This window comes from Acomys russatus, chromosome 2 (assembly GCF_903995435.1).
Source record: "Acomys russatus chromosome 2, mAcoRus1.1, whole genome shotgun sequence".
NCBI lineage: Eukaryota > Metazoa > Chordata > Mammalia > Rodentia > Muridae > Acomys > Acomys russatus.
In genome coordinates, this window is record NC_067138.1 from 105,054,123 (window position 1) to 105,115,070 (window position 60,948).

General features: G+C 41.2%; 2 protein-coding genes across 3 annotated transcripts; one reads left to right on the top strand and one right to left on the bottom strand.

The window, feature by feature from the left end:
- Positions 1 to 10,672: 10,672 nt before the first annotated feature.
- Alg6 (ALG6 alpha-1,3-glucosyltransferase) lies at positions 10,673 to 41,882 on the top strand. The gene is made up of 14 exons (XM_051164678.1): positions 10,673 to 10,819; positions 20,329 to 20,413; positions 20,503 to 20,592; positions 21,591 to 21,679; positions 23,392 to 23,474; positions 24,233 to 24,297; positions 27,367 to 27,552; positions 28,061 to 28,196; positions 30,042 to 30,127; positions 31,323 to 31,407; positions 33,187 to 33,257; positions 35,631 to 35,699; positions 35,814 to 36,012; positions 41,507 to 41,882. Exons 1-14 carry the CDS (start codon positions 10,738 to 10,740, stop codon positions 41,702 to 41,704), a joined length of 1,524 nt encoding a protein of 507 aa, XP_051020635.1. The 5' UTR covers positions 10,673 to 10,737; the 3' UTR covers positions 41,705 to 41,882.
- On the bottom strand, positions 38,522 to 60,406 carry Itgb3bp (integrin subunit beta 3 binding protein). 2 transcript variants are annotated; one of them, XM_051164676.1, is made up of 5 exons: positions 60,274 to 60,378; positions 59,915 to 60,008; positions 58,537 to 58,596; positions 48,732 to 48,779; positions 46,627 to 46,688 (listed from the first exon to the last, which is right to left on the bottom strand). In XM_051164676.1, the coding sequence occupies exons 1-4, from the start codon at positions 60,370 to 60,372 to the stop codon at positions 48,733 to 48,735; spliced, it is 300 nt and encodes a 99-aa protein (XP_051020633.1). In that variant the 5' UTR covers positions 60,373 to 60,378; the 3' UTR covers positions 46,627 to 46,688; position 48,732. The 2 variants fall into 2 exon arrangements, with proteins under 2 accessions (XP_051020632.1, XP_051020633.1); XM_051164675.1 differs by lacking the exons at positions 46,627 to 46,688; positions 48,732 to 48,779 and adding an exon at positions 38,522 to 38,771 and having other exon boundaries at positions 60,274 to 60,406.
- Positions 60,407 to 60,948: the final 542 nt, after the last annotated feature.

Consider the following 60,948-nt stretch of genomic DNA (forward strand, 5'->3'; position numbering starts at 1 on the left):
AGCATCACCTTTGCAGTTTATCATCCTGTCCTGCTGCTGAACTCAAGGATATGGATACAACCATCGTTCCAACAAGGCCACCATCTTCTACTTTCCTCTTGTTCCAAATGACAGCTACATTTTCTTCTCTATCATTCCTCTGGGTTTGGAGAACCTACCACCCCATGATCATATTGCCTCTACCATGTGAGGTAGATTTTGGGGCCAACTGAAACTTGCAGTCACACTTTTCATACCAGTCCATCCTTCAGCTCTCATCTGCGGTCTTTAATAAACAGCCTAATGATAGCTCTTTGTGAGGGACTCAGCAGCTTCAGCAGCTGGCTGGTGGCATAACCAGCCTCCCAGCGGCAGCACAAGGCAATCAGGACATACAGGCATGAAGTCACCCTGCTTTGCCTTTGGCACACTTGTCACCACCCAGCCAGCATCTGGGGAAAGCCCAGGTGTTTTGCACATTGCTACAGTCACAGCTTCTCACATTAGGATTGCTGCTAGAATGTCTGGCTCTGGCCATGTACCTCATCACTTTTCCTGCTCCACTCCAAGCACACTGGTGTCTATGAGATCCACAGCTCCATCCAACAGAGGGGACTGGGCTTGGCATACCCACTCAAAGCCTCAAGTTGAGAGCTTACAATTTCACAGACAGACTAAAGGGGATGGCCGGTGCCACTGCTGTTGCCCCTGTTGTTCTAAAACTTTGCTGTTTAAACACAGCAAGGGTGCTGTACAAGGGGTGAGGACAGTAGATCACCTGCCCTGCTCCAGATTGGCTGCTCAGCAGGCTGACTAGCTCTGGGTCAGTGTTCCTTATCACTGGCAGGCTACTCCTGAGCTAGGTAGACACTCCCCCCACCCACCCTCACTATTGCCTCAACACTCCCCTCTCAAACAGGTATGTACATAAAAACCTGGTTATTTTTTTAAATCTGTCTTAGTTTATGTTTCTTCTTCACTCCTCCTGCTCAATCATGTAAGCAGTAATAGTATCTTGACGGCTATCTGCTAAGCCAGATGTGCGTCTGACTCAGAGAAGATAGAGAATGTTTTAGTAGACACTATGCTGGTCTAGACAATTTAGGATCACAGTTCCTGGGCCTGAATTTTTCAATGGTTGCATTAAAATATAATTGACATGCAGTGAACTGCATAATACTTCAAACATACAATCTGATAAAAAATTTCTGGGAGCAGATTGCTAACACCCTCTTATCAGAAAGTGTACACATGGGCCACTCACAACTGTTTGCTTGGGCTCACTAACTTGGTCTCTTTTTGCCCTTCCCATGGCCTCTCCACAGCCCACGGAAGCACTGATCTTGCCACTAAAGTGTGGTGTCACTTCTAGAAATGTAAATGAATTTCTACAATACTTTTTTTTGTGTGTGTGGATTTTTTTTTTCACCAGAAATTATCATTGTGACCGTAACCTGGTTTGTGTGTTACTAGTTTATTTTGCTAAGTAGGACTCTGAGTACAACCTAATTTATTCACTCACATGTTGATCTTTTTTTTTTTATTGTTTCCAGTTATTAAAAGTGAAACTTGTTTAAAAAAATAATAGGAAGAATATAGTAACAAGGAAAACATACAAACACAGGAGCAAAAAAGACAAACAAAATCCAGCAAACCAACTAACTAACCAGTAACAATCACTAAGCAATGTATTAGAGCAACTTCGTTCTCCCTCTGGCCTCTGAAGGGCACACACACACACACACACACACACACACACAGCTCCCACACTCCACACATACACACACTCACCCCCATACTCATACCCCACACATATACACACATTCACACACTCCCACTCACTCCATTTACACACTCCCCACTCATACACACATACTTCACACATACATATACACAGTCAAGTACACCCTACACATACGCACATGCTCACACCCATACTCCACACATATATTAACACTCACTCCACTCACCCCTTCCCATGTACACACACACATCACCCGCCCACTCACCCCCGACATTCACACATACTCACACATATCCCATTAAGTGTGTGATAAGACAGTTGAATAGTGAAAGGAAATATAAAGTCAACTGAGCAATAATCAGAAAGCAGCACAGAGCTGCGCTTGCAGCTGAGGCAAGGAAGTAGAAACCTCATCCCAAAGGTAAACCAGATGGCCCTGGTGAGAGTCTGGCAGTCCTATCCACAGGTCAAGTCCATAGTTCTTGCAAGTGTCAAATGCCTTTGTGGTTCTTGGGACATGGCGACTCTTTTGTCAGCTGTCAGTAGAGGAGGTCTATTCAGTCACTTCTGACTTCGAGGCCTGTGCATGGGAACCAATTTGAGAGGGAACCTATTGATTAAGACTGAGATATCCCAAGGGCCTGATAACAAGGAACAAACAAGATAGGGAGCCTGTAGTCAACTTCTACATCCACAGAGTGGAGAGATGGTGGCTGCAAGAAGTAGGCATGGCTTGAGGGAGAGCTGGACATGCTGACATCTGAGAGTGCAGGAAGCATGTGACTTAGGAGGGAAAGGGGAGGGTGGTCCCATCTTTTTTGTCAAGGGGCAGATAATGAGACAGTCAGCCTTGATCTAGGCCTTGAGTGTCCTCCTCTGTTCCTTCCATCTTACTCCCATGAGGCAAGCTCTCTCACTGAATCTCGGACTGTATTTTGGCTAGGCTGAGGGCCATGCTAGGAAGTCCCAAGAATCCCCTGGCTCCATATCGCCCCCTCCCAAGCTGTAGGGCCACCCCTGGCTTCTTATGTGAGTATGGAGGAGCTGAAACCATGTCTTCATGTTTGTGTTCTAAGCCACCATGTGGGTGCTAGGAACTGAACCCAGGTCCTCTGCAGGAACATGTGCTCTTCTTAACTACTGAGCCATCTGTCCAGCCCCTAGATAATAGTTCCTAACTACTGTCTTATGTTGCTGTTAATTTAAAAGTATGGCCTAATAAATGTTTATTATTAGGCTTATAATTATTACAGTGTTATTAATTAACCTGCTTTCATAGTCAATAAGGACACAGGCACCTAATATATTTTAGAATAGCCTATCATCTGGGACATGACAGATATTGACTCCTAAGATACCTTCCATCATATCCCAGCCTCCATCCCAAGCCATTTTCTTCTAATAATTTCTATTTGGACTACCTCCCATCCACAATCTCAAAATACTTGCTAAGTTGTTCATCCAGGCCATTTCTTTCCATGTGGAACTTCAGAGTTTCTCCTCTGGGCCCATGTGGCTCTTTCTTATCCCCTGGTGATCCTCCTCCTCTGTTTTCCTCCTCTGGTAGCTGTCTGCTTTTCCTTCCCAAGATCTTTCTCTCTCAAAGCCCAAAAACTTTGGCCACACCCACCCCATTCTGCCCTGCTGAGGTTTAGGCCTTTTAATCAGCCAATCAGGAATCATTTCTTAGGCAAGGTTACAAGATTTACATGTCTATAAACTGGATTTGCTCAACGAGTTTGCTATATCTTATCTTTTTTTTTTTGCTGATGGTAAAGTTATCATTCAAAATAGATTTATTTGGTCTCTGTTATTTATAGGCATGGAACGTTCAGAGTGGAACCTACTCGATAAGAGCGGAAGCAAGAATGTAGGTGGCAGTGGTGGGGCAATGCAGCTACAAATTAAAGGATTTGACATTCCTTACACTATTACTTCAATAAACAGTTTACCAACGTTATGTTAAATACTGAGTTAGAAACTATTTGGCTTGAGAGTTAGTAAGAGGGCATTAATAACTTTTTATCACTTTGAAATCATACATTTCATATTCATGTTTCTGAATTATATATTTTATAATCATTACTTGTTTAAATGGCAGCTTGCTTTCTTCTTCTGGTGCTTCATTTTTCATTTGGAAGAAGCTTAAACTCAGCAAAACATGACTTTTGGTGCATCATGCATGGGTCTTATTCCCAAGATGTTTCATATGATCCTGCAATGTGCTGGACTTCGTACAATACGTGTAAGCATGCTACAGACTTCCTTAGCTCATCTTTCTCCTTGTGGATTAAACACGTATTCACTCAACTTCAGCTTTCTATTTTCCTTCTCCATTAGCTCTCTCATTCTTCAGCAAATACAGACATTTCACCTATCTTTAGCTGCAGCATCTTCCTAGGTTCTGATGGACAAGTGGCACTCAAGTATTACTATTCCATTGTATTGATGTCACACCATTCACAACAGTGTAGCAACATCTTTCAAGTCAACTCCAAGCTTCCCAACTCAAAACCTTGGGAACCATTGCATGACTTTTTTTTCCCTTTTCGCTTCACTTTTCTTGCAAACTTATGTTACAAAAACCTGTACACATCCCCTCTCCCATTGGCCTTTCCTAGTTCTCACTGCTGTCTAACCATGTATCTCAACCCTTCCCTGTGACTCATGTAGCCCTTTGTCACCAGTGTAAGTTTTCTGTAGCCCAGCCCTTTATTCACTTGACTCCCTGCTATATGTCACTTAGTGAGCCCTCACTGATCACAGAATGACTCTAACACCACAGCCTGGAGCTCAGAGTCCCTCACAATGCTACCTTTCCTCTTTCATTAGCCATCATGTAAGCTGTGAGAACTGTTCTGCACTTTTTCAGCTGCCACAGTTTCCATGTCAACCATTTCTATTGTCTAGATTCAGACCCCCATGCGCTTGGCTTTATCTACCTGTGTCTAATTTTCCTTTCAAAGCTAAGGTGGCTCATCCAGGAAGAAGCATTTCCTGGTAGTTGATAGTTTACATGGGGCCCAAGTCTTGTCCTAACTCTGGTGGGCAGTAGTGTGTACGCTACTGTGTGTATTCAATTCCTTTTACTCCTTTCTATTTTGTATTTTTCATGAGAAATGCTCTTTCAAGAGAGTTAAATTTTGTGAGAGCAGAGACTAGGTTATAGCTTGCCATATTTCCATGGTCATTTGTTGTTGTTGTTGTTGTTTTTCCGAGACATGGTTTCTCTGTGTAGCCTTGACTGTCCTAGACTTGCTTTGTAGATCAGGTTGGCCTTGAACTCACAGTGATCCACCTGCCCCTGCTTCCCAAGTGCTGGGAATAAAGACGTGCCCCACCATGCCCGGCTTTCCATGGTCATTTTTAAAAAAGGCTTATTAATGTATGTATATGAGCACTGTATTTGCATTTAGGCCCAAATGACAGAAAAGGCCATCAGATCCCATTCTAGATGGTCATGAACCATCATGTGGTTGCTGGGAATTGAACTAAGGACCTCTGCAAGAACAACCAGTGCTCTTAACCACTGAGCCTTCTCTCCAGCCCTCCGGGGACTTTTCCCCCTTTGAGATAGGATCTTATGTAAGCAAGTCAACTTATGTTGCTAAGACAGCTAGACATACTGGGAGTTCACTGGCAGACAGTGTAGTCAAACAAGTGAGCTCCAGGTTGTGTGAGAGACTTTGTCTCAAAAAATAAAGTGGGGATGGATAGAGAGGAAGACACTAGCATTAGCCTTTGGCCTCTTCAAGTACACCCAGGTAACATAGGTAATAATTGCACACACACACAAAGCAGTCCTAACAATAGTCAAATATTTGTCTTGTCTTACATCGGCGTTGGTGTCTACAGAATGACACACTTCAGAAGAAGGGTGTGCGGGAAGGAGAGGAATATTATTTTTGGCAAACATGGGGACAGGAGATTCAAGTTGCCTGATGGGGCATGCAGTGCCTATTCTGGGACAGAGCTGTTTTTTGGCGGGTGAGGGACAGGGTCTTGCTATGTAGCTCAGACTGACCTCTAACTCCCCATCCCCTTGCCTCAGCTTCCCTCTGTAGGGCTGAGAGAGTCATCACTTGAGGCGTTGGCTCAACCCTGAGGCTCTAGAAATGTTTTCTCAATAAAAGCGACTTCCCAGCTTTACTTTGCTTAGCTCCAAAAAAACTTGGCGGGCTTGGTGGCTTGCTGAAGGGCACTGGCCCAGGGGAAGACCTGCTGCCCCGGGGTGCGGACTAGCTAAGGGCTCGCCACTGCGAAGCGGGGAGGAACCGCCCCTCACAGGAATCCGTGAGCTAAGCAGCCGCTCGGGCCTTGGCCACGATCCCGGGAAAGAGGAGCAAGGGGCTTTCCACCTGCCCCTGACCTAACCCCGGCCAGGCTTCTCGGGTTCCAGGGCTTGCTCCCCGCCTCCCTGTAGGCGGCAGCCCCGCCTTCCACGCCCCGCCCTCCATATGACCCCGCCCACTACCCCGCCCCTTCGCCTTACGGGCTCGCTCCCGTGAGAGACGCGGGAGGCACGCGTGCTCTGCGGGCGGTGTGTGTGCGCGGGCGCCGATTCCCGAGTCCCGCGGCTGGTAAGAGCTTGGGGTTGCTGAGGTCTGGACCGGCAGGCTTGGGGAGGTCCCGGCAGCCGGCGCGAGCAGGCGACGTGGGGACAGGCGGCGAGGCCTCGCCCAGCCCCGGGACCCTCTACGTGCGGCCGTCTGCAGTGGTGACGCGGCCTGGCGGGAGCGGTCCGGTAGACCCTGTCCTCACCGCCCTCGGGTCTGTCCATCCAGGAGGCGAGAATCTCTCGGGTCCTTGGGCAGGGAAAAGGTAGCAGCCTGGGACTCGTCGGGTTGTGCCTGCTACCTGCGCGTGGCCTCCTGAGAAAGTTGCTGAGCTGCACTTGCAGGTGGCACAGCAGTCACAATTAAAGAGGTAAATAGCCTGGTGTCGTGGCACTGGGCAGCAGACCAGGCGGATCTCTGGGTGTTCCAGACCAGCCTGGTCTATAGAAGCGAGCTCTAGGCTAGTTAGAGCAAAGTAAGACCTTGTGTTTCAGTGGATAACCACATAGGACTCAGGAAAGTTACTCTCCCTCTCTCTAGCCTCCCTTTTCCTACCCCCCCACCCTCCATCCTCGCTCTTCCAGGTGGGGTGGGTTCCTGCTTTTCTGCCAACCCAGGTCTAAGTGTGGCAGGACATTGAAATGACTGGGGATAATCTTTGCTTGCATGGCATGTTTGCTGGCAGTGACAAGTGAATGTCACTTTCTCCTAAGCTATTTTGTTGGAGTAACTTGCTTGCAGAGCCATAGTGTACATAACTGTACTGGAAACTGTTGCTTGCCAGTTTGTCACCTAGTGAACACATCTTTTTAGCGTTATTCAGTTCAAATAACAACAACATTCATAGCATCTTACAAGACCTCTCCAGAGAACACCCCTCCTCATCAGCCCTTCCCTGAATCCCCATAATAATTTTTTTTCTTCATTTGTAATACCATACAGGTGTGTGGGCCAGTTTATTGTCTACGCGACAAAATCTACTCACTTGGGAAGAGGTAGTTTCAGTTAAGAAAATGCCCTTTCCAGACTGGCTTGTGAGCAAGCCTGTGGCACATTTTCTTTCTTTCTTTCTCTTAAAACAAAACAACTTTTTTTTTTTTTTTTTTTTTTTTTTAAGATAGGATTTCTCTGTGTAGCCCTGGCTGTCTTGGAGCTTGCTCTGTAGACCAGGCTGGCTTAGAATTCAGAGATTCGCCTGCCTCTGCCTCTAATGTGCTGGAATCAAAGGCTTGCGCCACTGTACTTGGCTGCATTTTTTGATTGATGAAAGAGGGCCTACGTTACTGTGGGCAGTGCCACCCCTGGGCAAGTAGTCCTTACTAGTGTAAGAAAGCAGGCTGAGCAAGCCATGAGGAGCAAGCCAGTAAGTAGCAACTCCTTCATGGCCTCCACTCCAGTTCCTGCCTCCAGCTTCCTGCTTTGTTGGAGTTCCTGCCTACCTTCCCTTCATGTTGGACTGAACCTGGAAATGGGAATGAAAGGAGCCCTTTCCTCACGTGGTCATGGTGTTTATCACAGTGTAGAAACCCTAGAACCCCATATTCTTTAACTCAAAAGTATGTGTGAGAATGTTCTATGTTGTGAAAATACAGTTCTGATGGCAAAAGAAACTAGGAAGAAAATGAGAGACGGAGATGGTGCAAACTTGGAGGGAATTTTAGTTTGGGAGGGGTGGTCTTTCCGAGGAATGGCTTCATGGCGGAAGGTTAGCGAGGAACTGAGTTTGAAGGAGTGAAAAGAAACTGAGCCTGAATGAACTTCACAGGTTAACCCAGAAGAAAGACCGTATGGCAGAAGGAGTGGCAGGAGGTGCAGCCAGCGGTTTGATCATAAAAGGCCTACGGCTAGGGTGTGTGGATTTTAAGTGTGTAGATGTAAGAAAGATGATTTTGATTTTTTTTTTTTTTAACATGTTTATGGTCTGAAGGCCCATCCATTTCATTTATCAGAGAGGCTCTGCAAAAGTGCCAATACGTCTTAGTGCCTGGGAGACCCTGAGTAAGATTTGGAAGACACTATAGAAACTAGTCATTTATTCTAACTCTTAAAAGTATCTGTGGGGCTGGGGAGATGGCTCAACCGTTGAGTGCTTACTTCTGTTGTAGAGGACCTGAGTTTGATCTCCAGCACCAGTGTCAGGCTGCTCACAACTGCCTGTAGTTCTAGCTCCAGAGGATCCAGCACCTTTGGCCTCTGAGTGCACCTGTACTCTTGTGGACATATGCATACACAACACAACACACACACACACACACACACACACACACACACACACACACACACAAAATGTATTTAAGCTACCCAGGAATTAGCATTTGAATTAGAAGGGTTTTTTCCTTTTTAAATTGGTTTTTCTTTTTCTTTTTCTTTTTTTTACACCTGCAATTCTATTTCTCATTTATTTGGAGTAAAATTTATAACAAACAATGAATTTTAAGCACAATAAAGAAAGCAACACAGGAATTATGAAACATTGTAATTTAAATTGGTTTTTTGAGACAGGGTTTCTCTGTGTAGCCCTGGTTGTCCTGGACTCACTTTGTAGACCAGGCTGTCCTCCAACTCACAGAGATCCACCCGTCTCTGCCTCCTGAGTGCTGGCATTAAAGGCATGCACTCCCATGCTTGGCTGAATTGTAAATTTAAATGTCCTAGTAGAAATAGATTATAACATTGCAAGTCTGACTATAATGCAGCATGCTGATAGAAGAGACTTTAGTATAGACTAAAAAAGTATCTGAGTGGTTTATAGTGGTCTCTAACTTGTGCCACATGCAAAGTCAGCATTGGAAAGTGATTTAACTTTAATTTTCTCTTTATCTTGCCTCTGAGATGGCAGGTTGAGGAGCAGTCAAAGGACCAGAGGAGCAATGCAGCTAGGCACGTCTTTAATCCCAGCATTTAGGACACAGAGGCAGGTGGATCTCTTGTTAGTTCAAGGTCAGACGGGTCTACAAAGTGAGTCCAGAACAGCCAAGGCTATATAGAGAAACTGTGTCTCGAAAAACCAGAGAGAGAGAAAGAGAGGGTGACGGGGAGAGGTGGGGGGAAGAGACAGAGGGAGAGATTATGTCATTCAAGCCATAAGGGTGAAGTTCTGTAGCCCCACTCAGTGCTTTAAATCATTCTACCTGGGCTCCATTAGTTCTGGCATTGCTTTTGATATTTAAAAAAAAAAAATCATTGAAATGTTTTCCAATACAGATTTTAATATTTTCATTTTATTTATATGTGCGTATCTGTGGCTGTGCAAGTGTATGCCAAGTAGGCCAGTGCATACAGAAGCCAGAAGAGGGTGTCAGATCCCCCAGAGCTGGAGTTCTAGTGCTGGTGCTGCCTGCTGTGGGTGCTGGGAATGAACTGTGCCCCTCTCCAGGAGCATCCCACACACCGAACTGCAGAGAGAGTAACTTAAGCCTAAGAGACAGATTGGCCCAATCTTCTTCAGAAGCTCTCAGCTGACTTATTTATATTTATTCTGAATGCTGATTTTTTTTCTGAAAATGGTCCATAGTTTTCCAGAGGAAAGTGCTCATTTTTGTCTTTTTTTTTTTTTTGGTTTCCAGTCTGGCTTGGGATATGGCTCTGTGAGCACCCACCTCTTCTACTGTCTGAGAGACTCTGGGGTTCTGTCCCTAGGACACAGAGACAATAAAATACAACACACTATTCAACCTGAAGAAAAAATAGAAAGAATGAAGAAAGAACTTTCTAGGTGGTAAATATTTATTATCATTTATCATCATTATTATGATGATGATGATGATGATGATGTTTCTTTTCTAAGATTTGGGTTGTTCTTATTAATTAATTTACCTTTAAAAGTTTGTTTCCCTCCCATAAAGAGTTGCCGTGTATGGTTAGTACACAGATGGCTTGAGAGAAGGAAGTAAAAATAAAACTAAATGCAAAGACAGAATTTCTTTTTTTCTTTTTACCAGAGATAATTTACCCCTTTCCCCTGCTTTGTGGTCGCTTTGCTCTTGAGGCACAGTCTCAGTATGCTATCCAGGCTAGCCTTGAACTCATGTCTTAGCCTCCCAAGTCCTGGAGTTGAATTGCAGGTGCGTGCCTGTAGGTGGACATGCTGACGATGGGGCGTGCTATCTGCGTTGTTCGGACAGGCTTTAGACTATCCTATCTTTAGACACATTGCATCTCGTTTCACAGAGAACCGCCTTTTGCAGTTTATTTTCAATCCTGCGGGTAAGGAGCCCTCTGTAGCTCTCCTAGTCCCCCACCCCCCAAACTGCCCACTTTTCTGAGTGGCTTCATGAGTTCATTGCTCCAGTGCTGTGTTAAGTGTTGGTTCTCTTTTCTTCTTACTCTCCACAGACACAATCAGTTTTCCACCCAGAGATGGTGACGTTGCTTTGAAGGAGGAGACAAGTGACTGACTTCAGAGGAGGGAGCATTCAGGCCCTGGCCTTTGTCCTCAGCCCCCAAATTAGAAGAACTATGGAGAGCTGGTCCTGGATGACAGTTGTGGTCCTCCTAGGACTCACAGTGCGGTGGACGATTTCTCTTCATCCGTACTCAGGTCGTGCACTTCTCCTGTGTGAAGATTGGTGAATGTTCCTCTGAGCGGTTTGCTTTTGCTTGTTTTGATGACGGTTCATAGTTTTGACTGCAGTAGAAGAATTTGAGTCTTTATTGTTATGATTAAGAAAATACATGTAGCCAGGCGAGGTGGTGCACACCTGTAATCCCATCACTTTGAGATGCAGAGGCAGGTGGATCTCTGTGAATGTGAGACCATCCTGGTCTACAAAGTGAGTCCAGGACAGCCAAGGCTACACAGAGAAACCCTGTCTCAAAAAAACCAAAACCAAACCAAAACAAATAAACAAACAAAAAAACTCCAAAAAAACAAAAACCAAAAACCCAAAAGAAAAGAAAAAAGAAAAACACCCATCAAGAAAATACATGTATCTAATTATAATAAAAAGTGTAAGAAGTAAACATACTTTGTAGGACTAGAGAGATGGCTCAGAGGTTAAGAGCATTGTTAGTTTCCCCAAAGATCCTGAGTTCTGTTCCCAGCAACCACATGGTAGCTCACAATCCTCTATAATGAGAACTGGTGCCCTCTTTTGGCCTGCAGGCACACATACAGGCAGAATAAATAAGTCTTTAAAAAGTATATATACTTTGGGATATGATAAAACAAAAAATGTACTTTAATTTGGATGTGATTATGTCTTGAGCTAGTCCTTGCAGATGACCTTGGAGCCAGAGGTTTTCGATTGTTGATGTTTATGGTAGAGAGGGACAGTACTAGATCAAGAGAGAAAAGAGCGGTGGAGAAGACTAAGGCCAAACCAAGCAATGGGATCAGATTTAACTCTGCAGGCGTGTGTTCAGTGCGTTGTTGCAGCTATCACACAGGCTAGGAGCTAGAAGAAAGAAGTGAGTATTGATGTCACAGCACAGTTTCAGATAGACAAGCAGCCTTTGTAAGGTCTCACAATTAAGATTTACTTATGTTTGAGGTGCAGGGGTAACTGAAGTGACTGATGAAAGCGCACCAGCGCGGACTTCAGGTAGGGTGTCTGATTTAAGGGTTTGAGGGATCAACCAGAATTTGCTAGGCAAATGGAACAGGTACAGTGTTCTAGAGAGTGCAGGCATGCACAGAAACATAAGAAAATACAGTCATCAGTATGTAGTGCTAACAGTGACCTAAAAAAACTAAAAAATAATTATGATTAAAAATGGCATCAAAAGGAATAAAATTGGGAGGGGAAAAATAACCAATGAAAATTGATTGTGTCTGTGGAGAAATAGCTTAGGGAGAGGAAAAAAAAAACAAGATGTAGCTCAACATAGCCATTTTTTGGAAATGACTTAAGTTTTGGTTATACATTTATCTAGGCAAATTGGGTTACATAAGACTTACCTGGTAATAAAAAAGACTGTAGGAAACAAATCGGCGGTAAAGAGACAGAATAGCCCTACTAGCAATGAGAGTGTATTCCAAGTGTTTACTGATGCTTGGTGCTGCTTTCTTTAGTGTTTATAGTAACCACTGAAGATAGGGTACTGTCTCTGCAAACTCAGAAGGAGACAGTCCTGGTTTGATACTGGACCATTTCTTCTTAGCCTAGAATTATCATTTGTCTGTCCTACTAAATCTAAACATCATTTGGAATAAGAAACAAAGTAGGCTGGTGAGGTGGCTCAAGCAGTCTGGGTTTAGCTCCTGGCAGCCACTTGGTGCCAGGCTGGCGCTCCATTTCCAAAGGGTCTAGTGTCCTTTCCTGGTTTCCATGGTCACCATGTACATGTGGTAAACAGATACACACAAGCAGGCAAAGCACACATACATATAACGAGAACTAGCAAATGAGGGCCGGGTTCATGTGTGCTGTCTTGACTCCAGTCAGTGCTTTTGTGGCTGTTCTGAGGCTTCTGAGAAAGAAGAGGACCTGACCAAAACAGCTAACAGGTGGATTTGTATTATGATGGTACAACTAATGAGCCATTGTCATGGTTCCATACATGCACAACTTTTCTTCTGCCACTGTCCCTCAGATGAGTTTGTACTGGTGGGGAAGTTAAAAATCACTTGACTGTCCTGCAGTAAAACGTGGGCTCAAATCTTAGGTATTTTATTTATTAGTTGCCTGATCTTGGGGAAGTTATTTCCCTGAGCTTTTATATAAGGTAGGAATGCCAATACATGTGTCAGCAGATTGCTTAAGGGGTTGTTAGTTCAAATAATACATATGGTCTGTGCTTTTTTAATGTAGGAATAGAACCGGCACATTAGATTATTTAGCTCCTGTCCCAGCACTCAGGAGGTAAAAGCAGGAGGGTCAGGAATTCAGGTTTATATGAGAGCTTGTCTAAAACAAAACAAACAAAACAAATAGCAACAACAACAACAAAAATTAAACCCTCCAAAATGTTGTTGTTTGCTGTGTAGCCAAAGTGATGTCTTGGTAAAATTTTTATTGTTGTCTGATTTGGTTTTATTCTTTTGAGACAGGATTTCTCTGTGTAGCCGTGGCTGTCCTGGAACTCACTCTGTAGACCAGGCTGGTTTTGAACTCACAGAGATTTGCCTGCCTCCCGAGTTCTGGGATTAAAGTTGTGCCCCCTCCCCCCAGCCTTGGTAATTATTAAGGCTTTAATAATAATAAAGAATGATAAATGCTATCTTCCCTAGAGAAAATAACAGCTTGATGGGCAGGGTAGGTATACAAATATATATCATATTTAAATTAAAATAAAATGACTAGATTTGGAACACTTCATATTTTCTAATTCATATGAGAAAAATCTTGGTGTGTAATATTTAAGTATATTCTAAAAGATCTTACTAGGCAAAGAATGGTTGAGAAGAACATTCTGGTACAAGAAAACATGACGCAAAGCTGAGGCTTTTTTTGAGGGGTGGAAGACTACAGAGCATGTGCATAGACAAATGATTCAGGCTGACAGTTAGCTAGCCTAAGATCATACTTGGTTTTAAGAGCTGGTTCTAGAAGCATCCTGGAATTTGGGATAGGGTGAGGAGGGGCAAGTGGGACTGTGTATGTGCGGTGGCTGCTGCGCGCTTACCAAGTTTATATTGTTTCATGCAGCTGGTTATGTGGTTCAGGTCAACCACCAGGCAAGCAGACAGAACGAAGGAGGCCTGCATAGGAGCCACGTAAGACTCCTAGGTGCCCATTCATAGCAACAGAACTTAGCAGCTTCTGTAAGTTAGTGAATGGAAGGCTTGTGCTAGCTGCTGTGCTTTCTGCATGCGCACTGGGGATCCGAACTCAGGTCCTCTTGCTTGTACAGTAAGCACTTGGCCAACCAAGCCTCTCCCCAGCCCAGAACCTTTTTTTTTTTTTTTTTTTTTTTTTTAAATGCTGGAGATGGACCCCAGGGTCTCACACATGCTAGACCTGTACAGTGTCACCATCCATCTCCAGGCCCGCATTGAAGAGCTGTGACAGGAAGGAAGCTAAGAGAATTAGCCCATGGGGATGTCTCAGCAATCAGGAGCACTGGCTGTTCTTGCAGAGAACTTGGGCTTAGTTTCCAGCTCCCATTTTGGGCAGCTCACAACTGCCTGTGAGTCCAATTCCAGGAGATCTCATGCCCCTCTTCTGGCCTCCAAAGGCACCTACATGCACATGGCACACACACACATTCCTACACACACACACACACACACACACACACACACTCAAGGTGTGCACACACACACAGAATAATAAATTAATCTTTAAAACAGTTTTTGTTGCTGGGCATGGTGGTGGCGGTGCAGGCCTTTAATCCCAGCAGAAGACAGAGGCAGGCTATTTGCTGTGAGTTAGAGGCCAGCCTAGTCTACAAAGTGAGTCTAGGACAGCCAGGGCTCTGTTACACAAAGAAACCCTGTCTTGAAAAAAACCAATTAAAAAAAATGGTTTTAAAATTTTAAATAGATGTATTTTAGTTTCCTTTTAGTTTATTTTCTTTTAAGAGTGTAATTGGGAAGGATCTGTTGGAGAGGTAAAATAAGTTTTCCTTCAACCCTTCTATGCTTCCTGTTAGAGCACCCGTAACAAAAGACAAGTTAACAGATTTGTTTGGTATAAGCATTCTGTGAAATGGGAGCCTTCATAAGGAAGTGCAAAATCAATCAAAGAAACAGGTAAACCTGACAGCTTTGCTCTGGGTCTGATAGAACTGGGCAGGTTCAATCCCTGGTGCCACCTAACCTAGGTGTGTTGATACATAACGATTGTCTCCGCTCTGGGGAGGAAGCAGGGACATCGGGAGTTCAAGGTCATCCTTGGTTACACAGAGAGTTTAAAACATGAAGTACCCAAGATGCTGTTTCAACCTCACTACCACCACACGCAAAGTCAGAAGGGAGGTTCTTCGGGCCTGGCCTTCGAGTTTGGGTAAGGATACTCCAGAGCACCTCTGCTTTATTTTTTTTTTCCTTTTTGGTTTTTCGAGACAGGGTTTCTCTGTGTAGCCTTGGCTGTCCTGGACTCGCTTTGTAGACCAGCCTAGCCTTGAACTCACAGCAATCTGCCTCTTTACCTCCCGAGTGCTGGGATTAAAGGCGTGTGCCATCACCGCCTGGCTTCCAGAGCACTTCTTGCTTGATGGTCTTGTGACCTGCTTCAGGGAGAGGTCAGAGAGCCATGTCTGAGCCTGCCATTTCTCAGATTCCATCAGCTTCACCTCTGCATTGTGTCACGGGGCTGAACTTTGGGTAGCATGTTCATATTCCTGTCACACTGATGTACAGGAATTCAGGTTAGCTTGCTTTAGTTTTATTGAGTTATTCTTCCTTTGAAATGTGTATACCAGTTAGGCCTTAAATACTTAAGTATTTACATACATTATTATATTTTAATTTACTTAAATACATTATTATAATTTTATTTTGTTCTGAAATGTATTCCCATTGTGTTTTTAGTGTTGCTTTTTCACAGAACTAAGATACTGTTGCATTGAACAATCTATGCGGAATAGGCAGGTTCTTATTTAGTGCAAGTTTGTCATTTCTTACAAAGATTTACAAAGAAAGTATTAGAAGAACCCTGGAATTGAGGAAGGCTATTTTGTATTTGTCATCTCCTTCACCTCAAGTCATTTAAAAGATCAGCTTTTGCAAAATACTGATTAGGAAGCATGACAACATGAGATTTAATTGGTTGGTTTTATTTGGCTTAACCATTACTATTCATCAGAAATAAGAGGAGAAACGGGGAAAAAAAAAAAAAAAAAAAAAAAAAAGGTCAGCTCTTCTCTTAGGATGTTTAAGGCCTGACTGTAAAGTTGCCTTGTCGACAGACTGCTTATTCTTTCCATTTAAACACCATGTTGAACAATTTAGCAGTTAGTGAACATTTTTAGTGCTACGCAATCCCATTTTCCTGGTAATGTGACACAACCGAGGCTCTGTAAATGTACGCTGGTGTGTTTTCTTTGCATAGTTCTGAATCTCCTGTGGGTAAGTTTGCAGAATTACTCACTGTGGAAGGTATCCTTTTGCCCTTGTGAGTGAAGCTCCCACAGGCACAGTTGGGCTGTCCTTCTGGGTTGCTTTGAGGGCACTTTAGCAGTTTTAAAAACTTAAGTACTAATTTCATAGCCAGTGTCAGCTGGATTTATTGAAGCAGGCAGACGCTGGGTAAGAACTTGTTTCCCATCCCTGAAGAGAGTCGTTACCCATTCTTCTGTTTGTTAGAGAGCGGCATAAATCCCTCTGTGTCCACCACACGGCTTCTGGGGCAGTTTCAGGAAATCTAGATAGTTTGCTCATTTCTTTTTTTTTTTTTAGGTATAGGATATTTCCTGAAATCCTGTCTGACTTTATTATCCTAATGGTACTGAAAAAAGAAAAAAAAAATTAACTCCTTTTGTCTTTCCAAAGAACCCATATATTCAGTGCTTGTATTCATTGAACTAGATTCATACATGTAGAAATGTAAATAACACATTGAAGAATTCTTTTCCTTTAAGAAATTATTAGAAGAAACTATTTCTCTCCTCCTGTTGAATTTGATTGAGTACATTTTAAAATGACTACATGCCTAACATGATGCTTACTTTATGGAAAACAATTTTTTTTCTGTTTCTATTAGCTGAAATTCTTATTTGGTTATCAATTAGGAAGTAGTATTGCCATATGACAAACATGGTAGTAAAAGTGTACATGTATGAGAAGTCAGTAATTAACCATTTATATTTTAGTTGGTAAGGAGAGGCTCATGGGAGATTTGGGATTTGAAATGATTTTGTTTGCACTTTTAAGGCAAGGTTTGTGTAGTCTGGGCTGCCAAGAATGGCTTTGAATTTGTGATCCTCCTGCCTCTTTCTCTACTCCTGAGTGCTGGGATTGCAGGCATGCACCACTGTGCCTAATTTGTTTTGTGACAGAGTCTCTCTATGTAGCCCTGCCTGGTCTGAAGTAGACCAGGCTGGCTTTGAACTCACAGAAATGTGCCTCCCAAGTGTGCTACCATTCCTAACCTTTGAAGTGGGTCTTATACTACACCCAACTCAACATTTTGTTTCTTTGTTTTGGTATTAGTCTTGCACATGCTAGGCACATTCTGTCACTAAGATATATGTAACTCTGAGGTGATTAATTTTTTTTTTTTTTTTTTTAGTATGTGTAAGTGGAGGTATGAGGACCACTTCCAAGAGTGTGCTCTCTCTTACAGCCTTTTTGAGGGAGAGTTGCTCTTATTGTTTCAGGATAGCTGGCCCACAAGCTTCTGGATGATTCTGTGTCTGCCTCCTCTCTTGCTTTAGAGACCCTGGGATTACAGATGTGTGTGTGCTACCACAGCTTTTCATATGGGTTCTAGGGGTCGAATTTGGACCAGCGTGATTTAGTGGCAAGCACTTTACCTGCAGAGTCCTCTCTGGTCTCCTGAGGTGATTCTTAAAGACAGCATATATGAATTGGCATAAGATCTGTATAGAATAGTCAGTAAACAGAAAAAACAGAAGTTTGAAGTGCCATATACAGTAAAGATGTTTGGGGGGCGGACAAGAAGCAGAAGCAGTATTCAGACAGCCTTGGCCTAATTAGCCCATCATTGCAAATGCATGGTGAGCATGCATTACGTTGGAAACGAAGGATGCACATTCTTTGCATTAAAAGCCTTGTGGTGTCACGTTAGGTACCTCAGCGTCTTTGCTGTATCAGCAGTCACTGGGACTCTGTCAGCTGCTGTTGGGAGGCACTAGGTGAACACATCCCGAGGAGAGAAAGATGAGTCAGCATGGCTCATTCTGAGAGGCAAGGGAGTTGCACATGTGCAAGTGTGTTTGTACTGTGGGTCATGTCTTGTGCCCGTTACTCAGTGTACATGTATATACAGTGTATAGAGCTGTATGTATATATATTTCTTGTTATTACAGATTGTCTCCTTCGAAATTCTAGCATTCAAAGAACACTAGTAGAACAGAGCTAACAGATGAAAACAGCTTTCCTAAATCTGGAGAAAATCTGGGTTAGATTTCAGTGAGCAGAGTCTGCAGTGTGGTGCACCTTTTGACTAGGTTAGAAGTCTGTATGGCTATTTAGATTTCTACCTTATTTGTTGACTTGAAACCCTGTGACTATTGTACTTTGCTGGGCTTTCTCACAGTCCAGTAGACAACTGCTTGTTAAATAGGTGCTTACTATTTGATAGATGGAGATTTGTCATCTATGTCGGCATGACAGGGAAGGAGTTAAGAATGGGTTTTAGAGACTGGAAAGATGGCTCAGTGGTTAAGAACACTGGCTTGCTCTTCCAGAGGACCCAGGTTCAATTCCCAGGACCCACATGGCAGCTCACAACTGCCCATGAGTCTACTTCCAGGCGATCCAACACCCTTACACAGACATACATTCAGGCAGAGCACCAGTGTACATAAAATAAAAATAAACCATTAAGAAAAACTTACTCTTTAAAAAAAAGATTAAAAAAAAAAAAAAAAAAAAGGTCTAGAGCCAACTTGCTGGGTTTAGATCTAGAGTCTGCTCTTACTTCTTGAGTGATCATTTCCTCTTTTCCCAGCCTTAAAGTAGGGAAATAATAAGACTTTGTTCATAGGATTATTTTATGTAGCACTAGACATACAGTAGGCATACATCCTCTAATAATATTTAGTTATTAAAGGTTTAGTACCCCTTAATTATAGCCTTGAAGAAAAGTTACAAGTTTTTTTAAAATAAACATCCATTTACTTCTTTATCGTGTGTGCATTACTTGGCGTGTGATGTCAGGACGGCTTAGTAATTGGTTCTCACTTCCACCATGTGGGTTCTAGGGGTTGACCTCACGTGTGGCGGCAAATTCATTTAGCTGCTGAGACATCTCACTGGGCTTTGAGGTTTTATATAAATCATTTAATAGTAGCCTGACTGACCCTTATCAGTACATAGCCTTTGTTTAATTCTGTGTTCAGCCTCAAGTTTTTTATTTTCAGTTTATACATGCAGGTGCTGGTAGTTAATTTATGGTACTTTTGCCAAGTATTTGCATTGTTACTGTTCTTATTGCTGGGACCAAATACCTGACAAGAAACCACACAGAGAGTTTATCTGCCCCCAAGTTTGAGGGCCTGGCCAGTCGCTGTGGGGAAGGCACAGTGTCAAGGAGTGGGTAAAGGCTGCTCATGCCGAATCTCAGTGGCGAGAGGAGAGGACTGGAGAGGGCTCTGGATAGCAAGTCAGGGCCCTGCCCCACTGCTTCAAGGCTCCACCTCTGAAAGCTCCCACAGCCTTGCAGAACAGCTCCTCCAGCTGTGGACCAGATGCTCAACCATGAGCCTATAGGGGACATCTCATATTCAGACCAAAGTGTTGGGGACAGCTTTTTTCATCAAGTAAAAGTAAACATGGTGACTGGCAAGACAACTCGAGTTTCGTCTCTGGATCCCGCAAGGTGGCAGGAGAGACTGCCCCCTTGAGAGTTCTTCTCTGATTTCTACATGTTTCTCTCTCTCTTTTTCTCTCTCTCTCTCTCTCTCTCTCTCTCTCTCTCTCTCTCTCTCCAAATGTTGATGGTTTTTGGTTGTGTGTATTTATTTGTTTACTTGAAACAGTCTCACTATGTATTCTTGGCTGTCCTGGAACTCGCTCTGTAGACCTGGATGGCCATGAATTCAAAGAGATCATCTTGCCTCTTCCTCCCCAGTGCTGGGATTAAAGGAGTGCGCAACCACAGCTAGCAAATGAAAATTGAAAAAACAAAACAAAGCATCAGTCATACATGCCTTGTACTAACAACAAACCAAGTGGCGCTACAGTGGCCCTGCTTACTGAGCATCTGCTGTATTGAGTGTATACACCTATCTGATATTTGCTGTAGCAGGTCTCTGAGTAGACTGTGGCTCCTGAGCTTAGGGAGGGTAAGGAACTTGTCCATCACATGGTCACATGGTGACTCGCAGTAGGGGCTTAGACCTCATCTCTGGTTTTAGTAACTCCTGCATTCTTTCCCTAGCTTGCATTGCCCATGTAATATAGGGCATTTTTATAGGGGGAGAAATCCATACTAGTATGCCAAAAGTTCATTATTAACTTCTTTTTGTTTTTCATTCTAGGTGCTGGAAAACCGCCTATGTTTGGTGATTATGAAGCTCAGAGACACTGGCAAGAAATTACCCTTAATTTACCAGTCAAACAATGGTACAGATAATTTTGGCTTGGTTTTATTGTTTATCATAGCTAATATAGATTGTATGATGGTAATAGAATCGTGCTTTTCATTTTTCCAGGTATTTTAACAGTAGTGATAACAATTTACAGTACTGGGGATTGGATTACCCACCGCTTACGGCCTATCACAGTCTCCTATGTGCATATGTGTGAGTTCTTTGCTTAATATAACTTAATACTTATACCCTAAGACACAGCATGATCTGATTTATTTAAGAGTGATTGCTTGTAGCTTCAATCTTATTACAAGTTTAAGAACCACTATCAGGATTTGAACATCTCTGTACTGCTTGTGGTGGACAGGCTAGAAAGAATGCAAGACAGATTTGCTGTGGAGTAGAGAAGTTAGCAGTGGCTGCACATGGACTACTGGGCAGGGTTTATACAAGATAGCTTTCCTTTCCCTGGAGTAGCCGAGTGAGTGAGAACTAGTTCCAAATGGCTTCTTAACTGGCCTGCTGAGGTAGGACTTGTGATTTACTGATTGAGAATTGGTGCTGCTCCTTTTTAAAATTAAATTTTAAAAAAATTAATGACGTAGTTTACAGGTGAGGAGTTCTGTTTTGGTGGGGACCCCGTTTACCTCTGTAGCACAATTTCTCTTAGACTTGAAGTGTGTCAGCAAAAATTTGGGGAACTTCTTCACTTTGTCATGATTTATTATTTCATATTTTAACTGTTTCATGTTTTATAAAGTGACTTTTCATGGGTTGAAAGTAAGCACCTAAACATCACGATGGCAAGATAATCTAAGGGTATTATATGATTGACATCTTCATTTATCACTAATAATGGTTTAATTTTATGTAAAATTTATGATTAATATGTTTATTAAAGCCATTATAGTAACTCAAGAGTTTGTAAACAAAGTATGTTTTGGAAATGTGACATTAGATTCTCTTTTACACTAGGATGGTGAGGGTCAGACATCTGCATATTACATGGTTTTATTGGAAGATGAGCAAGGCAGATGAGATGCTGTCTCATATCCTCCGTGAATGTTACATGAATAAATACAAGGAGCAAAGCTTCAATATTTAATTCTTAAAGTGCATCAGACAATTCTTAAAGTCCTGTGTGTTCTCAGATGTCCTAGTTACTAAAGCTCAGAGGAATAAAGTGTGTGTGTGTCTGTTTTGATTGGCAGGGCAGCGTTTATAAATCCGGACTGGGTTGCTCTCCATACGTCACGTGGATATGAGAGTCAGGCACACAAGCTCTTCATGCGTACCACAGGTAAAATAGTACGTGGCATTGGGTCAAAAATCAGGTTTTAAAAAACAACTTGAGCAAATTGATAAAAGTTGTTTGTTTTTGAGATAGTGTCTCACCACTTAGCTCAGGTTGTCCTAGAACTCGCTATGTAGACCAGGCTGGCCTTGAGCCCACAGAGGTCCACCTGCCTCTGCCTCCTAAATGTTGAGATTAAAGACGTGCACCACCATGCCCAGCTGCTGTTCTAGCGGCTTTGAAATTGTTCAGTTATGCATGTGTATATACATTTGCAAGCTTTAAACCAAGAGTAAAGGAATGTTTCTGTGCATTTCATTTATCACTTGATCCTATGAGCACCCAAGTGAAATGAGTATCTCACCCTCTCTTATTTTGAACTGGGAGTTGCATGAGGTGGAAAACTTGCCTTAGGTTAGATAGTAAGAAACCGAAGCTGCGCCCGTTCATGCTGTTGCATTCGTTCCTGATCCCAGGCTCCTTCACTCTTTCTTAGGCAGTCCTTTCAGTGGCGCCTCATACATTGTACTCTTTGCACATTAAACAGTCCACTCAAACACCCGCTCCTCCCTGAGTGGTGCTGGGGATTAAGCAAAGGACCTTATAGTATTAGTCAAGCCCCTACCACTGAGCTACATCCCAGCCTGCCAACAATGTGTATTGAGCATCCTTGTGCACTTCTCTAGGAGGCTGACAGTAATAAGCTTTGGTTTCTCTAAAAGCATGACACAACTAAGCATTTACTCTAGCCTGCCCCTTTCGTTGTTACAGAATCTCGGGCCCAGGAGGTAGCCTGTGTAGTCTGTCTGCCCTCTTCCGCATCTCTGCCCCTCCATTGAACCTTTGCTGACTGCATTCTCAGAATGCACCCTGATTCCTGCATTTTCAGAGTCACAGCTTTTATGGCACCCCGTTCTAATTTCCGAGAGCACTAGGCATTAAAAACTTCTTCCTTTCAGGACAGTAGGCTTCTTGGATAGCAGTGCTGTTCCTTGTTCTAAAGCGACTGCACAATAAGGAATTATAGACTGCTGTTTCTTTCTCTTTTTTATTTGCCTCTGTCCCTGTTCTGTTGTCCCCCAGCATCCCGTCCCTTCATGTGTATTTCCAGTTTCTTCCTTGCCTAGGCTTCTCAAGCTGTTTGTTTGTTTTGTTTTGTTTTTGTTTGTTTGTTTGTGAGACAGGGTGACAGGGTCTTGTCTTGTCTTATTGTCTCATGGCTGCTATGGAACGCATTATGAACCTCCAAGCTTCATCCTGCTGATTGGTAAATTAATGTTCATGAGACAGCATGCTAGGCTCTCTCCGATTCTTTCTATGCATTGACTAGTAAAAGTGTCTCTAGTTTTATAAATAGTAGCACTACAGATTCTTCTTCGAGTTGTTCTTTTTGAGTAGAACACTTTGAGTGTACAGACGTGAGAGAATATACTATTTGCTGTGCTTTGAGTGTTCATTTGAAGCTCAGGTCAGAGCAACAAGACTGTGACTTCATTGTCTCATTGATTAAACGTATGACTTTGTTAAAGAAAAAAGTAAGAGAAGCGTCTAGTGATGCAGTGTTTATTATAATCAGGCATAAGCAGAGCGAGTGGAAAGGGCTAATTGTTAGAGATCCGCGGGTAGTGTCAGTACAGATCTCAGTCAGGGCTGTGGGAGGAAGGCGGTGCCCGATCCTTGGAGAGCCGGGTGACTCATCTTACTTCCTTGTGTTGTAGTTTTGGTTGCTGATCTGCTCATTTACATACCAGCGGTGCTTCTGTACTGTTACTCCTTAGATGAAGTCTCACCTAAGAGAAAGGTAAGTTTCAAGACTTCCTGACCTTTCATTTCTGCAATGTTTATGTTATCACTAGCCTACTAAAGATCGGCTTTGGGGGAGCCCTGCTCTTTGGGAGTAAATAGGATAATGAATATTTTATCTTCTGTTGATTAATTTTCATTTAGAAAACAACAGTTTAACTTACAATAATTACTTTAAATCCTCTCCAGTAATAACAAAACATACTGAACTTAGAAGTACCACACTGTTGACCCATGCCATGTCAGACTTACTGCTAAGCTCATAAATCAGAATTTTCAGTTGGCTTATGATAAGGGCTCAACTAGAAGGCGTTTTGGAAAGTTTGTGAGTTCACATAATTATCAAGTACCCTTTCTTGAGAATTTTACATTGTGTGATCAGATAGCCAGCCATTAGATTAAAAATGTCTTTCTGGGTGTGGTGGTGAGGGCATCTTTAATTCCAGCATTGTAGGAGGCAGAGGCAGGTGCATTTCTGTGAGTTTGAGGCCAGCCTGGCCTACATAGTGAGTTCCAAGCCAGAGCTACCTAATGTGACTCGAGAAACGGACAAAAAATCCCTTTCTGTAATTTTACTTTTTCTTAAAATATTTTCTGTTGCCTTCATGAAAACTTTGGTGTCTTGTGAAAATGGAATATTTTGATTAAGGAAAGACAGCATCTCGGGAAGATGGGATGTATCTATTTTGCTAGGTGCACAGTGACATCACTCTGCTGTAGTAATGATCTCTTTATCCACCATACTTTTCTTTACAGATTGCTAGCACCTTATGCATATTGCTGTATCCTGGCCTTATTCTTATCGACTATGGACATTTTCAGTATCCTTTATTTATGTATTATGACCTACACTCACTGCACAGTATTGCCATCAACCCTTGTTATATATACTGGTACACTTACTTACATGCAGTTTTCACTTGATATAAATGGTTGATCTCAAGTCAAGAAAAGTCCCAGTTCCTCCTTGGTTTTGTTGGAAGCACCTTCCCCCTTGCTCCATATCTTAAATTTATGACTTCTCTTTCTGTAGTTGTCCCTAAGTACGTAAATACAACTTGGTCAGTTATGTAGTGTTACCTGTATGTGCAGGACTCAAGGCTGACCACGTGGTGTTATACAGCCAACGTGGGGCTCTTCTCTAAGGAGACCATGTCCTCCTGCTCGTAGCATTCCTTGGTTGCCCGCAGCTGTCTGTGGTCCTTTGCACCTTTCCCTGTACATTAGCACAACCACTGCTGTTGTCATTGTCTGGGTCTTAACTATCGGACTGGGAAGTGGTCACAGCCAGGGAAAGGTGCTTCCTGAAGCAGATTCCTAGACTGCTGAGGAAAGTGCTGCTGTGCAGCTGTGGGAATCTGGGAAAGGCTTTGTCCATTAGAGCTCCTGACCCCTATCCTCTTACACTTCAGAGGGAATGGCCAGCCTACACAAAACAAAGGAGCCCTGACCTTTGCCCTTCTAGAAACCAAAAACATATGAAGTTTAAATGACTCATTTCTTGCTCTAAATATGAACTAACGCTTTTTTTTATTTTCAAATAGTTTTGAGCTCCAGTTTTCTGAGTTGTTTTCTTGAGCCTTACTCCTATTGCATATTCTTGCAGAAATATCTCATTCCCTTTTGTTAAGATCAATATAGTTATTACTTATATTCACAATGCATCTTACTTATGAATCTTTCTTTTCTAGCTTTCCTTCTTTCTTTCATTATCTTTTGTCCTTTTCTCCATGACCCTTGATCCTCTACGTCTTAGGGCAGTTGGCTTTCAGCAGCTAAATCTAAGGAGCTCAGCATTTTCCCTTTTTTCTGAGGTCCTTTTGTTTGTTCAGTTTTTAACAAATCTGTAAAATATCACTTGTAAAAAGTTTGCCTCATTGACTTGAGAGAACCAGCACCATCTAAGTCGTTGGTGCCTAAGGAACTGTTCTGAGCTGGTGTTTTCAAATAATATCGTTATGTTTTTAAAAAAAAAAAAAAAAAAAGCCAGGTGTGGTGAATTACAATTTTAAGCTTTTGATTTCTATAGTTTTTGTGGGGACATTTTAAAAAAAGATTTATTTATTTACTTATTAGGTACACAGTGTTTTGCCTGCACGTACACCTGAACACCAGAAAGAGGGCACCAGATCTCGTTATAGATGGTTGTGAACCACCATGTGGTTGCTGGGAATTGAACTCAGGACCTTTGGAAGAATTCTTAGCCTCTGAGCCATCTCTCCAGCCCGCAAGTGGCGACACTTTTTAAAAATAATTATGTATTCTTTTCCTTATGTTTAATCTTAATTTTATTCACTTATTTTTGTTTGTTTGATTTTTTTTTTTTTTTTTTTTTTTTTTTTGAGACAGGGTCTCTCTGTGTAGTCCTGGCTATGTTGGAACTTGCTGTGTAGACCAGACTGGCTTCAACTCAGAGAGATCCACCTGCCTCTGTCTCTCCCAGTCCTAGTGTTAAAGATGTGTGTCACCACACCAAAAATTTTTCCCTTGTTTTTTATAACTTATTTATTTTTATTTTATGTGCATTGGTGTTTCCTCTCCAAGTATGTCTGTGTGAGAGTGTCAGATCCCCTGGAACTGGAGTTTCAGACAGGTGTGAGCTACCGCAGGTAGCTGGGTCTTGAACCCAGGTCCTCTGAAAGAGCAATCAGTATTCTTAACTGCTAAGCCATCTCTCCAGTCCAAAAAGTTTTTTGCTTTTGTTTTTGTTTTTAAATTTTCTTCTCTGAGACAGGTTTCTCTGTGTAGCTCTGGCTGTCCTGGTACTCACTTTGTAGACAAGGCTGGCCTCAAACTCACAGAGATCTGTCTGCCTCTGCATCTCGAGTGTGGGATTAAAGGTGCATACCACCATGGCCAGCCTCCGTTCCCTCATTTTTAAATGTGAATAACAGTAACCCTTACTTGGTGAGCTTGCTTTGAGAATTAAATGAATTTCAATAAGTAACATACTTATAATAATTCTTTGGAGATGCTGAACATTGTACAGGTATTTATCGCTACTAGTATAATTATTGTCTTTTTTTTTTCATCTATTTTATGTATATGTGTGAGTATGTGCATGTGACGATCAGGGGGCAGTTTGTGGGAGTTGGTTTTCTCCTTCCACCATCGGGATTCTAGGGCTCAAACTCAGATTATCAGGCCTGGTGCAGGCACCTTTACCCACCAAGTCATCTCACTGGCCCTAATTACTGTTTTGTTATTTACCTTGTAGGCTCTAAAACTGTGCAGTGATTCACTGAGGCTAGGTGTTCTTCCCAGTTGTTTTGGATGCTGTGTGATCCATTCTTTTTTTTAAGCCTCATATTCTTTAATTTCTTAATAACTTTTTTGTTTATCTTCTTTCTGAGCTTACAAGCCAGTCGTTAGATTGTTTTTATATCCCTTCTTCTGTATCTTTGTTTTATGTTTTACAGAAAATTACCCTGTTCTTACCATTAACAGCTCTGTTAAATTTCATTTGTCTTCTTAGGCATATTTTGAATTTCTAATTAAAACTTTCTTTCTCTTCTTCCTCTTTTTCTTTTGATTCCTTATCTGTTTGACATCTGCTATAAAAGAAGCCTAGAGTGACAACAGCAATTTTTTTGTTGTTATAACTAAGCTTGTTGCCGGAATAGCTTTATTCTCTAGATTTGGCATATTACTATAGTACTGTTGTGAAGTAGTTTAACAGAAACAAAGCTATGCTGTCCATATTATAACTCTTTTAAAGACTTAGTATATTTGAGACTGCTTTGTATACATTTCTTATCACTTTACTGCTTTCAGTTCATATTCAGAAGGTTTCATTGTACACATTGTTTTCAAATCACGCAAAAATATATTCTATAAAATGTAAGCTCTGCCTCTTAATTATTGAGCTAATTTCCTTGACATGGGAACATATATAATTCTGTGAGTCTTGGCTTTGCTTTGTGGGGTGTTCTTGGAGTATCTTGTGACTGGGACCTGCTAGGGTCATTGGCATTTTGTTTAGCTCTAAATTATAAACAGATGGAACTGTACCACTCCCTACCATTTTTTTGCTTCTTACTTGGCAAGTGTTTTAAAAAAGGCCTCAAAGGAAAGGGGTAAGTGACTTTTAAAGTACAGAATTCAGTACGTTCAGAGAATTTATTTGCATACTTATCTTGAGGTGGTTTCTCAGAAATGCTTTAGCCATGGGTGGATGGGAAGGAAGCTGTTGAGCTGTGCTCTGTAGTCTTGTAAGCCTTCACAGCTACAGGACTCTTGATCAGTGTACACTCCGGGTCAGTGTGGGTCGGTGTGCCTGTAGAGTGCCACCATCGGGGCTTAGCATGCTGTCCACCCCCTAGAAGTACTCCCTCCTGCCTGACAGGGCTGCATCCCTTCATACCTGTAGCAGTGGCATCCCAGATAAATGCTAATTAGGTTGCTGGTGGGCCATTGGCTGGAGAAATGAGTCTTTTAACAGTTGTGAAATTTTCAGCTGTGTTGCGAGTGGAATCCCATTTTAAATGTCACATTTGCAGTTACTGTATTAGATGTTGACATTACTTTTCAAGAAGCGTTTGCCTTTGTCTGTCTTACTGCTCCTCTCTTTGCTCTTTGTCCTAGGGTTGAGTTGTTCATTAAGATAGGCTGTACTGTTGTGGCTTCTTTCCTTCTGTGTTGGCTGCCATTCTTTACGGGAAAGGAACATGCCCTGCAGGTTCTAAGGAGACTCTTCCCTGTCGATCGTGGATTGTTTGAGGTAAGATTAAAAATAGACCCAGCCAGCCGGGCATGGTGCTGCACACCTGTAATCTCAGCACTCAAGGAGGCAGAGGCAGGGGGTCCTCTGTGAGTTCGAGGCCAGCCTGGTCTACCAAGTGAGTCCAGCACAGCCAAGACTACACAGTCTCAAAAACAAAAAAAAAACAAAAACGCCCTTCCTATGCTACTGCTGTATCTCCCCTGTAACCTTGGGGAGCTCATGGAGCAGAGAACCAGAAACAGTAACCTCTGCTTCCTCCTCTAGTCACCCTTGTCAGCTGTCTCGTCCAGTGCAGCACCCATAGCTCAATTCACATTTTTTAGTGCCTTATATGAATAAGTAATATTTTTGCCATAATTAGATCCATAATTCAATTATGCATTTTTCTAGTCAGATTGGTCTATAATAAAAGAGCATGGGATGCTGTAGCCACTGAGGTCACAAGCCCGGCATTGCTTGCCACGTTCTCTTCTTAGTTTGCCACAATTATTTGTTAAGATGATCATCCTGTTTGCTTTAGAAAGAGCTCATAATTCCTTATGAAATATATAACCTTCATCCATAGTAATTTTTAATGAGAATCTTTCATTTAATTCTAGTTTAATCACTCTTGTTAAACTTTTATTGCATGAATAATTTGATCATTTAGATTTAGTAATTAAGTTAAACAAACCGTTTATTTCTGGAACAAAAGGTCTTTTAATAAACTTAGAGACAACATATTTATAGATAAATTGCTTTTGAATAACATTTCTTTTGAAAAGGATTAGAAAGCATTTCTAAGTTTTGAATAGATAGTTTCTATAAAATATTTTTCAGTGGATTTACAGGAGGATGGGATTAAGAACTTGAAAGAGACTAGGCAGTGCATTCGTTGTCATGAAGGTAATAGGCGCGTGACAGTGTCTGCGTACAGATATTGGTGAATATCCCCATGGTGGCTCCCACCACACCATAGGTGCTGGTCCCTTCACAGAATGCCTCATGCTCCATACAGCTCTAAGATGGCTGTTGTCCCTGCTGTCCATGTAGAAAACTGAGGTCTCACTCATACACCTGCTATGTGGCAGAGCTGTGATGTCAAGTCTTGACAACCTTAATGGCAAAGAAAAGCTTGATTTCTTCTTCTTTTTTTAAATATATAAAAGCTGCCTGCTATTTGTTGTATCTTCCTTTTCAGAAAGTGTCTATGATGCTAAATGTGGCACAGTGTCAGGCATATCCCTAGTTTGTCACCAGCCCCCCACTGCTTGTCAACCATAGAAGCCCAGAAGAGGAAGTGGCTGGGACAGTTGTTAGAGGCCATCACTCTATCGGTGTCATGCCTGTGCAGCTGTGAGACTGGCAGCTGTGTAGGGGAGATATTGTATTAGCTGGGGAGCTGAAGTAGCAAATTTCATCTTGAGTGAGCTAGCACAATTGCCAATGCTTTAAAATATCTAGATTTATTAGCAATTAGTCTTGTCATTTCTAGTACTGATTAGATTATATGACATAAAGTTAAATTTGTAATAAAAGGAGCAAATGTAATTAATATTTATTTTACAAATTTTGGAAGAGTTTTGCTTAGTATACTGCTTTTTGAAAAATACTGTTTACTAGAACGTAGATTATAGTTGACTAATGTTTTACATAATCTGTATTTCAAAAAAGAAAAATATTGCTTGAGGCTATGAGTGTATATACTTTTATTGCTTGAAGAGTTTAATCTACTTTGTTATAAATGTGAATGAAAGTTTCATGTTTCGAACATTTATTACCTGGAGATTATAGGCTTACTTCATGGGGTTTAATATTTCTTTCAATTATACCAAAATGTAAAACTAACAAATCTTTTTTAAGGATAAAGTAGCCAATATTTGGTGCAGCATTAATGTTTTTCTGAAGATTAAGGACATTTTGCCTCGACACATCCAGATAGCAATCAGGTAACTAATGAAGTTTATATACAGTGCTTTATAAGCCACTCTTCACAGCTATTACAGTAGTATGCTCATTAGTGACGTCCCACTTAATTCAGTAAAATTCTGTTGTCACCACCCCTGCCCCCACCCCCAGAAACAGGATTTTTCTGTGTAGCCCTGGCAGTCTGGGAAATTTCTCTGAAGACCAGGCTGGCCTCAGAGCTCCACCTGCCCTCCTGCCTCAGCCTCCCCAGCTTGGATTAAAGGTGTTGCACCACCATGCCCAGCTTCTTCTCCTCCTCTCTCCCTTTTCCCGTCCCCAGTTTGAATTATTTTATGTGGACATTTGTTCTACTTTTTTCCCCTTTAAATAGAACACACATTAAATATGATATAACATTATCTTGAAGAGTCATGGTTTTTACAGGTGTGCAGCCAGCTTCAGCTAGAAAAATAGAGCAAGTTGGAGATTACTGTGTGTTCGGGCTTCTCATAGGAATTGGCCAATGCAGTTGTGGGCAGTTGTGGGGTCTGGCTATGAAAACCTGAAGTCCACAGGGCAGGCATCAGCAACGTCTTGGGAAGGAAATGCAACTGACTGCAGTGGCTATTCGTGGGCCTAAGTTGTTTTAGGAGGGCTTCCCACCGATTGCCATGCCTCCTGGACAGGCTCCCCTTTGCTCGACTTAAATCAGCAGATGGCTGTTGTCTTTCTCATGGGCTCCAACTGTCAGAGTAGACCTTGTAGCCCACCCCCACCCCCCACACTCCCAGGAGATGTACAGAAGGGAAGTTTGGGACTTGAGTTCAGTCTCCTCGGCTCACCAGTTACAGAGCCACCCGAACTGAGGGAGTGAGGCTCCGTGTAGACTTATCCCTGTCCTGAGGCTCTGGGAGCATCACTAAGAGAAGCTACACAGCTCACACCCTTATGATTGGTTCTTTCTGGTAATTGGCCTGTAGCTATGTACCTATATCTTTATACATGGTATAAAATGCTGAATGACATAGGCAATACTTATTGTTGTTTGATCTTCTGTTATATCAGAATCATGTACAAAAGTGTATACATACTTCAATGTGTATGTTTTATTTAAATTCTAGTTTAAAATTTAGTAAATAAAGTTTAATTTGAGATCAACTTATAATCCTTCTATTTTAAAAAGTAATTGTTTTAGTTAGATCTCTAACACAGAAAACACATTTTATTGCTTTTTAGCTTTTGCTGTACATTTTTGAGCTTGCTGCCTGCATGTATAAAATTGACACTTGAGCCCTCCTCTAAAGCATTCAGATTTACTCTGGTAAGTTTCTCACTTTTCTTGAGGTATTTAGTTCATGCTGTGACTGACATTTTAAAAAATCACTAATTATATTCTTGTTTGGGGTAAGATTGACTGGGCTACAAAATAAAACACTTGGTTCTTTGATAGACACTAAACACCATCCTTGGGTAGGTGCTGGATTAAGCATTAGGCTGAGCAATCAGAATCTTCAGTTTACTTCAGAACTGTTGTGTTTCTGCTTTGCATTGATTGATTAATGAGGGGACACAAAGGTGCTGAGAAAGAATGCCTAGCTGATGCTGTTGAGCAGGTGGCATTATGCTGTGTCAGATACAGGTCAAGTCTGTGGTGGTGGGGAAGAGAGAGGTGTTGGAGGATTCTACACTGTTGCTGAGCAAGTGGGATTTCATCCAGGCTTGGCAGGCTAGACAAGGTTTGGAGCTCCTGGACAGCAGAAAAGAAACCGATGGCAAGAAGCTTGAGCACGGGAGGGACAGAGAGCAGGCTGGGAATGGATGGTAAGCAAAATGTGTACAGATTTGGGAAGAGGAGAGAAGAGAAACATAGTTGAGTTGCAACTGAGCGAAGGAGACAATGACTAGGAAAGGCGAATTTCACAGGGTGAAGCCAATGGGAAGTTTGGAGTGGGCATTATGTGACCTGACACACCTGTGTGCAGGTTACTGTGAAAGGCAGGCCTGCCGCCAGTTGCGTCACTGTGCTGGTCCAGGTGGCATGTAGGTTGCTCTGCAACAATGACACCACAAGGGAGCAAAGTGGGTGGCTGCTCTATGTAGGAGGTGTCAGCGCAGTTACAGAGTGGATGTGTGGGGCGCATTCAGTCAGCAGTTGTGCTTGAGCAGCTAGATACACACACACACACACACACACACACACACACACACACACACACACACACGCCCACGCGCACAACTTCATGAAACAGTTATTGGTCTCATTGGACACACTTTGAAAAAACGCTGCAATATATCTGTTTTGTTTTCAGTTTTACATATTGACCTTTTTGTCTTTCATAGTTAGTGCTTTACATTTAGTGGTTTTACTTGTGTGTATGTGTGCGTGTGTGTGCACACATGTGTGCATATGCATACACACGTACTCGTGTACCATGACGTGCACATATAAAGCAGAGGACAGCTTATGGGAATTACCCTCCTTTTCTACCAGGTGGGTCCTGGAGATGGTTCCTTGTCGTTAGCCTGGGCAGCAAGGACTTTTACATGCTGAGCCATCTTGCTGACTCCCTATTTTTTAAGTAGCTTGCCAGGTTCCAAGGGATGATGGGGGTTTGATTGTTGTATTATTTCCATACATGGTAGTTTTGCTTCTTACTAGCTGAGTTTCAGAATTGTTTTAGATGGTTCTATATAGACTTTTATATAGTTTTTTAAATAACAGTTATTTAGTTAAATATTATTATTTGGGTGGGAGTCTTGTGCCACAGCACTTCAGAGGACAACTTATGGGACCCAGTTCTCTCCTTCCACCATGTGGGTCCTGGGGATTGAACTCTGGTCGTCAGGCTTTGTGATAAGCACCGTATCCTCACTGCACCGTCTCACCAGCCCAATAATTACTACTAGTTTTTAAAATTTACACACATAAAATTGGTTAAATTGTATGCATATTCTGTGTTTGATTTTTTACCTCTATGTAATAACTATAATATTCAAATGGATGTTTTTATTCAGATTTGTAATTACAAAAATAATTTGTAATTTGATGCACTTTTCAGGTTTGTTAAATCATGTTTCACCCTCTTCTTTTTTCTTAAAGGTTAGCTGTGCGCTATCATTCTTTCTGTTTTCTTTCCAAGTACATGAGAAGTCCATTCTCTTGGTATCATTGTAAGTAGAAATCTTTGAAGTATGCACTTATTAGTAATGTTTATTATATAAGAAAGTTTATAAAAATGTTGATTTACATGCAATATAAGGTCACACAAATATTTTACATATAATTATTTTAGTCATTTTCAGAAAGATAATACTTTATTTTACTTTATAAAATACATTTTAACTCAAAAGTTGATACAATTATTATTGACATATTCTCATGCCTTCCCATTGTATATATTATGTCTGTACTAGTTAAACAAATCTCCCAAAGTAGCTTTGCTGTTTCTTCCCTTTGCCTTTTTATTCCATTCATTCCCACACCTAGTGATAGCCTGATTCTCTCTCCAGTTACCTCCATGATGTCTTTTATATGCTGGGCTTTGTTTTTGTCCCCTGCTCCCTGCATCACAGCCTGTAGATGAAGGCTTCAGTCCCTCTTGGCAATCCTTAAAGAGATTACTTTATTTAAGAACATTAAAGTTTTCCATTCTCACAGACAAAACTAGGTGACTATTGGGGCTCAGTTATCCTAATATAAAAATAGTATAAGCCTGGAATTCATGGACACTTGAATCTTCCAGGTCAGTCCCACTGCCTGCTGCCTTCTGCTGTGCTCCAGCTGGTGCTCTCAGTGCTCTCCTGGAGGAAACTCATGCAGAATGACCAGTGAGATGAGGGAAGTGGTGCTGCTTTTCTTAGGTGGAGCTCTGGGCTGACAGTGCCGTGCTGCCTTTGGGGAAGGCACCTTGTCACGCAGCTGCTGCACACGGCCCTTGCCGATGGGTGTTCATGTTAGCTCCTGATGCCCACATGTGGATTAGGACTTACCACTTAAAACGGAACAGGAGTCCAGGTCATGTAAGACCTTTTAAGGGCTACTAGAAACTTTTGCTTATATTCTGAGGGAATGGAAGCCAGACATAGTTTCTACACATGAAGTGGGGGAGAGAGAGCGAGGTGCTGAGGACATTGGGGCTGTGTTACTTAGATACACCATGGGTTAATGGTTCAGTGGTGTTAGTCTTTATTATTGTTAGGGCAGTGTCTATGTGTAGTACAGTTTTATTGGTGCTTGATTTGGTAATGACATTGAAAGAGTAAATGGGAAAGAAGATTCAGAAAACCTTATATATTAAGTACTTTCTTTCTTTGTCCTGGCACCCTCTGGTGTGATTTAATAGGAAACGGTGGTTTTCAATGCCAACCTTAAATCATATATACCAGTTGACATGAAGACAAAACATTCCTTTACAAAGGGGCATTAGCTCCCTATCTGCTGCTGTAATAAAACACCGTGAGCAAGGCAACCTATGGAAGGGAGGGGTTATTGGGCCTATGGTCCCAGGGGCATGAGCATCTCTCACCATCATGGTGGGGAAGCATGGCGGAAGGCAGGCACAGTGCTAGAGCAACAAGCCGGAAGCTCACAGCTTAATAATTCTGAAGCAGAGAGAGCAAACTCGAAGGACATATTTAAACTTCAACGCCCATCTCAATGACTTACTTCCACCAGCAAGGCTACACATACCTCCTAAACTACCCAAAGTACACAACCAACCAAGGGCCAAGTATTCAAACATCTGAGCCTATGGAGGACATTTCTCATTCAGCCACCACAGGGGGGAATGCTCAATCCTTTTGGAACCTTTTTAAACATAAGGGGAGAGAGACTGATAGTAATGGCAACAGTAATGCAACAGCTGTCATTCTTAGCAAAGCTTATTTTGTATTGCTAAAAGCAAATACTAGGCGACACTTGGAGAGACCAGTGAAGTTAGTCACAGCCCGAGTCACACAGTAAGTGTCAGCGGTGGGACTAGGACTGACCAGGAGAACTTGGGGCTCCTAACTAGCCTGTTGCCCACCAGCATGGATGCAGTCAAATGCAGAAAGCATCGGGCAGGCTGTGGTAGATGACTGTAGACACCAGCTAGTTTCTAGTTCCTGTGTTCTTGCCCTTTCCATGTTGCCTCTAACAGTTTCAACTGTCTTTGAGTTTTACATTTTTAGCCTGTTGTCTTGTAATTCACTCTGTCGTCCTTTCTTCACTGATGGGGCAGTCCTGTTTGCCATAACTTAAGTTGTCACATGGAAGACATTTGAAAGCAACTGCCATGGGATGCACTTTGTGTTTGAAAGCAGGAGGAGGTGCCAGTGGTTCTTGCTCTGGTCTTCCCCTCATGTGGCACACAAAGGAGTGCTCGCTGACGACCTAGTCGACAGTGTGGAGAGGCTGACACTTTCTGAGAAGTCACTTGGAGAGCTGCTCAGTCTTTTAAACTGTCGTTGAAAAATCAGACATGTAGAGTATATCTATATTTTTACAGGCTAGAGGTAAAACTATATTCTGTATCATTAAAATGCTTTTTCTTGTCATTTTAGGCCAATTTGCTTAGTTTTAAATGAAATTCCTTTCATGTCAACTTGGTTTTTACTGGTGTCAACATTTAGGTGAGTCAAACCAATTTCCATACAATATTTCCAGTACGGGTCTTGCGGAGTCATTGAAAAAAAATCACAAAGCATTTATTGATGTTTTTTGCTTTAAAATTTTTTTCTTTACAGCATGCTGCCTCTTTTATTAAAGGATGGACTCCTAATGCCCTCAGTTGTGACAACGATGGCATTCTTAATAGCTTGTGCCACTTTCTTTCCAATATTTGAGCACACCTCTGAAGAACAGCTGCAGCTGAAGTCCTTTGCTGTTGCTGTAAGGAGGCGCCTTCCAGGATTTACATTTCTTCCCAGAATTATACAGTATTTGGTAAGTTAGGCAGCTTCGCTTTTCACATTCACTTTGTGTATGGAGGTCAGTGGGTAGCTTTTGGGGGTTGGTTGTTTCCTTCCACCCTGTGGTTCCACGATTTATCTACCTGCTGAGCCGTCTTACTGACCTGTTCAGTTTTTAAGAAGTGTATTACTATTCTTTTCAAATTACTGAATTTTTGTTGTTGAGACTGGGTCACACTCGTCATGTAGCCCAGGCTAGCCTGGAACCCACTGTGTATAGCACATGCAGGATTTGAACTTTGCTCTTCCCATCTTAGCCTCTCAAGTGTTAGGATTGCAGACATCTAGCTTGAAATGCCTTTTACAGCTTTTGAGACAGTGTTCTATAATCCACCCACGTAAGGCATGCGTTTTAGTGGGTTAAGTACACAGATGTGTATGACTATCACTATCATCTAGTTTCAGATTGTTTTTTTTATCACCCTCCTTCAAGAATGTCCCCACCCAGGAGCAGTTATTTCCCACTACACCATCATTGCTAACCTGCTTTCTGTCTCCAAACTTGCCTATTCTGAATGTTGTATATTACGGCAGTGCCATGGTCTACTCAGGCTGCTTTAACAGAGACTGACTGGATGCTTAAGCAACACAGGTATCTTTGCTCCCAGTTCTGGGGCTGGAGGCATTGACCATCATCACAGTTGGTTTCTCGTGAGTCCGCTGTTTCTGCCATAGCTCTGTTTTGCTTGTCCTCGCACGGCCTCTACCTTGTCTGATATCTTCCTTTACTATGAAGAGATATATTAGTTGGTCTATAGTCATAATTACCTTTCTAAAAGCCAGTGTCCAAATAAAGTCACATTGACATGTTCAGGCTTCAGTGTGTAGATTTTATGTTTTGAACGTATTGGTGTGAGTGCGTGCATGTGTGCATGCGTGTGTGCTTGTGTGTATATATGTGTGCTTGTACCATGGCACATGTGTTGAGTTCAGACAGCCACTTGTAGGAGTCAGTTCAGTCCTTTCACCATGTGGGATTCAGGCTAGAAGTGGTGTTGTCAGGTTAGACAGAGCACCTGTACCTAGTGACTTATCTTGCTGCTGGGACACAGTTGAGTCCATGACACGGTGCCATAAAATCTGGTCTTCCTGACTGGTTTCTTTCATGGCACAGTCATTCATGCTGTACTATATATCACTACTTAGATTTCTTTTTCTTGCCAAATCATACAGCATTAATATTTTACAGTTTCCCCCATCACTTAATGGGCATTAGGTTGGTTTTGGCATTGTGAATAATACTGTTAGGAATATTTGTGTACAAACCACTGAATCTCCTGCTTTCATTTCCTGGAAAGTATGGCTTGGAGTAGATTGCTGGACTTCATGGTAGTTCAATTTTTGCCAAAGCTCTTCAGCTTTAGTTGTAAATACTCAAATTCAAGTTTCCAGTCAGAATGTATCATCTTCATTACATCCAGTGAGCAGTGGTAAAGTGTGCCCATATATAGTCTGACGCAGAGAATTCTGCAGACTAAAGTTTAAGAGAAATAATTTGGAAATAAAAGAATATTATATAACAGTTACATAGGTTCATGAATGAAGGCATATTTATGTCATATATAAGCATTGGTTTTACTTTCTGTTCAGTAACTTTTTTCTCCAGACAAACTATCTTCAGAAGTATTGTAGGAGGAGAGAGGGCAAGAGACTGCTTTAATGTCCTTGTTGTTTTGAAATTCTTTACATTGAAACTGAGTTATGTGACTCTAATGATGGATTTTTTTTTTGCCAAAGTAGTAATTTGGAAATATACTAGAAAGTGGTCCTCAAAACAGTATTCTCCTCAAAATGTATACTTCAAGGAATTACTTCTATATTTCAGTGCTGTGTGTAGTAACTGTTAGACATCTACTGAATTTTTTTTTCTTTTCTTTTCTTTCCTTTTTTTTTTTTTTTTTTTTTTTTTTTTTGAGACAGTCTTTCTCTGTGTACCCTTGGCCGTCCTAGACTCACTTTGTAGACCAGGCTGGCCTCGAACTCACAGAGATCCACTTGTCTCTGCCTCTTGAGTGCTGGGATTAACGGCGTGCACCACCACTCATGGCTTCTTTGAATTCTTGATAACTGTACAACCAACTGAGTCACTTTGTTTGACTAGTGTTTTAAAGCTACCTTTAAAACTTTTATTTTTAAAAATAATTATATCATGTCTTCCTTACCTCTCCTTTCTCCAAACCCTGCTGTATGCCCTCCTTGTTGTCTTTCAAATTCATGAGTTGTTACATTCACGTATGTGTATACGTGGATACTACTAAACATGTAAACACAACCTGCTCTGTCTGCTTTCATGGCTGTTTGGTATGGGATAACCAGGTGTGATCTTCCCTGGGCAAGAATGCTTCTCCCATTCTCAGTGTTCCTCAGTTGTCTGTAGTTCTTTCTGCCTGTAGGGTTGACCTTTTAGACTTTTCCAACCATAATGGCATACAGACATGTTTATTTTTGTTGTCCTGTTCAGCTCATGTTTAGGCAGCGATGTTGGTGAGACTATGGGTGTAGCTTCTGACATTCCTAGGAAACATAGTTGCAACAGCAAACTTCTGATCCTTTGGCTCTTTGCATCCGCTTTTGCAATGATCCTTGAGCCTTAAGTATGGGAGTTGTTTTTATAGATTGATCCATTAGGACTGGGCTCTACAACTAAGCTTATGATTGGTTGTGGTTTTCTGTAACAACTTCTTTTTGCTTCAAAGAGAAGTTTTCTTGATGAGGGATGAGGACTTCTTTTACCTGTGGGTTTAAGGATAAATATTTAGAACGTAGTTAGGGACCATGCTGGTTTAGTAGAGTGGTAGTTGTAGGTTCTTGTCCAAGACCCATGACTTCACTAGCCCTGAGCAGCTGGCTAGGTTTCCAGTACCAGGCTTAGTAGCTCTCCTGTTGAGACAGTCCAACTAGAGCGATTGTTTACCACCAGGGTACGTGTGCCACGACTGCACCCGTAAGGCATAGTACCATGCTGGTTATTGTTCAGTTTGTAAGTGTCATAGCTGCGTAGGAATGTTGGTTTCCTCCCCCCTTTGGAGGCTTGCATGGCATCTTCTGAATGGTGAAAATAGTGCTCACAGAGGTGGCTTTCAAATCAGTTCCAGCTCAGGGGCCTTTGGGCACTGTGCCTGAAGCACATGGTGTCTTCAGCAGTGAGGACTTGCCTTCTACCTTTGAGGGGCAATCAAGGGTTAATAGCAGTAACACGTAATGTTTTGGAGGGGGTCTCTTGCACAACCTCTCACTGAATCAAAAGAGGGCTTTTCAGGCCCAGTGTTGCGGTTTTTGTTAGATGGTCTTTGGCTCTTGGGGCCAGCATTATCAGCCCAGATAGGACATTTTCATTTATACTATGTATAATTGGTTGTTTTTGTCTTTGGTTGTTAATAGTGTGATTCCTTAAGACTTTCAGGTACCCTGTTATTTCACCCTCCTCTTTCCTTCTGTATTTATCTCCGTTCCTCTTCTCTAAATAGAGCCCCACCCCCTGCATTTTGCCACATTCCTCTGCCATTACTCTGTTGCCTCCCACAGCACCAACCTGGCCCTATCCCCCTTTATTTTCCTGGCTTTTGAAGTTCCTCTGGACTATGAGTCACATTGGAAGTTTGGAGCCAGGAGTCTCATATGAGAGAGAACTTGTGACATTTAGTTTTTTAGGGTCTGAGTTTATGGTTTTTTTTTTTGTTTTTTTTTTTTTTTTTTTTTTTTTTTACTTCTTTCCATTTACCTGCAAACTTATTTTCTTCCTTTCTTTTCCTTCTTTCTTTTCTTTCTTTCAACAGATAAATAGTATTTCGTAGTGTTTGTGTGCCAAATTTTCATTATCTATTCAATGGTTGTTGAAGGGAAATCTGCTTTTAGAATGTTGTCTAATAGTGTAAACAAATATGCCTCCCCTAAAATCAATTTTAAGGAAGACTAATTAAGTAACTTCTAAAATTATGCTTATACATGCAATTAGTTAGTTGGCAACCCAAATATTTGGGAGTCAAGACTTAGGCAGCATGCTGTATAGGTAAAACAAGGACAAAGCCATACTTGTTGGAAGATGAAGTTTTAGTCTTGTGTGGCACTTGGGACAGTAACAGTCCGTAGCCTCAATGCTCCTGTTATACTAGCACTGAACTTTTTATTCTGAACTAAATCCAAGCAGGCTGGAATCAGATTCATTTAATGTGAGGCCATGATGGACAAGAGCATGAAGGATATATACTGTAGTTATTGCTGCTACCAGCTTCTTCCTAATACCTTGTGAGATACATGTGTCCTACAGGATGATGGTGATTTGATGGTTACTGAGACTTGGGTATTGGGCTGAGGAGAAGGTTGAAGATGAGAGTTCAGATCCTCAGAATTTGTGAAAGCTGGGTGAGCCAGGTGAGGTGTGGACATAGGGAATCCCTGGAGGAAGTTGGCTCACCAGACTAGCTTGAACTGGTTGAGTTTGAAGTTCTGCAAGAGATACGAGAGTGACAGATGACAGCTGATGCCAACCTTGGACCCTCATGTACATGCACACACTATGTGCCCATACAGGTACACATGTATGTGCATAAACATTATCTACTACATATTACTTTAAAAAGACAGGTTCTGGGACCAGTAAGATAGCTTAGTAGATAAAGACACTTGTCATAAAACCTGACAATTTGAGTTTAACCTCCAGAACCTGTATGGTGGAAGGAGAACACTGACTGTAACAAATTGCCCTCTGACTTACGCATACACATCACACACACACACACACACACACACACACACGGCGTGAGTGTATTCCCTCCCATTTCCTACAAACACTGTAAAACAAAAAGACAAAGGCTGAAAGCTTAGTTTCATATGAGAAACCTCTGGAGAGCTTTAACAACAAGTATTTATATCTAAGGCTTATCCTTAAATTTTTAATTTGCTTGGCATGTAGCGTATGTATGGAGGTTTTTAACAGTCAGTCAAAGCTGAAAGCCAAAGCTGAGCTCTGTTTACAGGACGGATTGTACTTGTCTTCAGCTCTCACCTGCAGTTCCGCTACTGTAACAGCTACAACTTGGTGTTACCAGCTGTCTGCTTTCTATTGCTGTGATAAAGACCATGATAAAAACAACTCCGGGAGGAAAGGGCTTGGCTTACATGTGTCTGCGTTACAGTACACTGAGGGAACGAACTCAAGGCAGGAGCCTGGGGGAAGGTACTGAGGTGGAGGCCGTGGAAAAGTGCTGCTTACTGTCTTGCTTCTCATGACTCAGCATCCTGCTTTCTTACACACCCGGGATCACCTACCTGGAGGGACACCATCGCTAGCGTGCCACAACCTCTCACATCAGTCATTAATCAAGAAAATGCATCACAGACTTGCCCACAGGCCAGGCATTTTTCTCAGTTGGGGTTCCCTTTTCCCCAGTTTACCAGAAAAGCAGCCAGCACACCAGCATGGCCTACTATAACTATTCAGTAATAATATTATTTTTCTTGCCTTACAGTTTCTTTCTTCAGTCATCACCATGGTCCTTCTGACGATTTTGAGCGTCACATTGAACCCTCCTCAGAAATTACCAGACTTGTTTCCAGTACTTGTGTGTTTTGTGTCCTGTATAAACTTTGTATTCTTCTTGGTATACTTTAACATTGTAATCATGTGGGATTCCAAAAATGGAAGAGATCGGAAGAAAATAAACTAGCTATATTCCTAAACATACACACAATCTTTTTGTTATGTATAAGTGAACATATCACCTTTGGAATCATAGAATTATAGGAAAAGAAATGGTGAAAAGGCATTGTTATTTACACAAAATGTATATGGGGACCAAAGCATTTGTTTTCTAACTACTTTTTGGTACAGCGTTTTATAATTTTGGTAATTCCTCTGATTTTAAATGGTAAAATCAGAGGAAAAAAAAATGTCCTAACTGGTTGTAGTAGCTCACACCTGCAATCTCAGTATCAGGAGGTGAGACAGGAGGACCTAGAGATCAAGGTCATCCTGGGTTACATAGCAAGTTTGAGGCCAACCCGGGGTATGTGAGACCCTTGTCCAACAAAAAGGGAAGGGAAAAAAATGTTCTTAATGACAATATTTAATAATGGAATGTACTTTAATATTTATAATTTTAAAAAACTGCAAATATAGTGAGTTTATTGGAAGAATTAAGCTCCTGTCGTGTTTGAGCTTTAGCATACAAGTAATATGCATCTCATTTGGAAGTTGTATCTCAGGGAATTAACTTAAAAAATTACTGAGAGGGTACATTATGATGTTTCAATATTTATTATTGCGTATGCAAAATTGGATGCTAATAGATTAAGTGGTATTCTTGTTTCCAAGAATGTAGAATCATTTAATTCCATTTTTTTCAAAAAGAACTTTTAAGGCTGGGCATGGTGGCGCACGCCTTTAATCCCAGCACTTGGGAGGCAGAGGGAGACAGATCTCTATGAGTTCGAGGCCAGCCTGGTCGACAAAGTGACTCCAGGACAGCCAAGGCTACACAGAGAAACCTTGTCTCAAAAAACAAAACAAAGCAAACAAACAAAAGAACTTTTATTGAATATAAAACTAAGAGTTTGAAGTATTTTAGTTACTCATGGTCATTAGTTCCAAATTTCTAGTCTCGTTCTAAGGTAAACTACCTTATCAAGGCTCCCGTCTCCCTTTCTGTTACCTTGCTTAAGGTTTCCATTGACGTGTGTATTCAAACTGTGCTCTTGTCGGCTGTGTCCACCTATGTTACCCTTATTCGCCTATGCTTGCTCTGGTATCAACTGGTAAAAATCTTGTATTATGTTTTACTTTCTCAGGAAAAAATAGTTTTTTTTAAGTCTCTGATAAAAATTAAAAGTCATTTTTACCACTAACTAGCCTGTTTTTGAGTATATTTCTTTCATAATATAACCATCAAAGCATTAAGTCATTAAATGGTATATTCTAAAGTGGTATAAAGAATTAGTTCTGGACGTGGCTAGTGTGATGCAAGAAAATATTCTTCTCAATCTGGCAATAGAAGTGGGTCTACACAAAGGAAATGTGGGTGCCTACTCCAGGGCCAAGGTCAGCACAGAGAAGGAGCCCGTGGGCACCACTTGTAATCACTGGACCCAGCTGACAGGCCCAGCTTCACTGCTTTAACATTTTCTTTTTCCTTAATAATAATGTATCTGAGTTTAATTCAGAAATGCTGACTTCCATTAATGGAGTTACAACTTTTCAGAAATGCAGTTAAAACAACATTATTAGCTTAGTATATTAAGAGTTCAAACACACAGCAACTGCCTTAAATCACTATGTACGATATAAACACATGTGTCAGTACAAACACATTTTTCAGGTGATTTAGTCTAACCATGCTGAGTTCCCATCAGCTTTAAAGGATAGTTATGATGAACAATATATGTCTGTCACTCTCATGTCCGTTCGAAACCAGTTAGAATCCACTTAGATCTGGGCCTGCTGGAACACAGTGGTAATCTTGGTAGCTACAGGCAGGGGGATGATGAGTTTGAGACTAGTCTGGGCTACATGGAATCCTATTTTAAAATACAAAGTTAGACAAAGTGCCTTATGCTTGCAGCAGATAGCTTCCAGAGCACCAGACCCTCCCGCGAGAGTTCCCGAGTTTCTCAGCTGGCCTCAGGACACAAGGTATATAAGAAATTACTAAGTAAAGATAGGAAGCCTCCCTTTCTTACCTGTCGAAAACCGAAGAGCTCTGTGTTCTTTTCAGATACATTTTAGAGTGAAGAGGCATTTTTGGGACGTGCAGGTTTGTCCACTGCTAACATACTTGGGTTTACTTCTTAAAGCAATGTGAGAACACAGCGTGGGTTCACGTACTGTATGAAGCTTACCAGAATCGTGATCCTTGAGGCCTAGAGAGGGGTGAAAGTCTGTCCAAATTATAAACCACAGTGAGGAAGCAAAACACCTAAGAGGTCAAAGCAGCTGAACAGCCTGCTGTTTACAGGAAGGAGCTAACAGCAGCTGGAGGCACAGTGGTTCCAGTTCTTAGCTGGTTTCTATTCATTGGAGGGTCATGGCCAGGTACATCCCTGTCCCTCCCTCCATATAAACATTAGTTTTGCGTGTGGATCTTTCTGCTTTGTCCTTCATGTGGCCTCTAAGGGTGATAAAGCGAGAGTCATCTGATCTACGATGAAGAGAACTGGGAAATGATTCTCAGCAGACCCAGCTGTTCTGAAAGGCAAATGCTCAGTATATCAAGAGGTCAAACACACAGTCACTGCCTTAAGCATATACCTACATAACTCATCACAGGGAAACCAATCTACTCTTTAACCCTTTGCTTTCTAGCTAATTCAGGGTACTTTATAAGATGTTCTGGCTTGTACCCTAGTTTACAACATTAGAACAATCTATATTGGTATATTTTTGTTAACATTATATTTTAAGGATTATATTAAAAAGTATTGATATTTAGCAGACAGGTCTGCAAAAAATTTTGCTTAAATAGTTCCAGGAAACCTAGAACAGTTGATTGAATACTACTTAGTACTTATGTCATTTATAGCAATTTAAATTTTTTTTTTTAAAAGAACACTTTAAGATATCAATCTGGCTGGGCACGGTGGCACATGCCTGTAATCCCAGCACTAGGGAGGCAAAGACAGGCAGATGCTGTGAGTTTGAGGCCAGCCTGGTCTACAAAGTGAGTCCAGGATAGCCAAGGCTACACAGAGAAACCCTGTCTCAAAAAACCAAAAAGATAACAATCTGAAATGTTTCTAAGTGGAAAATTAGTTCTTTTTAACCTTGATTTTTGTTTCACATTTCCATACAGGCCTTATATTTTCAAAATATATTAAATCAAGTAACATCTTAAACTAATTTTGTCAGAACTTAGGGCAAGTACCAAGAGCATAGCATATCTTTCCTTGTAGCACAGGCCAAGCATGTGAGTTTTAGAAACCATGTTACAGAGATGATTCCCCATCAACTCTTACCTGACAGCACAAACAGATTGTAGCACAAACATCACAGAATCACACATCTAAGCTAATGCTTCAAGTAATCCAGAAGTGATGGTATACTAACTGTCCTATAGTCAAGGTCTTTTCTTTATATTCACTGGACTTTGAGTTTACTTCAAAACCAACTTAATATTTAAATGTTTCTATACTGAAAATTCATTCCAGTGTTTTCTAAATGTATGAAATCTTAAAACATTCACAGTAATTTTCTCTGTAAGCGTAGACAATGGTCCGTAATGTGGAGCAATATACATCCAAGATACTAGTTCCTCAACAGTTCTAAATTTTCAATAAACATAACCTGTAAATTGGTACTGGCTGGGGCTGTACATGGGAAAGCTGGTTCCTGCCTCACCTGCTATGTTGTGAGTTCCAGTAAAGTATGCTACCTTACAAAGGTAGAGTCATAGGCTATCCATAGAAGCATACGCGGTCCACTGTGCACATCAAGGCTCTCCTGGACTTACATTAAAGGGTCAAGAAGAAATGTACTATTTACATTGGGATTATCTTCTGGTGTGTGTACAAAGTTTAAATTAGCTGCAAGAAATTTTATCTAGACTTGCACCTGCCTAGTGCTACAAGTTGGTATTTACTGGGCAGATTAATTACACACGTTTCTTCTGTGCCTTTAAATACGACCAGGCAGATGCGGACACTTCACAGTAAGAGTGTTTCTTCTAAGTGCCTCTGGCATATAGAAGGTGGTTATTACATCATCACCAATTAGGTTCCAAATTAACATACATTTCATACATCACTTAAATAATTTAAAACCATTTACCATGTAATTTGGTGCCTACTTTAGACACTCATAAGCTCCCATTTGCTGATTTTTGAATCTTTTGAGCAAGATTCACCCTCACAAATTAGTTTGGCTATTCTGACAGCATTCTTTACTTTGCATGAAGAAATATGAGAAATACTTTTCAGAGAATTTTGATACTCCAGCATGACCCACAACAACACAATTTAGATGCCTTTGTCTGCATGCCTTAAGGGATTTCTAGCAGGTGCTTCCTTCAACAGCTGCCAACAAGGGGGTGGTGGTGGTGACTATGACAGTCCCATTCAGTGTGTCCCACTGGGGACGCCTAGTGGTGATAGAGGATCTTAGACTGGAGCATTGTGTCAGGGAAAATATTGGCAACTGCTAAAACTTCCTTGTAGGCATTCGGCTCCGTTCCCTCCTTGTTTTCACCTACAGAAGTCAAGCGCAGAGGTGGGCTTGGGGGAAGGCTCAGTGTGAGAACGTGCGTTTGGATCACTAGAACCCATATAAAGCCAGAGGCAGCAGCAAGCATATGTACTCCCAGCACTCGCTGGAAGCTTGAAACCAGCCAAGTTGGTGTACAGACTTGTGACCAAGAGATCCCGTCAGACAGGCTGACATCCGAGGCTGGCCTCTGACCTCCATACATGTGCCATGGTAAATGTACACAGGCACCCACAAGCATGCACATACAGACGCACACACAGAGTTTTGCACAAATAAGTGCACAGTAGACTCCTTTATTTTTCTTATTTAGAAAAATCCACATATACTCCACTTCCTGTCCCAGAGGATGGGTTCCAAACTTGACAGTCCCCCTTCGTGACTCTTTATTGTAGTCTGGTCCTTATGGGTTGACTAATACCCACGAAGATTGACACAGCTGCCAGACTGGGAAGGTAGTGCTGTAAAGGAGAGAGCACTCTTATTAAATGTTACCACGGAGGAGATGCTGGTTAGGCTAATTATTGAATTTACTCTTACAATGTAGTATCACAATCCTGTTTACAATCCAGCATGAGGGGGAACCAAGGGCATGTACAGGGTCACAGCTAGGTAGCAGAATTGGTATTGAACATCTTTGGAGTAAAAAAAAAAAATTTTTTTTTTTTTTTTTTATAACACCAGACACTGCAAAAACTGTTTTCATCAGTCAACTCTGGTTGTTTGGGAAAGCTGCTGAAAAAGATTTTGAGGTAAAATCCAGGATCAAGCAGAAAAGCTGGTAAGATTTATGTTGCGGCACAACAAGTGGGGGTCGCACTCCTCCTCCACAGCAGCCATGTGCTCTAAGGCGCACTTCAGATCCTGGCTGTCATCATCATAACCTCTGCTACGGGGCCAGCTCTGATGATAGAGCCTGGTGACCGTCAGGACTGACCTGAACCCTTCCTTAGTTTCATGTTGTAAGAGTTTGTTCTTATGCAGTACTTTCTGCACATTTATACAACCATCAAAATTACCCGTGCTTTTGGAGCCAGGTATGGTTGGTACATGTCTGCCATTCCAGCATTTAGGAAGGAGAGGAAGGATGGAGGTCAGACTGGGCCATACAGTAGAATCCAGATGTGTGTGTGAGAGAGGAGGAGGGCTGGGACAGGGGGAGGGAGTGAGGAAAGGGAGGGGGAGGGGGAGAGAGAGACAGAAGGAGACAGGGAGACAAAAAGGTTTTTCTCAGATCAACTCTCTGGTGAAGTACATGGCAGCTGTTACTAGAGTGTAAATGGCTCCTGGACAGAGATGATGTAGACTGCAGTTAGTAGGACTGTCCCTCCCCACCTTTAAGACATACATGCCCGCTGTAAAGCCCAGGCATATACCTCAGCCACTCAAGGGCTGGGATTACAACGGTGTGCATCACACCAGGCTAGAGCTGGTGTAAAGTCCTCTAACTAATTTCCTTGTCACACTTTCCTGAGTCGATGTATGTCTGTTGTGAATTTTCTAACACTTCACTTCCTCCACTGGTACTCGCAGCAGAGAGCAGTGTTTATAACCATTATCAACTTTGCCTTGCTCTACACCTCATGAAAGGCAGAATCCAGAACATTTACTGGCCTACATTTTACTGGTATTATAGGTCATTAATTTTATACACTATTCTTTCCCATGTGTAGTTTCACTATCACCGCCTATTTCAAGTTCATGGGCCTTTGTGCTTCCTATCTTCATGTGGTCAGGAGACTACCCTGTCCTTGTCGGCCCAGCTGCAGTCATGAAAGGAAGGCAGGTCTAGTCTTCAGACTTACAAGGCAAGCCTTTCCCCCAAGTTTGGGGCAGTACATGCAGTTCAAGGTTAGATTCCATATGGAATCCAGTGGATTCCACTTCTGCTGTAAGGCCTGGTCTATGTTAATTTCTTTGTGCCAGAGGGCTTGCCCTGTGGGACACTATCTGTTTCTCTGAGCTCATACTTTGATCCTTATTTGAGCAACGGGCCAGGACCCTAGAGTGAAGTGTCTGAACTTGTATTATTAAGTATAGCTCAAAGCTCTTTTTTTCCCCACCTCTAAATTGCTGCTAGATCGTATCACTTCTGAGTAGGGTTTGAGTTGTTGAGCCAGGCTGAGTGCTATAAACCCTAGAAGGAAGAACAGTGATGGAGAAGTGATGAGGCTGAGACAGGAGCTGAGACTGGTTTACTCTTGGAACGGAAGCCAAGTTCTTCACTAGGGTGAGAGCCAGTCAGAGGTGTGCTGAGATGAAGAAAATGCCCAAAGCAAGCAAGGCATATACCGTCTAGTGAGTTACTGACCACATCACATCACGGCATGCTGATATAGTCTATATTTTATAGTTAGCTACTAGCAAACTATTATCTTTACAAACAATGGCAATTGCTTTAAAGGAAAGCTATGACTAATTAATTAACCCTTACAATGTAAGTAGAATGTTTTTAGATAAACAAATTTAACAAGGTTAGCTCAGATAAAAAAGAGAGACATTACCTCAGTTCAAAATGGCTTTAAGGAATTCAAAGCTGTCAAGATGGTGTTCTATATGAAAAAAGATTTTTATTTTCAGAAAAGAGTTCAAGATAACTTGTCACATTATATGATACAAAGTAGATACTGAATCAAGTGAAACTAAACTAAAGTTGGGGGCCGGAGAGGTGGCTCAGCAATTAAGAGTATTCACTACTCTTGGAAAAGACCCAGGTTTGTGTCTCAGCACTCATACAGCAGCTTACAACCATCTACAGGTCCAGTTCTAAGGGATCTGCCACCCGCTTCAGTGCTCTCTGTGGATGCTACATGCATGTGGCACATTTACATACATGCAGAAAAACATCTATACACATACAATAAAAATAGATACATGTTTTTAAAAATAACTCCAACTCTTATTTTACATAATAAACAAGTTTGGGCTTTATAACTTTTATTTCAACATCTCATTGGTTCCTCATTCTACTTCAGAGTATATATTTTAAAATGGCAATAGCCAAGACATCTGCCATCTGCCTTCTAGCTTATACCATTACAAAGACTACCAGTATGCAGTGCTATTGCTATTATGATTCCACGCTTCATTAAGTTACTTGCTTCCTCTGCTGGACTCTATTCCTGAGGGCGGGACAGTGTCTGCCCTGTTTTGGTATCCCTAAGGCCAGAAGACTAATTCATAACAGGCATTCTGTAAACACTGAATTCGTGAAGGACATGAAGAGTGCAATCATAAGTATTTGAACCTTTCATCCCAGCACTCGGGAGGCAGAGGCAGGTGGATGTCTCTGAGTTGAGGCCAACCTGATCTACGTCGCCAAGTTCTAGCCAGGACTACACAGTAAGTCCTTGTCTCAAAAGAACCAACCCAACAAAACCAAAAGAATGTTAAGTGTTTGAAAATGCTTAGATAATTCTTGGAATGAGACAATACTATTGTTGTGCTGCAAGGAATGTAGCTTTGATAGATAAAACTTTATCCATCGATTCATTCATTCATTGCACTGCATAAAGGGCATCTGATGTGGCTCCTTGTAGGTGTTCTGCTGTACTTAGACCCCAGCTCTCTCCAGCTTTGGACCTAGGCTCTGGGGCTGCAATACCGAGGAGTGCACCAAAAGGCCAGTAATCTGAGAGTGACAAGACAAACACACACTTAACAGAAAATGTGACAAGTACCATGGGAGTGTACGACAAGAAACACTGTCCTTCCCCCAGGACAATGGCAGGCCATTTGAGACTGGCTCTACAGTTAGCTAAGGAGGAGCCTTTGAGGCAGAGGAGGAAGAAATAGCAATGTAAGGGAAGGAAAGAAAGTAGCAGGAGCCCAGGCGCTCCAGTGGGCTCAAACTATGCTTGCGTACAAATGACCTCTCTCCTCTTTTGAGTCTGTGATGGACAAAACCACACCTAACATAATTAGCTACATAACAATGTAAATATACTTTGTTACATATGCATCTAAAATATGTATGCCACTTAGCAATTTGGTGTGAGTCTTGGGGAGAGGGTGAGTTTTTCTGACTGTTTTCAGGGCTAAAATGGAAAATGTTCACCTGTCAGGTGACAAAAAAACCAATTTCTATAAATGTGCCAGGATAATTCTTCTCCTTCTTAAGAACAGTCAGCCCTCAGTCTATTCATTACTGTCTTTTTATAGTATTTTTATTTAATAAAACCTATTAAGGCCACCATACAAATCTCTTTACTTATGCTTTTATCTTTTAACTGATCAATTTTTATATTGCTGACATCCCTTCTCCACCATTTGTTCATTTAAAAATTCATAGTATGTGAGCTATGTCTCCAGGGAAGTGTCTATAAAATTTGTTACAGCTGGCAAATGTGTATGAGTCAGTGATAGCACATGACTAAATGCTTCACAGAAAATAAAATTTGTTTCTGTAGTAAGCAGAACTGTTTAAATGTTATTTATTTTTATGTTTCAAAGAAAATATATTGTGAAGTGCTGCATTGATTTAAAAGGCAACAATGTCTGTGTACACGCTGTAGAAGAGAAATTTATGAAACCTTTGCACAACTCCTTTAATTGAATTTTCCAAATCTCTCACCACACACAAATAATCAATATCTTCTGCAGAGAAAACCAGTCAGAATTATTACAGTCTTTCTTTTCAATTTTGTTGTCATCAGCACATAAGAACACCTGGATATTTGTACTGTCTGCTTGCAGGTTATTTACACCTTTTAAACACATAATTGCTATTAAGTGAGTCCAAATGTATAATTTTAACATTTACTACAGATTTTTTCAAAAGAAAAATTATCATACTTTAAATAAAGCGTAAAAATTTAAATCATAGAGAAATATTTTGTAAACGGCTTTGAAAAGTAATAAGCCCATTTGGTTTTCCTTAAATCCAAGACAAATCTTAAGTAAGTATTTTCAGCAGTTGATAGCATTCTCCAAACAGTGACAACTGGCATAAAACAAGGACATTAATGTTATCAACAGTAGAGGTCTGACCCATGAACAGCATGTACAACAGTAAGTCCATCAAAAGGCCTGAGGATTACAGTGTACATTAATGTGTATTTGTGACCCCAAAATTAAGAGCTATATCCAAAGAAGTCCAGGAAAATACAAAGGTGAATTTTAAAGGAAATCTTCAAACTCAAACTAGAGTGGTTTTAAAGCTAAGGTATCTGGAAAAAAGAAAGATACTGCTTAATATTTAGATAAAAGTTATAAAGGCCAAAAGGGCAGTAGCCTTCAGCAAGTAAAATTGTTTAGCTAACATGATGAATATTTTTTTCAAGATTGAGTTGAGAGACGTATAACATATTTTTGTTAAAAATACCTCAGTGGTGGCTAGACTGAAAAGGCAATGCTGCATCAAACTATTTTATAGTGTTGGTACAGAAGAGGTTTCAGCTTGTCCTGTTGCTAAAGAATTTGATAACTTCAGAATTCTATAACCAAGATGAATTTCACAATGGAAGTTAACTAAAGAAAACAGTCTGTGCTCTTTTTCAGAAGACCAGAGCTAGAAATTCTGAAATAGTTTCTATTACAAATAGCTGAAGCAATCAACTTTTTTGAACACTGTAAAGTTCAGATGGTTGTACTGCATTTGAAATACGCATTCTGCGGCCTACACAACGATTCTCAAAACATAAAATATGTTTTGGACTGAAGCTAAGTGTCTCGATTTCTCGTCTTGGCAACTGCTCTACAACTTGCTTACATTCTTTTCAAAAACATTTTGTTTACTGGAAGTCCTAGTCACAGACAAACAATGGTGGCATTTTTTAATATCTCTAGAAAAAAATGAAAATGCCAAGTGCAACAGAATGCCATCTATTGACTAAGGCGTATCTGTGTGAGGTTGTTTTTAGTAGAGGTTGATTGTGTAAAGCAAATTTCACATTTCATGCCTCACCATGTGATCATACTGTGACATTCCATTCTTCTCAGCCCACTGAACAGTCAGATGCCTTCAATCTTAAGCATAACAAATTATTTTAAAAATTCACACCAAAATCTAACAGAAAAGGAATCTTTCATTTTGTTATTTTCCTAATAGTCACAAAGCCAACATTATTAAGGAAAGTGAAATTAGTCTTATATCCTGGTGACCCAAAGAAGCCTTCCTTTGTTCTAGAACCTCGAGTTTAGTGGAGGAGGGCCCGTTACTCACATAGTCTAACAAGGACTTATGACTCATAGGTGTGGCTCTTAGGAAAAGCTTAGTGACTTCTTCAAGTTATCTGGGATCTTTTACTTTTCTCTTAGCTACATGAAGCCTCCTTCACAGTATGTGTCAGATGCCTTCTTATTAAATCCTGGTGTGTCATGCTGATGTGCCTCTTCCTGCAACATCGACTGCATGTGGTGCTGAGGGAAGGGCAGTGGCACTAAGGTTTGGATGGGTGGTGGCAGCAGAAATGTTGTAATGCTCCTGCAATTATTCTAGAAGGACATTAGAAGAATCTGAAGGGTAAGACGACTTACCATCATCATCCTGAATGGCCAGCTTAGGGACATTCTGTTGATAGTGAAACAAGTAACTGGGCTAGTCCCATTTTGATTTGTTTTGTTTTTCAAGACTGGGTTTCTCTGTGTAATAGCCCTACCTGACCTTGACTCACTTTATAGACCAGGCTGGCCTTGAACTCTCAGAGATGTGCCTGCCTCTGCCTCCCGAGTGCTGGGATTAAAGGTGTGCACCACCATGCCCAGCTCCTAGTCGCATTTTTATTATTACAGAAATGAAACAATTCAGTATTCAGCATAAGGGCCAATTAAAATAAACTTATGAAGAGTCACAAGATGCTTTAAAATTTAAATAAATCTGGATAATAGAAAAAAGTATCCAGGCACAGTGGGTCACTCCTGTAATCCCAGTACTCGGGAGGCAGAGGCAGGTGGATCTCTGTGAGTTCAAGGCCAGCCTGGTCTGGAGTTCAAGACAGCCAAGGCTACAGAGAGAAACCCTGTCTCAAAAAACAAAACAAAGAAAAAGAAAAAGAAAAAAAAAAGTAAAGGAGAAAAGTTTAAGAGTTAGAGCCCAATCTCCAAAGGAGTACACCAAGTGACCATCAGAGATGTTGCACAATTCAGCAAAGGCTTCCCAAAATCAGTATGTAGTAGGAAGAGGTAGAGTTGTTAATTTAGTAATTTAGTAAAAAAAAAAAAAAAAAAATCTGTGTGTGCTTATGAGTGTGGATCATCTTTACCTACTTTAGCAATAAAAAACCCAAAGCTGAAAATATGCACAGGATGGGCTGGAGAGAGCAGTGGGGGAAAGCAGCTAGTAAAATACGAGAGCTCAGATTAAAATCCAAGGAAGAGGTGGTCATAAGTTGAAAAGTGAAGAACTTTTAGTACCTTAGAAGTTATAAAAAGCTGGCTCAGGGGTTAAGATAATTGGCTGCTCTTCCAAAGGTCCTGAGTTCAATTCCCAGCAGCCACATGATGACTTATAACCACCTATAATGAGATCTGTTGCTCTCTTCCAGCCTGCAAGCATACATGCAGCCAGAACACTATACATAATAAATAAAATAAAAATTAAAAGAAAAGAGCTAAGGCAGGTTGTGCCAAGCTGAACTGGAGGATCATCAATACAAATAAATGGCATAGATAGTATATAAGCACAACAATATTGGTTTTTAAATTAAGCTTCTATTTAAGCCACAACAAATAGCCAATGCGTACTGGAAATTTCAAAACATGATTTAGTGATAAAGTTTCTTCTATGAATGAAAGAAAACCAGCCCATTAGAAGCCTGACAGTGGGCAAGTCAGTCTGCATTTCTAAAAATAACATAATAGCTATGCCGCTATTCTTGCATAAATGCACAAAGAATTGAGGTACAGTGGATAAATGAAAGGAATGACATCATCCAAAAGCCCGTCACAAGTTTATAGTGAAGTGTTAATGCTTTTGGAAATGTTCTTTAGAAGTATCTGAGGGCGAGTGAGAAGGCTCAGTGGGAAGTGGGGCTTGCTGTCAAAGCCTGGTGACCTGAGTTTGATCCCCAGGCATCACAGGATACAGGAAGAGAGCTGACTCCTGTCATCTGCCTGCTGACTCCTTCAAGTGTGTAGTAGCATACCCCAAATAAATGAATTAAATGTAATAATTGTGTTAACTACCTGAGAATTTTTCATTTCTCAAAATTTGGTAAATGCCAATTTAATTATTAAGATAGAAAAGTATGGATTTAAAAATATATCATTGGTACAGAAGATATAGAAGACTTCTTCCAACTAGGAAATAGTAAACATATAAATGTCACATTATAATCTAAATCTTGTCAGGTTAGGAAGGGGCAACAGTGACACACTGCAATCATGCCACAAAAAAAGCTAAAATAGGAGACGAGACCCCAATCTTCTAAACAGCTCCCTGTGTGAGATTGTAGGTCACAGTACAAGTGGGAGGTGCAGCAGTCTTCTTCCCATTTCTCTACAAGAGCTTTGGAGGCACCGCCATGTGTAATGCAGCAGGCCTCTGTATCTGACTGGAATCTGGTATGTCCACTGAAGGTTACTGATCAAGTTAAGCACAGTTAAACGTATGAGATATTAATGTATAATCTGAAAACCGGGGTGACCAGCTGACTTCACTTGTTTTTGGAAGAAACATGAAATCATGGAAAGGCCGCACATTCTGAGTCCTGCTGACTGTTAGCTGGAATCCCTGCTCTGTAACTTAAGTGGCAGGGTCTTCGGTCAAGTTACTCAGTGAATTTATTAGATTTGTTTATTGTCCATAATGACAATGAAAATAGCTCCTTGTAATAGTAATGTAAAGATCTGCTGAGCTTAGGACTGGGAACAGAATATACAGAAATTACCAATACTCAGTAAATGGTAGTTGCTTGTACTCAAGGGCCAAATCCACTCATATTGGTGCCAGAATATTAAATTTCTCATATTTCTACACACAACAGAGTATTATTCAGTCATGAAGAACAAGGAGGTCTCACTTGGGCATCTGACCAGAGCAGCACTCAATAGGAACAGCCTATGAGTATGGCGTTTTTAGTAAGACCCCTGCTGAGTTAGAGGTTTGGTGGTTCCAGGCCCTCCATCAATCACATGTATAGAAAACTCCCAACAAGTATCCTGGGACTGTATGCAGAAACTCAGCTAGCAATACACTTTGAAAGCACAGGGAAGGCACTGAGTCAGATGCACTCAGTGTTTAGCAAGGTGAGACTTGCTGAGAGCCTGAGTCTGTAGAGGAATAGACACAGTCCCTAATAAACACGATACTCCCTATGAGTACTGCCAGCCTCCTGTGCCCAAGCCTCCTGCGGCTCATCCGAGGTCCCTAGGGAAGGCTGGAGGGGAACGCAGATGCTGGATTGGTTTATTGTCACTTCTTAGGGTATAGGTTAAACAAGAGTGGGTTCTGGAGAGGCAATGTTATCCCTGCCCTTGGTTTCTCAGGAGATGATGGCTGATTCTTCTACAGACATCTGTATCATTGTTGAGGTCATAGTATCCCCAAGAATAAACAGGGCTCTGAGATTATGCTTAGACCCCAGATCCAAGATTGTAATGGGTTGGGAAAGGCAACAGAAGCTAGCCATAAAAGGGAGCCGTGGGCACAGAGAGGACCCAGTGTCCTTCTATCTCATCCAGGCTGGGTTGGGCACACTCGGGCTGGTGCTTAGCTTTGGTGGGCTGAGGCCTTGAGGATAGGGCTTCTTTCCTTCTGCTGCCTTCTTTTGTCCACCTTTAGGCATTCTTTTCCCATCTTTTTGATAGACTTGCTTGAAGAACATAATAGCTTGGTTCGCATGTGCAGTTTCCTTATTGCAGCCTCCTATAGGCGAGCCCTGCTTTTTACTGCCTTTTGAATTTCTTTCTCTCTTTCTCTTTTCATCCTAACTTGAGCCAAAATCGCTTAATCTCCCATGACCCCCTTGACATCATTGGTCCCTCTATTGCTCTTCCTCTTTCCCCCTTTCCTCCATCAAGCCAACACTAGTCAGTCATCACGCTCTGCTTTCCCTTACCACTCATACAGCAATTACCATCTTAGTGCTCATGGTACTGTCAGTGTTCCTTTATTTCCTAACATGGCTAGCATGTGATTGTTTTTAACTTGACCATTACTGTGTTTTCACAGTGGGCTGGCCTATCTTTGCTAGTGATAGTTTTTGCAAACCTGGTATTCTAACTTCAGGGGAGTATTAGGAATTAGCCTGGTGCTTTTAATATGTGGGCTGGGGGTCTAACTACTAGGCTAGTTTTGGAGCCTAGCAGAAAACAACACTATACCCTTACTACAACCCAGCCACTCTCCTACATTGCCAATACTTCAAATGAAAGAACAGAAAGGGAAAAAAAAAATCAACCAGAGATTTAACTCCAGATATATGTCTCAATGGAAAAACATCAAACTGTGCCTCCCATATGTGTGCATGTATTTGTGTGAACATGAAAACACACCGCACATGGACAAAACAAGACAGAACAAAAGGGTCAGACATTACCTTAGGGTGGAAGAACAGAAAAAACATATTCTGAGAGAATGGAACTAGGAAACAAGCAGGTGCCATTGTTCTAATATCTAATAAACCAGACTTCAAACAAAAATTAGAAGAGACAAGGACGGTTACTTTCTACCAATTAAAGCAACAACCCATCAGGAGGACATTGCCATTTTAAACACATATGCATTGAATATGGTGGGACCTGATTTCACAAATCAAATACTACTACATGTAGTGACTCGGATGAATACCAACACATTAATAGTGGGTGTCTTCGTCAGTGTTCTGTTGCTGTGAAGAGACACCATGACCACTGCAACTCTTATAAAAGAAAGCATTTAATTGAGACCAGCTTTCAGTTTCAGAGGTTTAGTTTATTACCATCATGGTGTATGTAGGCAGACATGGTGCTGGAGAGGTAGCTGAGAGTTCTACATCAGGATCAGCAGGCAGCAGGAAGAGAGAGAAGAGTGAGCAGCTGGGCCTGGCTTGAGCTTCTGAAACCCCAAAGCCCTCTCCCTCTCCCCCAAGTGACACACTTCCTCCAACAAAGTCACACCACCTAATTCCTGACAAGTACCACCACTCTCTAATGACCTATGGGGCCATTCCTATTCAAACCACCACAGTGCATAGCATCAATAGCCCACTTTATCAACACACAGGCCATCCTGACAAAAATAAACAAGAACAGCATCTGAGATAAATGACATCATAGATGGACCTAACAGGCATCTACAGAAGACTCCAACCTGGCACTGGGGAATACACATTTTTCCCAGCATAACATAGAATTGTCTCTAAAATAGTCTGTGTTATACAATACAAAGCAGGCCATCACAACAGCAGAAAAAGAAAGCTGAAATAATTTCTTATCTGACCACAATGGGATAAAACTACTTATCAACAACATGAAAACAATAGAACCTGTACAAATGCAGATTGAACAACACATTGCTGAATGATGAATGAGTCACTGAAGAAATCAGGAAGGAAATTTAAACATTCCTAGAGTTGGATGAAAATAAAAAGACAACATACTAAAAACCTATGAAAACAGTTCTATTAAGGAAGTTTATAACTACCTTAAAAAAGTAGAGAGATTTCAAATAAGTAACATAACGACGAAGGTGAAGGTCTTGGAAAAACAAGAACAAGCCACCCCAAAAGCAGGGGTAAAGGACTAAGATCATGGCAGAAATTAATGAAATGAAAATGAAAAACAAAAGGACAAATCTCAACAATGCAAAGACTCAATAAAACAAAGAGTTGGTTCTTTGGAAAGAAACAAATTTTGAAAAATCCTTAGTGAAACTAAACAAACCAAACCCCCCAAAAGAGACAACACTCAAATTAATGAAATGAAAGATGAAAAGAGAGCAATTATAATAAATACTGAAGGAATTTAGAAGGTCAATAGGGCATACTTTGAATACTAATTTCACTAAGTTGTAAAATTTTTAAGATGAATAAATTTCTACACACACACACACACACACACACACACACACACACACACACACGGTCTTAGTTCATGAAATGATATGGAAGCATTTCTCTTTTTTAAAAAAAGACTTATTTTATCTCATGTGTATAAGTGTTTTGTCTACATATAAGTTAAGCAGCACATATGTGCCTGTAGAGGTAAGAAGGTGGCACTGGATCCGCTGGAACTGGAGTTGGGGATGGTTGTGGTGAGCTACCATGTGGGTTGTCAGGAACTGAAGCAAGGTCCTCTGCACGAGTGACTCGTGCTTCCAGCTGGTGAGCCATCTCTCCATCCCCATGAAGACATCTCTCTATGCAATCAACTAAAATATTACACTCCTACCTTTGCGAGGAATTCTTGAATTCTTCTTTTCAAACAGTTTTTGTTTTATTACTTTTGTCACTAAAAGAGAGAAAACAAACAAACAAACAAAACCACCCACACATTAAAAAGTACTGTAAGGGGCTTGAGAGATGGTGCAGAGGTTACGACAGCTTGCTGAGCAGCTGTGAGAATTAGACTTTGGGTCTCTGTACCTAGTTAACAAGCTAGGAATCCTGTGCATGACCGTAGTCACAGCTCTAAATGGAGGCCGGGCGTGGTGGTGCATGCCTTTAATCCCAGCACTCAAGGCAGAGGCAGGTGGCTCTCTGTGAGTTAGAGACCAGCCTGGCTTACAAAGCAAGTCCAGGACAGCCAAGGCTACACAGAGAAACCCTGTCTCAAAAAAGCAAACCAAACTAAACCAAACCAAACCAACCAAACAACAACAAGAACAAGAAATACAAGGCCCAGGCCCAGGGAGAAACACTGATTCACAGGAACAGGCAGTGAGAGGGCACCCCATGCCTGCACCTGTGTGCACACTTGAACAAATGCGCTCTCTCTCTCTCTCTCTCTCTCTCTCTCTCTCTCTCTCTCCTCTCTCACACACACCTTTTTTTCAAAGAATTTACATAAAATATTTGGGTGTGGTTGTTATACACCGGTAATCCCAGCATTGAGGAGGCTGAAATAAAAGAGAATTGCTGTGACTTCAATAACAGCCTGGGGTACACAGTGACTTCAGGATAACCTGAGCTATGAACACACAAACATGGAATATGAATGAGTAATTTCTCATTATTCAGAAGAAGCAACTGTAGGAAAAAACATCAAAGTAACACATACTATAGGTGTCAAGCACAGTGTAGTGCCTCTCACTATCTTACTTTGAAAAGGAGCTCAGTATAAAGGAAGCCTGCCAACAGTGTCCACTGTGCAATCTTTTCCTCCACATTCAAGGTGAAGCCATACAACAACACATCCTGATAAAGTATGCATGCCTTTTTTTTCTAAAGATGGTGACAGCACCTTTATCTGGACAGCTTTGGGACATGTATGATCTATCAGATTGAAACGTGAGACACATTAGGAGGTGTATCTCTAAAGTTACTAACACTAAAAATATAGGAGCTAGAGAGGGCCTGCTTTTCCAGAGGCCCTGAGTTCAATTTCCAGCACTCACATGGTAGCTCCCAACCACCTATAATCATCTATAATGGAATCCGATGCCTTCTTTGGGTATGCAGACAAATCATATATATATGTATGTATATATACATATATGTCTATATATACATATATATCTAAATAGATATATACACATATGTATATAGAGATATATATGTGTATATTACATAAATAAAGCACCTTTTGATATTACATTAATTTTTCTTACTTAGTTCTTTGGTTTTCTTCACTTCTCCTTTTAAGAAGCATGGTACTAGGGAAATGCCAATGAGATCTTCAAGTTGTCTGTTGCCCTCCAAAGCCTAAAAGATAATCATTTTTAATGAGTTAAACTCTCTACAACTAAGAGATTATTTACCAAGGCAACACAACACATTGTCTTCATACTATAACTAAAATATTATGGTTAATCATTATAGAGTATGACTAGGGAGATTGCCATGAAAAATAAATTAAATATATACTCTGAAAACACTGGACTGGATTCTTAAATATAGGGCTTCTTTCTTTTCCTTTTCAAAAGAGATAGTGGAGATAGGAAAACTATATGTAAGAAAAAGTGCAAACCTGTATACTTCTTAAATTTTTCATTATCTCCATGGTTTTTTCTGATGATCTCTCAATATTAGAGAGCAACGTCATGAAACTAGGAATGAACAGAAACATATAGTTACTAAGAATAAGCAGGTCACGGGGCTGTAATTCTATTCCAAGAGACAGAGTCTGTTCTCTAGCCCTTTCTTTACGAAGTGGCAGAATATGTAATGTTCCCCCTTCCTTTTGCCGTCCGTGTATAAACACAATACATACTGTTACTCATCCTCTCAGGAGTCTACTTTCTCCTCTTCGTTTCCACCCATCTCATTGCTTCCACACACGGCTTCCTGTTTGCTTACCATGGTCTGACACTGAGAAGCTTAAAACCAATGGCTTGCATAGTTCAGTGTGAAAAAGATACAAAAACAATCTCTTAACTTTGAAATAAAAAAAAAAAAAACCTATTTACAATTTTACCTTGTGATGTTATTATTAACCCATGGGTTGGAATTATTTCACTTAGGATTTAAACTTTATTTTTAATAAGTTTAAACCAGTGGCTCTCAAACTGTGGGTCACGTCTCTTTTGGTTTGAACAACCCTTCCACAGGGTCACTTATCAGATGTCCTGCAAATCAGATATTTACATAACGATTCCTAACAGTAGCAAATTATAGTTATGACGTAGCAATGGAAATAGTTTTA

Bases quoted from the DNA above. Each gene is read 5' to 3' on its own strand.
- Alg6 (XM_051164678.1), top strand. From the start codon at position 10,738: ATGGAGAGCTGGTCCTGGATGACAGTTGTGGTCCTCCTAGGACTCACA. The intron at 24,298-27,366 runs GTATCCTTTATT...ACATGGGAACAT, and splicing joins ATCGACTATGGACATTTTCA to ATATAATTCTGTGAGTCTTG. The intron at 27,553-28,060 runs GTAAGTGACTTT...TCTTTGTCCTAG, and splicing joins AAAGGCCTCAAAGGAAAGGG to GGTTGAGTTGTTCATTAAGA.
- Itgb3bp (XM_051164675.1), bottom strand. From the start codon at position 60,372: ATGTTTCTGTTCATTCCTAGTTTCATGACGTTGCTCTCTAATATTGAG. The intron at 58,597-59,914 runs GTAAGAAAAATT...TCTCTCTTTTAG, and splicing joins GAAGAAAACCAAAGAACTAA to TGACAAAAGTAATAAAACAA. The intron at 38,772-58,536 runs GTAGGAGTGTAA...TTAAACCCACAG, and splicing joins TTCAAGAATTCCTCGCAAAG to GTAAAAGAAGTCCTCATCCC.